At 40.1% G+C, this 52,925-nt stretch overlaps 3 protein-coding genes across 6 annotated transcripts; all 3 read right to left on the bottom strand.

Annotated features, from left to right (window-relative positions):
* Window positions 1–887: 887 nt before the first annotated feature.
* Window positions 888–19,301, bottom strand: LOC128455045 (potassium voltage-gated channel subfamily B member 2-like). Its single transcript, XM_053438671.1, has 2 exons — window positions 18,720–19,301; window positions 888–2,726 (listed from the first exon to the last, which is right to left on the bottom strand). Exons 1-2 carry the CDS (start codon window positions 19,299–19,301, stop codon window positions 888–890), a joined length of 2,421 nt encoding a protein of 806 aa, XP_053294646.1.
* Window positions 19,302–24,689: 5,388 nt separating this feature from the next.
* Window positions 24,690–29,997, bottom strand: dnajb6a (DnaJ heat shock protein family (Hsp40) member B6a). Of its 2 annotated transcripts, XM_053438676.1 has the most exons (9): window positions 29,790–29,997; window positions 29,598–29,647; window positions 28,641–28,728; window positions 27,470–27,579; window positions 27,176–27,241; window positions 26,905–27,015; window positions 26,651–26,797; window positions 26,306–26,522; window positions 24,690–24,907 (listed from the first exon to the last, which is right to left on the bottom strand). In XM_053438676.1, exons 3-9 carry the CDS (start codon window positions 28,703–28,705, stop codon window positions 24,802–24,804), a joined length of 822 nt encoding a protein of 273 aa, XP_053294651.1. In that variant the 5' UTR covers window positions 28,706–28,728; window positions 29,598–29,647; window positions 29,790–29,997; the 3' UTR covers window positions 24,690–24,801. The 2 variants fall into 2 exon arrangements, with proteins under 2 accessions (XP_053294651.1, XP_053294650.1); XM_053438675.1 differs by lacking the exon at window positions 29,598–29,647.
* Window positions 29,998–30,890: 893 nt separating this feature from the next.
* On the bottom strand, window positions 30,891–51,822 carry exoc3 (exocyst complex component 3). Of its 3 annotated transcripts, none has more exons than XM_053438674.1 (16): window positions 51,477–51,822; window positions 50,879–51,070; window positions 49,477–49,696; window positions 48,499–48,671; window positions 46,939–47,151; window positions 46,489–46,667; window positions 45,185–45,301; window positions 44,638–44,755; window positions 44,054–44,179; window positions 40,949–41,049; window positions 40,145–40,255; window positions 35,838–35,979; window positions 35,154–35,276; window positions 34,756–34,917; window positions 33,702–33,823; window positions 30,891–31,214 (listed from the first exon to the last, which is right to left on the bottom strand). In XM_053438674.1, exons 2-16 carry the CDS (start codon window positions 51,020–51,022, stop codon window positions 31,010–31,012), a joined length of 2,256 nt encoding a protein of 751 aa, XP_053294649.1. In that variant the 5' UTR covers window positions 51,023–51,070; window positions 51,477–51,822; the 3' UTR covers window positions 30,891–31,009. The 3 variants fall into 3 exon arrangements, with proteins under 3 accessions (XP_053294649.1, XP_053294648.1, XP_053294647.1); XM_053438673.1 differs by having other exon boundaries at window positions 51,521–51,822; XM_053438672.1 differs by having other exon boundaries at window positions 51,594–51,821.
* Window positions 51,823–52,925: the final 1,103 nt, after the last annotated feature.

The raw sequence follows: 52,925 nt of genomic DNA, 5'->3' as shown, positions 1-52,925 counted from the left end.
GACTCAAACATGAGTATTCATTGAACTTCTCTGTCTTTCTGTTTTTATTTGTCTGCTCATTTCACCTGTTTCTATGTGAGACCAAGATCTCTCCTTTGGTGGACAGTGGTCTAGCATTTCATAAAAAATAACATTTTCATCACTATCCCATTCCCTTTTCAATTTCAAGAGTCTTTTTTCAGTGCAGGTTTTATAGGAAAACAAACATCCATTGTTGAAGCACTGAGACAGGCATCGGTGTACAGAAGATATTTAGTCTTGAACTGTGCAATTCTATATGTGTCACACTAAGTTATTAGAGTAGGACTTTTTGTCCTTCCTTGTTTGCTTGTGTTTGATATGTGATAATGATGAGAAATCTTTACACAGAATAATGACTGATCATAGTTTTTCAAGTCTTGCAAAATATACATTTTCCAAAGTTGATTAGACAAATATAAAAATATAATATCCCTCCAACTTCTGTCTTTCCTTGGTGCAAGTAGTCCATCAAAATAAATAGGCCTATATAGCAAGCAATACGAAACTGTTATTTATACCTGTTGAGTTGTACACAAGACCTCTCCAGGATAGTCGTAAATGTTATCATTCACAAAAGGCTTTTATGCTCACATTTGAGCCCTAAGAGATCAGTTGTCATTGTTTTCTCTTCTTGCCCATTAGTCTGGTCCTCAAAGAGCAAATCAGTAACAACTTAGGTTCTGACTAAGTCAAGCTTCTGACTTCCCTCAGTGCTTCATAAATAATCCATGTGACAACAATAAAGAGATATCAGTTTGTGGAAAGTAGTGATTTGCCAAGACAGAGGTGAGAGCCCAAAAGTTTTGGGGGATTTCCTCAACCCATCAGTTGACATCCTTGTCAGTAAACCTCTTCCGCTTTAAAGCCTACATGCTTGTTTCACAGGGTGGTGTCATGCATCCGTCCAGAGCAATGTGATTTTCTTGTTTCTCGCCACACTGTTCTGCTTCCTCCTCCGCTCCTTCCTCCCCTGCTTTCACAGTTACTAGCTGCTGGGTGCAGTTGAGGAGGCAGGCTTTTGACGACAGTGGGCTAGCACTGCTACTTGAGGCAATTACAGACCTCTCCATGTGATTCCTTCTCTGGTGGCTTAAGCCTGTGAGCTGCCCTTCACCTTCTAAGCTCCTGGCTGCTGAGCCTTCACCTCCCCCATGGGAGTAGCTTGGACTGACAGATTGCTGGGGTAGAGATGGGGATTGCAGGATCGCCAGCGGAGAATTAACTTCCAGTGTTGCAGAACTTGGAGGTGGATAAAACCTTGAGATAATGTCATCAGAAAGTAGTTGAGCAAGCTTGGTTGAGCCAGTAGAGGCTGGGGTTGCATTAGGTGTCATCACAGCTATAAGCACGTCATCTTGGGATTCAATGAAGTCAACCTTCAGGGCTCCCCCAGCCCCACTTCCTTTGGGGCAAGACACAAACTCATACAAACCCTCTTTGATGATAGTACCTGATTGGATGCTGTCAGGGCCCCTGTTTACTTCCATGGTGCTTATCTGACTTAGATCCAAAGGAGGGGGGATGCGTTGGTGTCTAGCACCAGTTTGGCTGACATCAGGTGAATTTTGCTGGACTTGTGTGGAGGTCATGGTTTTCATCTCTACCTGCTCCTCTATAATTTTTTTCCGTTGTTCCTGGGTGTTTGCTGTCTTGTTGTAAGTCTCTTCTAACCTCTTTGCACTGAGGTGTTGAGGGGTAGTTTTGTTACATGAGAGCTTGGCTCGTTCAGGAGAGCCCTGCTGAGCTACTTCCTGATAATGAGAATGTTGAGACCTAGCTGGACTAGCCCCCTCGGCATTAGTGTAGTGTTTGTGGTAGCTCCAGCGGCTGGGTGAGAGGTGATTATCCACAGGACACTTGCTGTCCTCTCTCTTTTCCACTAACACATCTGTGAGTTCCATACTGCGTGCAAAAGCATCCTTTAGGTTGATAGAGATAATGCTTCCACTGCGTTTGGCTCTTTCAAGGGCTTCCCTCCTCTTGACTGCTTTCTCCTGCCTCTTTTGCTCTCTGTAGAACTCAGAGAAGTTGTTGACAATGATTGGGATAGGAAGGGCAATGACTAACACACCTGCTATACAGCAAAGCCCTCCCACAATCTTACCCAGCAGGGTTTTAGGGTAGATATCTCCATAACCAACAGTGGTCATAGTAATTGTAGCCCACCAGAAGGAGGCGGGGATACTGGTGAATTTGGTGGCATCCTCATCCTTCTCTGCAAAGAACACCAAGCTAGAGAATATCATAATGCCCATGGCTAAGAATAAGATGAGCAGACCCAACTCATTGTAGCTCCTTCGCAGAGTGAAGCCTAAAGACTGAAGCCCTGTTGAGTGCCTGGCTAGCTTCAGTATCCTCAGGATCCTCATAATTCGAAAGATCTGGACCACACGGCGCACATTCTGGAATTGCATCACATTCTTGTTAGACTCAGTTAGGCAGAGGGTCACATAGTAAGGCATTATAGCCAGCAAATCAATGATGTTTAGTGGTGCTTTGATGAAATCCCACTTGTCGGGTGCTGAGAGCAGGCGCAGCATATACTCCATGGTAAACCAGGCAATGCACACAGCCTCCACGTGGGCCAGACTGGGGTTATCATTGAACTGGCCAAATTCATCTACCACTTGCAGTTCAGGCAATGTGTTGAGAGACAATGAGATGGTGGAAATAATGATAAATAGGATGGAGATCATGGCCAGTACCTGCAAGACAAAGTTAAGATTGAAGGTTACTATATTGACATATTTATATACTGCAAAACACATTTTGTTCTTCCTCCATATCTCTATATCCCTACATGGTCAGATTAAGGGATGCAGAGCCCTGTTGTTATGTTTGGCATCCCTAGCTTAATGAATGTATTGACTGGTTTGTCAAGAACCTTAGCTTAGATTGAAATGCCTCCATAACTGTGGGTGGTTTGTCACGTTCTCTAGAGGATTAACTCTCATGACTGACTAATGATCTGACTTATCCTTAAATGGAATCATGCAGTTGACCTGTTTGGATTTGAGTAATTTATCGTCCCGACTATTGGATAGTCCCTAGAAGATGAAACTTAATGGTTTTGGTGATCAAATGTATTTACTTCATGCCGGCCTTAATGACAATCATACAAAAGGCCATGCTATTCTTTATGAAACATTAGGCATATAAAATATGAGAACATAATGGCTTTAGGTCAGATAGAATTCTTTAGTAATAAGTAATGGCCTTTTTCCTGCAAGCATAAACCCATAGAGGTAATGTGCACAGGCATTGTGATTATCCTATTCAATTGTCTGTTTTGACTATATTGGAGTCAGGCATTATTGGAAATGCCCATTTACCTAAATGGGTACCAAAATCTACTGGTCAGATAATCACAAAACGCGGTGGAGGAGTATGGAATTTTTTTTTTCACTTTTGAAACATTGCAAGATAGAGCATTTTGCTGAATTTTGTTGATTTCACATAGACTAATTATAAGATCTTGATGAAAAAAATCTGTCAGTTTTAGGACACTGATATGAGTTTTGAGCTGATCCAAATGAAAATCTAGGTCTAGTGAATTTGAAAGTGGGTTCATAAGGGGACTGTGCTGCACTGAATCATCACAATAGTTATACATTATGATACTGTGGATCTTTGCTTGAAGAAATATTCTCCATCTGGACCTCTATGAATTTCAACAGTTTACACCTGCCCTAGAGGGTTGGCCTGACAAATAAATACGCTCTTTTCTGCAACTCTTGACTCTTAGGAGCTTTTTTTAAACTTCGGATTCACCAGACAGCCTTGTCTGTGTGACAGACAAATCTTTCTCTCATACTCTCGGCTGCAAAGATGTGTCATTGCAGCCAGATGTCGTTCCAAATGTGTTTTTCTTGGATGGTACACCACCTGTTAAAAAACACCAGTGCTCAGAGTAGACAGGAGAGAATAAAAGTAAAATAAAATATAGAATTACCAGAATTATGTTCTGAATGAAGGAAGTTATTGCCTTTTTCATATTAGAACTGCACATGTCATATTTATATATAAAACATGACCATAACCAATGGGCATTTTGTGATCCACAGGATTTAAAAAATAAATGGTCAGCCTATAGTCAGAGCAACTGAATGTTGAAAAGACAAAGTCAGAGGACTGATATAAAGAATAGGGACTGTTCTCACAAAATATGATCATGATAAAATAAGCTCTACTAAAACTCTAAATTCTAAATTACATTACTAATAAGAATAACTTCTTATAAGTTTTTTTATTGTCGAGTAATTTATCCTTAACATTAAATTCTTATTACTTCAGATCAGCAATTCTCTGTTTTTGTGTACATGATATTTTCTTCAAACTGTATGAAAATGTAGTGCTGCTCGACCAGAAATAGAAAACAGATCAGTTCCATACCATTGTGGTAATGGTTACAGTATCATTTTGTATAATGAAACCAACCTTACCATGTAAAGTTCCCTGAGATAATGTATGTTGTGTTTTGGTACTATATAAATAGAACTGAATTGGATTTAAAATTGCCAACTCGGTTGCCTCTATTCATACTTAATATACATTTGTATCCCTTACTGTGCAGGCATTACTGTACTGTGCACATTTTTATAGGAAACCCCTTGATTAAATGTTTGCTAATGGGTTAAGCAGATGTTTGAGTCAGAGATCTTTGCAGAATACACTTACTGGCTGATACATCAAACGTCATGGTCCCCTAGACTGTTGAAGAACATTTGTCACTCTCAAGACAAAATGGTATTTTGGTGTCAACTCTTATGTATGGCTCGATGTATTTTGGAGGAAAATATTGGCCTGATCATTGCCACAGCAAAAAAATGTATGTATCACAGTTGGTTACTACAGGGCCCAGGAAGGGACATAGAGAAAAAACTTGTACTTTTGCAAGATCTCGCAAAGGTTTTAGGTAAGGGTTTTTCTTAAATGAAAGACAATACTCAGGCACATGCTCTGTGCAAATTAAACTTTGACCTGGCTGCCCTGCTCTAGGTGCCAGGTGAAGTTCGGTCCTCTTGAGAAGTAAATCCACTGTCTAAGACATCCTGCTTGCCTTAGTGATACTCCTCCGGGATCCTGCTCCTTCAACACCAAGCACACATCCTCTTACCTCAGGCACAGTCCATGTTCTCTGCATTTATTGTACATCCATCGGAACCCCTGAATCTGCCTATAGTAGAACTGCGGCTGGTTGCATTTAAAGTCAACCAGGACCTCAAGTTCAGAGTATGCTTTGCAGAAAGCAAGTCCCCTTGTGCCGAGTATTCTCTTAAGATGTCTTTCATTTATGGGAAACCCGTACTTAGTCCCAAGCACAGATTTTTGATCTTTATATTTGAGGCCAAGCCCAAAGTAAAGATCTACGAACCACTCCATTATTGTAGTTTCCATGTTACCGAACTGAACCGGAAGTACATTGAAAAAGTAAATAAAAAAATTGCCAGATCTTGCAAACCCTTTGTGACATTCAGTTTTTTTCAAACTATCAATTTGTTTTTCCTTTATAAAGACAGGACCGACAGTCTCAGACTTTTTCGACCCCACTGAGTGTTTTGCTGTTTTGCTTTGTGATTAACACATTAATAAACAGTATGAATATACTAGACATGGGAAGGGAATTAATCCATAATGGCAGACTTAATTAATTACTATTTATATATGACTCAGTCTGCATTTCTTTAGATTAATGCCTTAGTTCTTAATGAGTCACGCATTAACTCATGATGATCTTTCCGTTAATTAGACAATAATGAATGCATATAAGCGCACCAGTATTTTACAATTTAATCTCTTCGAACAGATCTTTTATCTGCTTTTGGTTGAACCATATAGACATCTGAAACCATTCTGGTGGTTACTTTACTACACACTTGTTACCAAAAAAAATGTATTGTGTATATTATGTATATATTATATTTATATAAATATTATACCAGCAAGATTTGGTCAAAGGGCTAGCAGATATTCAAGCATCAATATTTTATTTGTTGAGTAAAATGTGAACAAAGTGAATACATTTTTGCTCCTTAGTATTTAAGTTCAAAGATGATGGAACTGTGACCATATTCACTCACATTCCTGGATGATTATAAACTACAGTCATTTTAGTTTGCCCAGCATGGGTCACTGAAGGGATTCAACACTACTATCTACACCTCCTGTTTTAAAACGGGCTTAGTGAGGTAGCTGAAGCATGTGCAGTCTGAGTCTTCTCTCTGCAGCCCTTGCTAGGACATTTCAGGATAATTGTAATAGGATTGTGTTGCTATCTATAGAAAGGATAGAAAGAGGTTAGAAGTGGTTACTCATTCTTTCCTCCTCCAACAGGAAGACTAAGGCAACAGTTGGTCCACAAGTAAAGTGTTATATAATTAGATGAATAAATACAGATATAATAACAATAATAATATATTGAAGGTCAAAACAGACTGATAAAAACACCTGTATCTGATAGATGCTTAAAGGAATGACAGTTGAGGGATTCTATAAAGGTTATCTAAATGGTGAAAGTAAATACCTCCTAATTTTGTTAGTATCCATCTGAGTGCATACAGAAGATATCATAAATGAAGTCTGAATTCTGAGTGGTTATCAGAGTGGTGCTGAGCGTGTACACCTCTGAGGTCAAATTCTAAAGTCAATATATAGGGCGGCTGTGGGGTAGAGTGGTCGTCTTCCAACCTGAAGGTCGGCGGTACGATCCCCAGTCTGACCCATCTGCATGCCGAAGTGTCCTTGGGCAAGATGCTGAACCCCGAATGGCCCCCCATAGAATAACAAAGTGCTCAGAATAGATGCACTGTATGAATGTGTGTGTGAATGGGTGAATGTAAAAGGAAAACATATGTCCTATGTCAAAGAATTAGGACGTATCTACATAATGTTACTGTGATACAGAGTTTCTGTAACAAGAATCCACTTTGTAACTACGATTAATGATTCATATGGCATAGCTTCTCTTTTTGCATAGGGATATACACACCCCTTTCGATTTTATAATAGGCTACCAATAAGTCCAAAGCTAGAGGAATAATTAAAGTCTTTCAGTATTTCATTAGAAACATTCTATATCTTCTGTCTTTAAATTAAATGGTTTATGGTACTACTCATTTTGATGAATTAACAATAATAAAAGATTTTAAGGAAAACTTGTTTTTTAATGTTTTTGTTTCTCACGATATTCTTTGATAATACTAGTTCTATGTTTTAGGTCATTTAATGATTATTTCAATGTAAAGAGGGATGTCTTTACTTAAAAACATGTATTAGGAGTATATTGGCTTAAGATGAAAGTAATGCCATTCATAACCAATTCAATTCACTGAAAGAATAAAACAAATTAATAAAGAAGTGTAGGATAATATGTCACCCCAAGAACTGAAACTGTGGCCTGGCATGCACATAATGATCTGTTAAGGGGCATTATTTTTCTTTTTATCTGTTTTTTAATACTTGTCCCTGTGACAATTCCAGTGAAATCACGAGAGGGGAGGATTGTCTCTGCCATTTCTGACAAGAGATTGTATGGCATCTCACAGTCATGTTAAATGTCCCTAATCATCATGAGTGATAATCATCATCCATAGAGTGACTTTGTTCAAAGCCCGGGGAAAAAACTGAGACACAGAGAAAGATAAGAGAGAAGTTATAAACCAATGCGAGACAGGACAGGAAAGTAAAGAGAGCGGGTATATCAAAGTGTGTCCACGCTTCAGCGTCTTAATGGCTTAATGGCTGCCAAATGCTGTGACCTTGGCACCCAGGTCAGATTTAAAGCAGTTCTAGGAATACACAAGCTGCTTTGGAACCTGCAGTGCAGGAAGAATTAATACAGGTTCCCAATTTAAAATTCAGCTGATCAATAACACTTTGAGAACATTTAACATTGATCCACCAACAAAGAACTCTGAACAATATGACCCAGGTCTTATCTATATTAACATGCCTCTCTGGTGATGCCGTCATAAGTAAACAGTTCTGCGCTCATCAGTTTATGACACTATAATGTGTCTTCAGTGACCACATGTCATCTCACTCCCCTGCATTATATGCAAATAGACACAGGTCCAAATAATCTTATTTCTGGCCAGTATGAGACTGTGTGGTTGTGTTTGAGAGAGAGAGAGAGAGAGAGAGAGAGAGAGTTTCATGGTCCCTATGGGATGAATCATAATATTTTGAAAACTATTACATTGTATATATATATATGCATATTTATTTCATTCTTATTTATTCAATGTATTAACTCTTCTATGTATCAACTCTTTATTGTACCCTCGGCACCATTGAAAATGAGGGTCTTATCCCTCAATGTGTTTTCCGAGGTCTAAAAAAAATATTCAAACATTATAAATTATTATGTCACTAATAGGGCTGGATAGTGGTTGATTGCATGCAATTTACATGATGTAATATATTTCAAAAAAGGTAATTAAAATCAGCAAAGATTACTATCACATAAATGTATAGATAAATATATATCACGTACATGATCACGTTTTGATTATATTTTAATAACATTGAATGTTGTAAAATGGAATGAAAATGCAATGGTTTTAAATTGGAATTTGCTTGTTTTGCTTTTTTTGAGGGGGGATTTATAAAAAATGTACTAATTCAATGTGCTTAATTTTAGTCTGTCTGCCACATAGTAGCAATGACTTAGATCATTAGCTCCAGCAATACCATGCAAATTACAGATCTTGAATCCCGAAAATATGGATGAGTGTTCAAACAGATGACTTTGAAGTTATCCAAAATGTTAGCTCTAAAAGCCAGTACCATATCCAATGGAAAAGTTAATGTTATTGTTATGCTCAATATATGTGCAGCGTTTTTAGGAGCCAACATTTACAACACACCTTGAATCAGGCACAATCTGTTTGTACTAGACTGCAATATTTCTTAAGTGAACAATCCAGCATTTATTCTAACAGAGATTCTCAACCAAGAATGGCCTCAAACATGCTGATACCTGCCCCACACTATTGAAGAGAAAGCAGCTGTAAAAGATGAGGCCATGGAGACCTCTGGGGGAAATCTGGGGATCTGATGTGCAATGAGGGAGACTTCAAGGATCTGGATGAAACAAATTTGCTGCATTGGGTGGTGTCGGTGGTCAGAGTGAGAAATACAGTAATTATTCCAAGAGAAGCCTCTGCTGGTATGCACTAAGCTTTATTTGATTGTTCAGTCGTCACGTGTGATAACTGTTTCCTTGTCCAAGCTAAGATACCACAGTCCTGTTTCCCTCGTAATTGTGGATCTCTCCGATGGTGGAATTGATTAAATATGATGCAAAACAATTATTTTCTTTTAGCAGCTTATGGGAATGTTTGGCTAGCTAGACTTAGCAGGGCAGTACAGAAGCAATAAGTGTGAGGACCAAACTCAATTAGAATAAAGGAGTCAAGTCAACCTGCTCAGCGGGAAAAAAAATTCATTGGTTCTGTGACCTGAAGGTTTGAACCCAGGTATTGTCATAACACTTAGCAAGAAGATTTGCATAATATGTGTTATTATTTATCCAGGCACAGCAATTACTACAACTACAATGAACCACAATGATGGCTTCTCCATTGTGAGGCTATTGGCTTAGGTCATTCTTAGGAATTTTTTGTTAATGTGTCACATAGACAATTAAAAAAATATATTTGAAAAGACGATATTCAAAAGACGAATCTAACTATGCTGAGCGATGGAGGATGGTGCCACTGACACAGTCAATTCTGTGATTAAGATCTGTTTAATCTCAAGCCAACAGGAAAAACTAAAAGTAGCACATCTACTGTGCAAATGTCTTAACAAGGACACAATATACAGCCAGAGGTGAAACCGCGGATGGTGACTTCACCTTAAATTCACACTTCCCACATAAAAAAAAGTTCAATTGCTGTACAGATAAAGACTTAAAATGTAACCACTATCGTGTTCTAAGGGTGGAAAGTTTATTTTATGTGGCTCAGGAGGGAGAGAGGGTAATTTACTACCCAGGGATATGTGGCACAATCCAAGGCCTCTAAAGTCTGCTTTCCGAAGTGTCCTACTTGATAGAAAAAGTATTGCATATATGGTGGTGGTGAATAGGTGAGTCACAAAATTGTGGGGACTGTTGGGTTTCTCTATAAATATTAAGGTCTCGACATTAATATGTTATGATTTGGTGCTTAAAATTCAACTGAATCAACTATCTTTTATTTTGGTTCATTCTTTTTTGCAAGGGATTTTTATAAACCATTTGTAACATTGTTTAGATAAGTGTGATACAAATAAGGTTATTATAATTATTATTATTTTTATTATTATTATTTATGAATGTAAAGTGCTTTGAATGGTATAAAAAGATATTTTCCCATTATCATAGCATACAATTTGTCATTATAACAGAATATACGATCATCCTTGGGCAAGATACTGAACCCTAAATTGCCCCTAATAGCAGTGCTCATAGAGGCACTGCACTGAATGTGTGTGTGAATGGGTGAATGGCAATAGACTAGTACTGTAAAGTTCTTTGAGTGGTCATCAGGACTAGAAAAGCGTTATATACATACAGACCTTTTACCAATTAACATTATTGATTGTGAAATGATTCACAGCATAACCAGGCATATTCGCCACTATTGTTATAATGTGACTCTGAGGGCACTTTGTGGAGAGCAGATAAATTGAGGAATATTGCTCAGTTACATGATATAATTCAGTTCTTCTTCATGCTTGGTTTGAGGTTGGAGGAGAACCATAAAAAAATCCAGAAAGTTTTAGCAGCTCTGTCTTTATTACACCTCTGTGTTACTGTCATATGCATATGAGAGCGTGATGTGTGCGTATAACAGGATTAGTCTCACTGGTCAATCATAGCCAATTTACAACTCTAACGTAAAGACCCAATCCAAGCATCCAAAAATTCAAATGGAACACATAAACAACCCAGAAAGACAGCCAGCTGCCAGGCTGTCTTTCTGGACAGTTTTGGACCACTCACAGAGGAACACTAACTAATTAACAGTGGAAAGGATGAACAAACTACTTTGCATCAGCCTCTATCTGCTGGAATGATAAATCAATGTATTCTGAATTAGCCTTCAATACCAACAGGCTTAAGTACATAAGTGAATCCACATAATTTTGTGGCTCCTCCTACAGTAAAGTGTGGACCTGGGGAGCAACTTACCGTCTTACAACACACAAGCAATGACTCATTTAGATTTAGAATGAAATCAAAAAAGAGATGAAGTTTAAACAGCTTATTAACAATATGGTACCATGAAGAGGTACTGCTTATATTTGACTGGCAGCTCATGGCTATGCTTCTTATGAAAAGTAACTCATTCAGTTTTAAGTGTCTTCACCTTTTTATGTTATTTTTCCTGCAACCCAGAGCTTGTTGTGGATTGTTACCTGTAAATATAGCACAATGTGAGAAAGGATGCACAGGGCTGCATATCTGGATAAACTAACTGCACAACAGGAAAGATAGGCCAATACACATAACACAAACTGTGTGCACAAAAATACAGCCATGAATTTTATATATTTATAGAAATTAATTTACAGCAGTTTAATAAGCAACTGTGTCAGGCAGTGACATTAATAAATAATAAACTACTCCATCGGGAACAAACAAATGCGCTTAATAATTTTGTTGTGATCATCCACTATAGCCTACATATAAAATATTTAAAGGTAATGCTGGAGGAAGCTTTGCAAAACCTAATGAGGCTCAGCATAAGTTCAGTCTGGAAGACTTTCTGACTGTGGTCGTTTCTAAATGGTCAATCAGAGTCTTCCATAGTTTTAAGGCCTATAATGCGGATGTGGTCAAATTTAAAATCACTTCTCCTCTCTTCCGCAGTCAGCTGTTATTCAGTGATGCGCATATCCCACCTCCGACCCAATATCCTCCCGTCTTCATCAGAATCCTTCTACTCATCTGGATCCTCAACTGAACGTGATTGTATTGGGCATCCAGTGTAGTGTTGGCAGCTGATGGGGGATCACGACAATGGATCCCAATAGTGTCAGTGGATTAGTGGGAGAGGGATCCCTCACATGTGGCTCTCTCGGAGGTTTCTACGTTCAATAATTTTTTTCTGTTGATAGGGCTTTTTGCTAGATTTACTCCTGTTGAGGGTTCAATACTTAAGCCCTTTGAGACCATTATTCATGAATATGGGCCATACAAGCAAATTTGATTGAGCGATTTACGCCCCCCGCTCTCTAGACCCCGGGAGTATTCCTGTACAACATTGTGCTCCACCCCCTCTTAATCCCGATGACGACACATAGAGGTCTAATATGCCAAAGACTATAACTTTCACATCACTTCCTGTGTGTTAAAAGGTTGAATCAAAGTCTCTCCTGATTGAAATGGATGTTTTTATAAGTAAAACAACAATAACTTAAAATTGCCTTCACTTTCACTCTCATCTACACCTGCACATAATAATTAGAATAATTAGAATAATAATGCAATTATATTTTTTATTTAAATAGAAAAATAAAACACTGAACTGTAAATATACCTTGTTTTCAACAACCATGCGAAGAAGCAAGAATCTAGTAAACCAACATTCAACAAAAATGCCTTGTAAAAAGACTTCTGTTTATAAGCTGCAGAGAAGCGTTCATCACTGACACAGAGCAGTCCACAGGGTAAAAAAAGAAACAATATTTTAAAAGCATAGAGTCAGAGGTGGAGGGCCAGCTATGGACCAATGATTCATCAAACCCTCTGTGTGTTTGTTTGTGTGTTGTGAGTAAATTAATGATTTAATGCCTAATTACTGTTAATTGGTATATAAGAAATACTTACAAGGAATAAAGACCGAAGGTGTCTGGCATAGATATTTTGAAATAATTAATTTGCGTCAAAGTTCAAATCCTACTTTCAGTATTGTCCGGTTAAAATGTTTAGATTATGATTGACCATCCTGACCGACTCACTGTCTTTCATCTTGTTACTCTCCTACTCCATCCACCTGCAACCCCCACCCCCTCTCAGACAGGTCAAACAGTGGACAGAGCAGACGATCCAAACCTGCCAACAGTTTGTCTATTTGCAGCAGCAGCAGTCTTGGTAAAAGCTCCAAAGGAGATTAAGCCATACTCCTAAATCATACTGTGTGTGTGTGTGTGTTGTGCGTGTATGTGTGAGGTGACTACTCAGTTGGACTTAATATTGAGATCCAGGGTTTGAAGGAGGACTGTGAAATTTTTCTCAACTTTGTGCATGTGGGTGTGTATCTGTATGAAGTACTGACATATTGTACAGTGCTCACTTTCTGACCCATCTTCAAAGAGCTTTTAAAAAGTTGGATCAGAATCCAGTTTCAAGTTAAGATTAGAGAAATTTAGATGTTATGGCATTTAGTCTCAAAGAGTTCAGGGAATGCATTATGTCAGTGAGTATCTTGAGAAAGTAAGTGGGCAAACAATTGAGTGTATATGTGTTTGTGTGTGTCTCACTACAACATATAGAGCCAAGGAAACATGTCAAGAAATATAGTCAAATTCAAAACTAGAACATTACACAGACTGTGAAAAGTGTATGACACTATTCTTTATTATTGGAACATTTAATACTATATATTATTCAATAAAACTAAACTATCATAGATTGTTGTCCTTCTGGAATCTGAGTCAATTTACAGCAGTTTAATAAGCAACTGTGTCAGGCAGTGACATTAATAAATAATAAACTACTCCATCGGGAACAAACAAATGCGCTTAATAATTTTGTTGTGATCATCCACTATAGCCTACATATAAAATATTTAAAGGAGGAAGCTTTGCAAAACCTAATGAGGCTCAGCATAAGTTCAGTCTGGAAGACTTTCTGACTGTGGTCGTTTCTAAATGGTCAATCAGAGTCTTCCATAGTTTTAAGGCCTATAATGCGGATGTGGTCAAATTTAAAATCACTTCTCCTCTCTTCCGCAGTCAGCTGTTATTCAGTGATGCGCATATCCCACCTCCGACCCAATATCCTCCCGTCTTCATCAGAATCCTTCTACTCATCTGGATCCTCAACTGAACGTGATTGTATTGGGCATCCAGTATAGTGTTGGCTGCTGATGGGGGATCACGACAATGGATCCCAATAGTGTCAGTGGATTATGATGATGGATTATGAATTATGGTGACATCTGATCATGGTGGCAGCTGATCGCAGACCAATTTCAACAAGAATGCTGGATGAGCAATATGCATACTCATATAAAGTCTTCTACCATAACTGACAATAAGTCCTCCATTCTTTTAATTTTCATTGTGTTACAAACTGTTTATCTAATAAATTTCATAAATACTTGCAAAAGTATTTTGATGATGTTCTCCTTTACACGTATTATCTACTGCACTTCTGTTTGTCCTGGGAGAGGGATCCCTCACATGTGGCTCTCTCGGATGTTTCTACGTTCAATAATTTTTTTCTGTTGATAGGGCTTTTTGCTAGATTTACTCCTGTTGAGGGTTCAATACTTAAGCCCTTTGAGACCATTATTCATGAATATGGGCCATACAAGCAAATTTGATTGAGCGATTTACGCCCCCCGCTCTCTAGACCCCGGGAGTATTCCTGTACAACATTGTGCTCCACCCTCTCTTAATCCCGATGACGACACATAGAGGTCTAATATGCCAAAGACTATAACTTTCACATCACTTCCTGTGTGTTAAAAGGTTGAATCAAAGTCTCTCCTGATTGAAATGGATGTTTTTATACGTAAAACAACAATAACTTAAAATTGCCTTCACTTTCACTCTCATCTACACCTGCACATAATAATTAGAATAATTAGAATAATAATACAATTATATTTTTTATTTAAATAGAAAAATAAAACACTGAACTGTAAATATACCTTGTTTTCAACAACCATGCGAAGAAGCAAGAATCTAGTAAACCAACATTCAACAAAAATGCCTTGTAAAAAGACTTCTGTTTATAAGCTGCAGAGAAGCGTTCATCACTGACACAGAGCAGTCCACAGGGTAAAAAAAGAAACAATATTTTAAAAGCATAGAGTCAGAGGTGGAGGGCCAGCTATGGACCAATGATTCATCAAACCCTCTGTGTGTTTGTTTGTGTGTTGTGAGTAAATTAATGATTTAATGCCTAATTACTGTTAATTGGTATATAAGAAATACTTACAAGGAATAAAGACCGAAGGTGTCTGGCATAGATATTTTGAAATAATTAATTTGCGTCAAAGTTCAAATCCTACTTTCAGTATTGTCCGGTTAAAATGTTTAGATTATGATTGACCATCCTGACCGACTCACTGTCTTTCATCTTGTTACTCTCCTACTCCATCCACCTGCAACCCCCACCCCCTCTCAGACAGGTCAAACAGTGGACAGAACAGACGATCCAAACCTGCCAACAGTTTGTCTATTTGCAGCAGCAGCAGTCTTGGTAAAAGCTCCAAAGGAGATTAAGCCATACTCCTAAGTCATACTGTGTGTGTGTGTGTTGTGCGTGTATGTGTGAGGTGACTACTCAGTTGGACTTAATATTGAGATCCAGGGTTTGAAGGAGGACTGTGAAATTTTTCTCAACTGTGTGCATGTGGGTGTGTATCTGTATGAAGTACGGACATATTGTACAGTGCTCACTTTCTGACCCATCTTCAAAGAGCTTTTAAAAAGTTGGATCAGAATCCAGTTTCAAGTTAAGATTAGAGAAATTTAGATGCTATGGCATTTAGTCTAAAAGAGTTCAGGGAATGCATCATGTCAGTGAGTATCTTGACAAAGTAAGTGGGCAAACAATTGAGTGTATATGTGTTTGTGTGTGTCTCACTACAACATATAGAGCAAAGGAAACATGTCAAGAAATATAGTCAAATTCAAAACTAGAACATTACTGACTGTGAAAAGTGTATGACACTATTCTTTATTATTGGAACATTTAATACTATATATTATTCAATAAAACTAAACTATTATAGATTGTTGTCCTTCTGGAATCTGAGCTAAAGTTGTGTCGGTGTGTGTATGTGTGTGTTTGTGTGTCTTCCAAATGACCAGGTAATGCTTCTATTCTAATCAGAAGTAGCACCGAGCTGCACACGTCACAAGGAAGGGGCCCTCCTCTTGGTTAAGAGCTGAGCTGCATCACTTCTGCCAAACACAGCGGCTCTCAGCACAGAGCAGCCTAAGCATTATCCCTCCTGCTGACACTACACCTACAACATGGTCACATTGACCTGTGAAAGCTGTGAAAAGACATTTTTTAGTCTGATCCATTTTTTTAATGTCGCTGTTGTTAACAGCTGAATCGCATATTGAAATGGCCGGGTGGGGTGGGGTCATTACATGCTTAACAAAATTTCTATACGAAGGAAAGAGCATCAAAATATGGGTTGTCAACATGGTTCACAGCTGTTCACTGCAGGAGCAAAACAACCAAACACCTACAGTGTCTCCAGAGCCACAAGCTGCTTCTCCTACTCTCAGCATACACACACAAGTGTACACCCAAAAACCACTCTATCAGGCAGGGTCTGCAGTCTTGCACAAATCCAGTCACGGCCTCATCAGCCCTGCCTTGTTTCTCTGTGATCAAAGCATACGACATGACAAAAAACACGGTGTGTCTTCAAATATATGTTGGCTGGAAATATTACCCTTCCAGTATTCCTACTACTTGTTGTCGACACATCTTTTGATTTGTAGTATCCTGCCAAAATGAGCAACCAAGTTTTTCCAACTGTACCCATACGTGTACCTTCCCCTTTGTCTTCTCAATTATATCCCTCTCAAATGTTATGAAGAGCACAAATGCTGATTTTATGTGGGGACGGTTTTGATTATATAAGCAGCAATAAGTCAACCCAGTTGTTGAAGTGAAGAACTTCAACATCCTCTTCTTATTCACATTAGAAGAGGATGTCTCATAATCAGGGTCCTCCTCAACATTCTCCTCCAAATCGGACATATTGTCCTCTATGTCACTCTCAATGGCAAATGGCTGCGACAAACCTTCACTGGCAGAAAAGATTTTCTTAGATATTAAACAACCAAACCTATATACTTACATATATCAGTGTAATACCAACAACCCTAAATGACAGAAACTATCTGTGATAAAGTTATGTACTTGAAATGAACTTAGATGTTTGATTCTGGTCCATGTCCCATTTCTTCTTTTGCTACTGCAGCTTCCCCTGAAACCCCAACCTCCTCCCAATGTGCAATACTTTGGTATTTTGGCTGCACAAAGTTCTATGACAGAATACACTTGTGTCAAACAGATATCTTTCTTCCATGTTGGGTATACATATGTGAGTTTGAGTTTGATCCAAAGTGAGCACTTCCACTGAAACCTGTTCACTGTGTTTTTAGATCATCCAGAGTAACAGGGACACTGCCTCTGGGGGAATGGTAATTTTTCAATGTGAGATCTGAATAGCATTCATGTCCTCACAATGGGGTTAAGGCGACAATGTAAGAGACAGACACTTGAAAACATGAACAGATAAAACCCAGCCTGTCCACTTGCATAAATACTACTATAGCCAAGTTTGGTGAATTAACTCTTTAAACACCAAGCCCTTTTCATTGGTGAGGACTATAATACAGTCAAACGATGCTAAAATGACAGAGTGCAGGATGGCGCACTTAAGACAGACAGCTCTCTAATGGCCCCTGATGTTTCTACATGAATCTACAGGATGCTGCTTATCACAGAGCAGGAGTTTAATGGGTGTACCAGACTCATTTTGAAGAATAACTGGGGCTGAATACAATTATTGAGTATTACGGAGTGAGTTCAACAGAGAGCAAATAATAAACTCCTCTTTATTGGTGGGAAATCATCAAGATTGTGTTGTAATGGAACTTGGACATGGATTTAATTCAATCACAGTTATAAAGGAGCCTAATTATTCCGGCCACTGTGTCATCTTTTGTCCAATGATAAAATGCATAAAAGGGTTTACTTTGTGAACCTACAGAGTACAACTGAAATTATGATGTATTGATGCATTAAAATTTATTAAAAATGTTATTAAAAGTAAACTTAATATAAGTTTTCCTCATGACATGAATGGGTACCTGCTTCCTCACATCGTTACTGTGTTGAGAAATGGTGAGTGATTTAGTTTAGCAGTTAAATGAAGGGTCTAACAAGATACAGTTAAAGAAGGTATTGTCATATCTTTTAGGTGTGTAGGCTATGAATGACCACATATAAAAATGTCATAACTGTTTGTTCAAGTTGAGCTGAGGAGTCTGGCTTTGTCCATTTGACCTCATATTTCACATTTTCTTTGTACCATCAACATAAATGAAAAACCTTGAAAAGAAATTGTTCAAATCAATGCTATCGGTGTGACATCTGAATCCAACATCCACCCTATTGGAATTCCTTTTATTATTTGTATTCTTATTATTCAAGCCATTTTGAGCGCCTAATTATGCTAAAAAAACTCATGAAACTTCATTGAAAATTCTAAAGTAATGGAAAAGTGATCGTTTCACCGATCTTTATGAAGATCAGTTTCGTGCTGTCCATGCCCTGTCGTTGCCCCCGTAATATTGTTGTTTTCACAAGCTAAAGAAGACTATCCTTCTAATTTTGATGTGTAACATGAGGAACAGGCCCAATTACTCTGTTGAACCCTAAAATGATTTCAACCTCAGCCTCTGGGCTTCAGGCATCAAGTAGTGTTTACAGCTGTTGTTACCTTTGCAGCCACAGATGAGCTGGGTTTCTCCAGCAGATCCCAGAGCTTCTGTCTTTTGTCGGCCCAACAGCCATGCTCCTCCTCTTCCCCATCATTCTCCCTTAGCGCATCTGCCTCCCTCCTCAGCTCCTCATTCATCTGCTCCTTTTTCTGGTGGTACCGTGCCTGGCAGCAGGACTCCAGGTAGATTTCATCAATACCCCAGTAGTCCAGCTCTTGGCCAAAGGACAGGGCACACATCTCCTCCATCATGTGCAGCTTCCCTGTTCGGTAGAAGTTCAAGATGGAGGAGAAAGCCACCGGGTGCCGGTCAAAAAAGTACTCGTTCTCATCGAGGCTGTAGTCATCGCAAATCTCCAGCAATGACTCATGGGTATTGCAGTCTCTCAGTCGTCCCAGACGGGTTCTGGGCAACCGGTCTAGCGTTCGCCATAGGACTTCATGTGTGAGGCCTCCAACATTGAGCCTGACCCGTCGGGAGCGGGCCTTGATCCGAATGATGTCGATCGGCTCAGGTGGGAGCACAGGGGGTGCGTTGGGTCGGAGGTTTGCTTTGGATGTGCCATAACCTCTGTCTGTCATGTCTGCTGAGTGGGTGTTGTTGTCTTACTAGGGAGGTCGAGTGTGTGAAGGTCTGTCACTTATACAATTATGGTAAGGTGGTGGTTGGTCTAGAAAAAGTTGTGCAGGCCCACCAAACTGGCTATGCTCAGACCACTAAGCTCTTGGTTAGATCCATGCCTGCAAAAACAAAACATAAAATATGATGCATGTTTGACCAGAGTAAACTATAAACCCATTACCTGCAACATTTAAACCCATTGCTGGGTCTAATATTGTGTCTGATCAATGTATGATATATTGTCAATTAAACATCTCAGTGTCACTATGGCTTAAATCACTGGGTTAAATGAATCATGCACGTCTAAAATAAAACGAGGGCTTCTATGCTGAGGAGTTCTGTGCTACATTTATTATGTTTTGCATATGCAATATATAAACACAAAAATTAAATAACAATGGTTTTCTACTTGATTGAAGCCTTTTTCCAGTTGATCCATAAAGGCTTATGCTGTCGTTTGAAGTCCTCTGACTGTGGGACCTTTATCCGATTGTGTAATGGAGTTCCAATAAATCCCAGTAGTGGCATTAGGCTTCGTCTCCCCTGGCTCAAGTCTGCCTTAGTTAATTATAGACTGTCTAAATCCTCCTGGGACACTCGTAGGACACACGGCTACATCAGGAACCAAGCTGTCAGCGGTAAAAAAATAAATCAATCTTGTCTAGTTCTTTCTTTCTAAAATAAATTACATTTCATTTAATTTATTTTGACAAATCAACTCAGTGCACAGTTTATATCAGAGGGAACATTAAACCAAGGATGACTTATTTACCTTTAATAGTTGAGTAACATATTAATTAGGGTCTTATAGTTTACACAGCTGACTGATTTTCCTTATCAAACCAGACCAAATCAGTCAATTTCGGTTGAATGGTGGAGATAGAATCCAGAATTAGAGTCTGACGGGACAGCGTTCATTTCTAATTCATTGTCAAGAGATTAAAAGGACTCAGGCTTAACCCATGATTAGTCCACAGTAAGTCTAACAGCTACAAGGTGGACTGGGTAGAAAGTGGATATAAAGTATATGTGGACCAATAGAAAACAGGCTAGGGTCTGTTTCTCTAGCCCATCACCACAATTCCACCAGAGTATGTTAAGTAAAATAATGTACAGGTAGCTCACCTCTATGCAAACTGCAGAAATTTTGGAGCGCCGAACTCTTGTACTTCCAGGAGGTCCCACCATAGCACTCGCTAGGTTATCTCAGCTGCTTCACCTCCCCTTCGACCGCTGATTCATGAAGCCCCTCGATAGCACTCAGACCACTGGAGATCCACATTTCGGCAATAAGCAAAATCTAACAGCGCAGGAGAAGAAATTCCCCAGGCTGTACCTCAGCAATGAGCGCCATGAGGAGACACACACTCAGTGAGCACAGCGAGAGAAGTGTGAACCGGCTTTGGCCTGGAGGAATAAAGAGAGTGAGAGAGAGGTGGTGGGGAGGGGAGGGGGGTGAGAGAGAGATAGAGAGAGAGAGAGAGAGAGAGAGAGAGAGAGAGAAGACCCTCTCCGAGCGCCCCCCCCACCCCCGAAAAAAATAATCAATGCACACAATTCTGCACAACACAGTATAAGTTACAAATGCCCAAAAAAATTCAAAATAAAAGTGAATGCAATACGCTTCCATATTCTTCTGTTGATTTTTTTTTTTTATCTTGCCATTGAAAAGGCCATCACTTCTCTATATGACTTTAATGCTGTATCTAGACCCACATACATAAATCGATTTTGTCCTGTATTGTTAAATGTTAGAATATCAAATTTTATCAAAAGGCTGTTATGTGGGGTGGAACTTCTAGCTCTAGGAGGTCCAACCCTCCTCCTTTGATGTGCGCCGCAGGATGATGTGGATGAAGTGCGCCGCAGGATGATGATGTGTGCCGCAGGACGATGTGAGCCGCAGGACGAAGTGTGCCGATGTGCGCCCTAGGATGAAGTGCGCCACAGGACGATGCGCGCCGCACGATGATGTGAGCCGCAGGACGATGTGCGCAATGATCCTCCTGGGGGCACATCATCACCCGTGCCCTGCGCACATCATCCTGCAGTGCACTTCCTCTTGCGGAGCACATCATTGTGCGGCGCACATCATCCTGTGGCATATCATCTACACCGCACATCATCGTGCGTTGCACATCATCACCGCACATCATCGTGCGGCACATCATCATGCGGCAGACATCATTCTGCGGCGCACATCATCATGTGGTGCACATCATCCTGCGGCGCACATCATCCTGCAGTGCGTATCATCATCACCGCACATCATTGTGCAGCGCACATCATCCTGCGGCGCCAATCATCCTGCGGGGCACATCATCCTGCGGCGCACATCATCCTGCAGTGCACATCATCACCGCACATCATCATGCCGCGCACAGAGGTGAACTGTCCCCCGCGCCCCCTCCCCTTCCCCTTTCTCACAGAGCATCAAGCGGGGGCGCTGCAGTTGCAGGGGGCGCCAATTTGCCAATTCCACACACAGTGATATGATAGATAATAGAAAACTGCTTCGTGGGCCAGATGACTTTTTATTTTATTTTGTGCCGCCCCCCACATGACATGAGAAGGTGCCGGGTTCGCCATTGAGAGAGAATGAGAGAGAGAGAGAGAGAGAGAGAGAGAGAGAGAGAGAGAGAGAGAGTGTGGATTGGAGTTCAGCACCAAGGACAGCTCCACAATTGTCTCCATCTGGATTCCTCTTTTCTTTTCTCTTTAACTTGGCAGAGACCACGGATACTCGTGAACTATGCACTCAGCCACTTCCATTTAATGCAATTAGGAGCATAACGCCGGGTTCACACCGGACGCGGAAGCGACGCCGAAGCGCAGCGCCAAGCCTTAAAAGCAAGCTGGCTCCCATCCACGCCCTTGTTAAACCTTTGTGCTGTTCACACCGGACGCTGATTACGCGTCACTTCGGAGTCGTTTCCGCATCCGGTGTGAACCCGGCGTTAGCTGATCATTACATTTCTCCTCCAGACAATATTACTGATGCTTCTGCACCATAAGATTTTCACTTTTAAAGGATACCTTTGTTCCTTTTCAGTTTGTTTTAACTTTATTGTAATATATGTCACATACAGTACATTTGTCCTGATTGAAATGGTTCTTAGCCTATGACAGTAAGATTTAGATCCCTCGAAAGATGGAGGGGTGGTTGAGGGGTTCCTCCAATCAAGGAGCCAGAGCATAAAAAAAGAAGCCAGGAAATATCTTAATTACATAAAGAGAGAACATTAATAGAATGATAATATTTAGATGTGTGGCATTGCATTCTTTGCAAAAAGTTTCTGTTTAGAAATCATTATGCATTGATGACTTCATATTATAATGATTTCTTATTCAGGACCCCTGGTTGCAGCAGAGCCCAAAACAAAAAATAAGTTCAACTTTACTTTTTAAATAACTTAATTTTTTTTGTCACAGAGAAATCTTCTATACATATACAAAAAATGTGGAAATCAACATCGTAGAAAGTCCTCATGATCAATAAAAGACGAAAAATACATTACAATACATAAGGTCAATGCCAGGGTTTAAGTGTTTTGTTTTATGCAAAATTATTACATTTTTTTAAGTTCAGTTATCTTTTTGAGCACCATCTTTACATAAGGCCATCGTTGTTTTCTGAAGTGTGCGCCAGCTTTGATTATTTATGCAAAGTAAACTTTCACGACACAAACAACGCGAAGTGAGTTGAGTTGTGAGAGTTGAGTAACATGTTAACATGTTGAACATATTTAATTTCAAAACACAAGGTGCCCTTGAATGCAAGCTAAAGTGTTGCACAAATTCATCTCTCTTGTTTCTAACTCTGGGGTCTCAGATGAGGTCATGTTACACAGATGTGATTCAAAGGAGCTGTTTACCTGTGAGCACTGCAGCTCAGTGACTTTGTTAATTCACAGTCACATTTGTTATATTGATTTGTTTTGGGTAAAATCATGAACAATCATGTTAATTTTGAGAAAGTGAAGTGAAATCGAACTGTGAGCACTGACAATTTGGTTATAAACCAATGCAAGTTGAAGGTCAGACCATAGATTGTTGGTGAATTCACTTACTAACAGAGCAGAGAGCATGATGTCAGTGTCCTGAAACAGTCTGAAACTGAGATTTATTGGTTTACAAAGTACACAAAATTCCTTCTGTATTCATATATCATTTATAGAATGCTTTCCATTATTTGTGCATCATAATGCAGCTTTAACATTAAGACTCAACATCAACAGGTGTACATGCATAATTAAATAAACAAAAAACCACAATGGTATTATAACATATAAAATTGCATAACTCATCCTACCATCATTGTATTTTAATTAAAAAATAATTAGTACTAAGAAAAGGGTTAGACAAGCAGTAAACACAGACAGGGGAGATGCTTTAATTAATTACTAGATCCACTGTGGAAAACCAAATTCAACTTTTTTTATACATTAAGATGAAAAAACAAAGTTGTCTTTCTGAACACAGCATTTGTGCTATTGGCAAATAGACAGACGCCAGTGGAGTGCATACACAAAGTACTGGAAGGGGGGAGGGGCTGTTCATATAAGCCATTTTCAGACATGAACTCTGGAGGATGTCCGTAGAATTGGGTCCGGACTTTCTTCGGAAGTTGCCTTTCATAAAGACAACGCAGCTAAGATTCTTGGCTCAGACGTGTTCACAACAACACACAAATCTCCAGAGTGTTCAGGTGAGGGGTGTGCAGCAGGCAGAGGCAGGACATAACAGACTCATTCCGCTACAGAGATCTTGTGTATTTGTTTACAGCACATCAACACCGGCCCTCATCACCAAAAATTCTCTTGACATCTTGTGTATGGCACCACTTTTTCATCTACAGATTTTTCTTTCTTATTTCTGCTTCTGTCGTGTGACCAACTTACTTGTAGTGAATGATGCAGGGGACTTGTAGTGAATGATGCAGGGGATCTTCTGCTGGGTTCTTACATCCGCTCCTTTGGACATTCTGCTGAGTTTTTACAAGGGGACTGGCCGGAGAAACTTTAGGTCCGGAGGCTCTCATTCTGACATTTGCATTCTCAAATATAGCCCCTCCGAAGAATGTCCGCATGTTCTGGGTAGCTCAGTGCATGTCTGAAAGCAGCTATACAGTACAACTAAACAATACTGTGGTCCCAAACACTAAAACAATAACACCAACCTGAGCTAAAATATAATGACAGCTCCAATTCATAAATGCATTAACAAAATGCATAGAAATGTCTGCATCCAAATCCTCTGATCTGAATTGTTGTTAACAAAGGAGAGTCAGCAGGGAGAGGACATGAGGGGAAATAAACACAAACTAAATATGTACATCCAAACAATAGTAGAGCACTATCATTACATTGTTTTGTTGCTTTTTTTCCTCCAGTTGAAGCTCAAGTTTATTGGTTTGTTTGTGCTGAGGTAACACTTCTGCAGCAGAGGGTGTTAGGGTCTTTAGTTGTGTTCCAGTCGCAGTGGCTGCTCCATACCATTAATGGTTAATGACCGCAAGTGCCCGTCCTCCTCCACCTCCACCCGCTCCTGACCATTCTCCACAATTCTGTAGGAGGCAGAAACCACAAGAAGTAAAGGGTAAGGAAAAGGAGAGGAAGTACATAGGTTTAAACCAGACTTGGGTGATAAAATTACACAATTGAACCAAACGGAGATCGCAGCTGAGATGTAACTTAACTCAAACAACTGGCTTCATTCATCTAATAAAAAGGTTTTTACTTCACTGAGCAAATTTCACATAATAACTTTATTTAAACACATAACTCTTTAAAACACCTACAAGCTTTTAACTGGTTATTGTGGCCTCTTTATGACCTACAACAGCAAATGAAACAATCAGGGATCAAATTTGCATTTTCTATGCACTATTCTCAATATATGCGGTAGGGCTGGATTATCCGCAAAGTCAAAGCAACGATATACAGCGTAAAGGAAAAATGTTGGCAGAGATAGGAAACAGAGGTGGGGGAAATGACTAGCTAAATGCTAGGCTAAAGGCTAACTAGTACAGACCACCCTCCCGGTTCTGTTTCTCGCCAACTCCAGGTCAAGATGGATGAGATCCAAATGAGAATCATGATACAATTCGTCATCATCGCCAAAACACAGCTTTGATATTCAAGCCAACTTTAAGCCCCTTAAAATTGACTTGGTATTGTCTGAGGCAGGATGTTCCGTTTGCCCACACAATTATCCTTATGTATGGATTTGTCATACCTGTATACATTTAGTCCACAGAGACACCACAATCAGCCAAAAGGCTTGGATGGTGTGTTTAATTTCGTCTCCAGAAGGAGTGCTGGAGCCACATCCCAAAGAAACAAAAACCCCAGAACTTCAAATACTTTTGAAATGGTAACGATACCTGAACGGTGCCAGAACTTATACTTTCTTTAAAAAGAGCACAAAAGGATCATGGACAATAAGGACAGCTTTTTTTTTTAAATTGCTATGTTAAAAGTTGCTAATTGAATGTTGAATATATATTAACTATCAACAGTTTAAAATATATTTAACTTACATGTACAAGTAGAGTGTAAAACGCTTAACAAATTTACATAACAAAATAAATAAAATCTAACCCCACAACCGTAATTAAACACTAAATAACTGTTTCAGTTCTTATCACATTAAGATACTCAGCTCAGCTCCAAACTCATCACCAACTATTTCCCCCACTGGCAGGGCCGGGGACACCCACACTGTCAGGTGAGGGGCTTGGCATAGGGTCATGCAGGAAGTCAAACATGATGCATATCCTTTTTTCAAATGCATCTTTGCGCCACAAGGTGACAAATTAAGTTTTTTGTGTTCCTCCTTGTACATAGGACTCTCAAAAATTTGCTGCACGTCCTGGTATCAGAATCCTTTCACATAAAATACAACCAGACTTTCAATCATTTAGCTGTGGGAATTTTGTAACAGTTGGTCAGGGTCTATCTACCTTTTAGTAGTGATCTTCCTGCCATTGATGATCTTGGAGGAAGTGGACACAGAGCGGAAGTTGCCCATCCCTCCTCCACCTCCTCCTCCCCCAAAGGATGTGGAGGAAAAAGAGGCGAAGCCTCCACCTCCCAGACTGCCCATTGGTGACATGTGACCCATGTGACCCATATGACCCATGGTGCCCATGGTGCCCATGGTGCCAAAAGAACCAAAGCCTGAGGTGAAAAGGAAAAAGAATGAGACTCATTCGAACAAATGACAGTGATTTGTGACAATGTGTTCATTCCTGAGCTTTCGGTAATAAAATCTTTTAGTAAATTTTCTCTTTTGGTGCACACCCTACCCGGGTCAAAATGTGAAAAGCCAGCACCAAAGGGTGGAAAACCAACAAAGCCTCCAAAAAATGAGCCACCTGTCCTATGGCGATTTGCCCGACCTTGGTGCTGCCGGCTGCTCCCAAAAAAAGGATCCTCACTGAAAGGATCTGCACCTGAAAGAACAGGTAGGAAAAGAAAGGAGGTTATGCTTCAGGTTGAAACTCCTCAAAACTGCATTTTGACAAAAACAGATTTAGTGATGACAGTTGGAACAACTTACCAAAAAAGTTAGCAAATGGGTCCCTGCCACCGAAGAATTCCCTGAAGACATCTTCTGGGTTGCGGAATGTGAATTGATCATGGAAATGATCTCCATTGTGGAAATGACCCCCTGAAATACATGTTTATGAAATCTCATGTAAATCGTGGAAATCTGGATACAGCCGGCAAAATAACTAAAGAAATTTAATGTTGCTTTTAGGTTCAGGAAAAAACTGGAAATGCTTTGGTTATTGGTTAGTTTTATCCAAGGTTATTAAAGGAGCCTGTACCTCTTCCTCCATTAGTCCCCGTCAGTCCCTCTTTGCCATATTGATCATATATGCTCCTCTTGTTTACTGGAAGAGGAAAGTGAAACATCTCCAAGTTTTAATAGCAAAAAACAAATTCAACAAATAATTCAGAACCAGTAGGATCCCTGAAGAGGAAACGGAATTGTGTGCTTCATTAAAACAGCTATACTGCCCTCAGACTGATGCTACTAGCTTCACTCCATTAACTGTGCAGTGTGTCCCCTGGTATCTGTTGTTCATTTGCAGACTTGTACAGACACTTGTTTTACCAACCATCTGACAAGACTTCGTACGCCTCCGACAGCTCCTTGAACTTCTTTTCAGCGTCCTCCTTGTTCTCTGGGTTTTTATCAGGGTGCCACCTCAGGGCCAACTTCCTGTACCTTCACACGGACAGAAGAAAGACGATGGCTATAAAATAACACATGACTGAAAAAGTTCAATACTGTACTCAGGAATGTTTCATTTGCTTTCTTTATCTCCTTGTACTGTTTTCTTGTTTTAAGATGTTATTATTGTTAAATGTTGTTTCTCTAATCAATGTTGTAAATATTGGTACTGTGTAGAGGTGTTCAGCTAAGTCTATTGCACTTCTGTCCGTCCTGGGAGAGGGATCCCTCACATGTGACTATCTGGGGTTTCTACGTTTTTTCCCCCGTTAATCAGTTTTCTTGGTAGTTTTTCCTCACCCTTGTCGTTGGTCAAGGACAGAAGATGTAGCACCTTGTTAAGCCATATGTGACATTTTGTGACTTGTGAACATGGGCTACACAAATGAACCTTGATTAAAATGTATGATATCAAACATTTTAATTCTACTGACATTTGTGTTTTTCTTTTTCTTTTAAAGATCCTAATGTTTGTCATTATAGTAAACCTGTTTCATATTCTATATACCAGCTGCTTCAGCTGTAGCTAAAAAACTGCAGGCTTTATATTAAAGGACACAGAGCAGCATGCACTCCAGCATTACTGTGCGTTACTTTATCTCAGTGTTACAGAGGCCTCACTGATCACTTATCACTCCCTACAGGTGTATAACATTACTGCTACAGAAACATGGGGAAGGAAATGCAATGAATATTCCAGACGGTAAGAGTTTTAGCACAATTGTCAGTAGGTGACTCTTGAATATGGCTAGGGGGATCAATCAGTGAGTTGTAAAAAGAAGAGCAGCCACATCCGCACTCATGTCTAAAGTAATAATAGATGACCCAGTGCAGTTTGTTCTGCTCTTAGAGATTGACGATAGAGCATAGAGAGGTGTGAGCACAGAGAAGGGGCAAGGAGAGGAGGAGGGAAAATGACAAAGACAGATCAGACAAAAAATAAAATCTCCAATCAGAGACATCTGAATGGGACCCATATTGAGCTAATATTACAGGATTCAATGTGTGCTCAACTGTTCCAGAGCGCCACAGCTGAGATATCTTTATCAACTCACGCTTTCTTTATGTCATCCGCAGACGCTTCCCTCCGTACTCCTAACACCTGGTAGTATTCCACCATGATGAGGGGATGAAAGGAGAAACCTGGAAACAAAGAAAGCTGCTGACAAATATTACACATACAGTGGCCTTAAATGGCTTCAGTCAGCAGAATGCCAACACAGCACTGACGCGACTGTCAGTGCTAAACCACTGGTAAGTGTCCAGGGTCTTGTAACACTATGTTAACCAGATGTGACCATATTGCCATTGTGATTCATTCAACCTATATACAGTATACCATGGAAATGACATGCTCTCCCTGTTTGACTTTGCCCTGGGTACTCCAACTTCCTGCCACAGTAGAGAGACATGCAGGTTAACTGGAGACTCTAAAAACCCTGTAGATGAATGTGAGCATGAATAGTTGTGTAAAATGAGAGGTGGGTGACCTGTACCCCACCTCTCATTCAATGTCACTTGAGACTGGCTCCATCCCCCCAACAACCCTCAAAGGATTTGCTGTAATGCATGTGCTATGAAAAGGAAAGTTATTATAAAAGCAAATACATATTTTCAGTATTACAAAAGCGTGACACCTAAGATGTCGTGCAATGCTGCTTACAGCATTCACATGCATTTTCTGCAGGAACCTCTTGTTATTCGAGGTCTACAGCAGCTTTTCTAGGTGAGGAGTCTCCACACTGGATTGTGCCAAAAACGATAATGGCACTGATGTGCAGTTATGAAAAGGTGTCTTTGTCCTGATTTGACTCTACTTCAATCAACTGAAATCGTCAACGTGTCAAATGTATGATTCACCTATCAATACAAACGACAACTGACGGACTTATACACCGACCTCTGCTTTCAAACCTCCCGAGTGGAGCTTGCTTGTTTACCTGTGACCCTGAATGGCTGCTGCTGAATGGCTAACGTTGGTGAATAGAAAGAGCGACGAAGTGCATGGTTACCTGGGGTTTATCAACAGCACAGCGTCGAAATACAGTGTATTCAGTTATTCCTATTGGAGAAAATAAGCACATTCAAACCCTTTCGTTCGTAGCGCTGCCCGCTGATATTAGCAAATCAAACACAAGCTGGTTAGAGCGTTAGCTTAGCAGTAAACATCATTAGCCACATTAGCTGTGCTATCAAATACTTACCCAATTAGAGTGTAGTTGTCTGTGACCTCAGCAAAAATATAGGAAAGAGACACAGGGTGTTACATCTGGTAAGACATGAGCTAAATAGGTTTATTCATGGTGGGCAGTGAATGGTCCTCAAATAACATCTATGGATCAGATGATGCGTTGTTTCTCAATTCTTCTTCCCTCTCTGCTTGTTCGTCGGCGGTGATTAAAGTAGGTAGGCGCGATACTGCCACCAACTGGAAACAGCAGGAACGGGAGACAAAATAGTAAGGTAAGGAACCATCATCCCCAATCTCATTGTGCCTCCTCAGCATATACTGATCAACATGATTAACCTTAATCTCAGGAGTAGTCTCCACATCCGTGGCTGTGCCACGATCAGCAGCTTGGGCAGTAATTGTTACACAGTCATTTACTGACTTGACCTCACTGCAGTGGTAAAGGCAAAATAAATGATGATATGGGCGGCTGTGGCTGAGGGGTAGAGTGGTCGTCCTCCAACCTGAAGGTCGGTGGTTCGATCCCCAGTCTGACCCATCTGCATGCCGAAGTGTCCTTGGGCAAGATGCTGAACCCCAGATGGCCCCCCCCATAGAATAATAAAGTGCTGCGAATAGATGCACTGTATGAATGTCTGTGTGAATGGGTGAATGTAAAACCGTACTGTAAAGCGCTTTGAGTGTTCATCAAGACTAGAAAAGCACTATATAAATACAAAACCATTTACAGCAAAGTACAGCCATCATTAAGAATTTACAATAATCTAAATGAACTGCTCTGTTCTTATTAACTATTTGTATTAACTGGATGCAATGACCAGTGCAAAATCTGCTTTGATAATTAGTCACTGTTTGAGATTATTTGATACGGACCATTGAAAATGTAAATAAGTCACAGGTAAAGATGCACAGTATTGAGTGACAGGCCTTATATAGAGCCACTTTGATACCAGAAAAGCAATTAAGACAAGGAAGAAGAGAAGCAAATGTAGGGAACCACTTCCTGTGAAGCTTTGATCTCTAATAAGGAGTCATGTAAATCAGTTTTAACAAGTACTATTTAATTTTTTTGTTGAAACTGGCATGGGTTTAGAATGGAAAGAAAAGCACCAACTGCAAGACAGCAAATTGTGTTTAATAGGGATAACAGTGGCTGGATGGACAAAGAGAAATGTGCTTATGTTATTGTGTCTGACGGTGGTTAGGCAGGAGAAACGTTCATGTTTATTAGTTTTATTTGAGCAGCTTTGCAGTTGCCATGGAGGTCATGGTATTCATTGTCGTCATCGTCATGGTGGGCACGGTTATGTCTTTGAAGATGGGCTGTGTGACACCAGAGTAGGACACTTTGTTCTCACTCAGAGTCCCAATGATCATCTGGCGCATCTCCCTGCTGGCATCACCACGCACTGCCAGCAATGCCTGGATGTGCTCCTCCCTATGGAGTGTAGGAGAGAAAAAAAGTTCAAGACAACATAGCAAAACCTGTTAACGGCCCAATTACTGACCAATCAGTTAATTAATGCTGAATTAATTAAGAGCAGCTGATTTTTGTTATAGATTAGGGGAATCATTTAGCTTTTCCAAATTGTCCCTGTGTCTATTACAACAGATCTGCCAACATGTGACATAGTTTATCACACTGAATAAATATTTAATGACTATTATATATTCATTTTAATTTAGCAAAGATAGTTTATATCCTCACATTTTACCTGACAGCTGCAGCACATATTGATTTTAAGAGCAGCTTATTTTTTCATACAACCAAGTGTATGGGTGTGCATGAGAATATTAAAAAAAAAACATGAGAAACTCTGAGAATTGATGAAGGCTGAGGGGTAGAGCGGTCCTCCTCATCAAGACTAGATAAGCGTTATGTAAATAAGACCATTTACCATTACTATAAAGTTTATTGTTAGGGCTGACTAAGGTGAGACCTGAACCACCACTTAGTAATGCTGCTATAGGCCTACACTGCCCATCTCTTTCTCTGCCTCTCCCCTCTCTTTCATCTTCCCTCTTTCCACCCACCTCTCCTCACTCCCCAGTTTTCTCTTATCTCCAAGCAACCGAGGCACAGGTTTCTTCCTGTTGTTAACGAATTTGTTTTCCCTCCACAGTGGCCAGAGTGCTTGCTTTCTGTATAATTTAAAGGTTAAATACTACCTTACTATGTTAAGTGCCCAAATGCTGCAGCACGTGTCCTGACAAGAATCAGGAAAAGAGACCACATTTCTCCTGTATTAGCTTCACTACACTTCTACACTTCTTTTTACCCTGTTTAGTAGTTTTTCCTCACTCTTGTTGAGGTTAAGGGCAGAGGATGACACACATGAGGATGATTTGTAAATATGGTCTTCAAAATAAAATTTGATTGATGGATTTGACTATAAAAATGAAATTTAATTGAAGTAAATGACAAAACAAAATGTTTCTGGAATATATTGTGTGTGTATATACAGTGCCTTGCATAAGTATTCACCCCCTTTACTGTGAAACCCCGAACAAAGATCTGGTGCGACCAATTGCATTCACAAGTCACATTTGCAAGTCACATAATTAGTAAATAGGGTCCACCTGTCTGCAATTTAATCTCAGTATAAATACACCTGTTCTATGACGGACTCAGAGTTTGTTGGAGATCATTACTGAACAAACAGCATCATGAAGACCAAGGAGCTCACCAAACAGGTCAGGGATAAAGTTGTGGAGAAATATGAAGCAGGGTTAGTATATAAAAAAAGATCCAGAGCTTTGAACATCTCTCTGAGCACCATAAAATCCATCATAAGAAAATGGAAAGAATATGGCACAACCGCAAACCTACCAAGAGGAGGCCGTCCACCCAAACTGAAGAGTCGGACAAGGAGAAAATTAATCAGAGAAGCAACCAGGAGGCCCATGGTTACTCTGGAGGAGTTGCAGAGATCCACAGCTGAGGTGGGAGAATCTGTCCACAGGACAACTATTAGTCGTCTACTCCACAAATCTGGCCTTTATGGAAGAGTGGCAAGAAGAAAGCCATTGTTGAAAGGGATCCATAAAAAAAATCCCGTTTGGAGTTTGCCAGAAGCCATGTGGGAGACACAGCACACATGTGGAAGAAAGTGCTCTGGTCAGATGAGACCAAAATTGAACTTTTTGGCCTCAATGCAAAACGCTATGTGTGGCGAAAACCCAACACTGCCCATCACCCTGAGCACACCATCCCAACAGTGAAACATGGTGGTGGTAGCATCATGCTGTGGGGATGCTTCTCTTCAGCAGGTACAGGGAAACTGGTCAGAATAGAGGGAAAGATGGATGGAGCCAAATACAGGGAAATCCTTGAAGAAAATCTGATGCAGTCTGCAAAAGACTTGAGACTGGGGCGGAGGTTCATCTTCCAGCAGGACAATGACCCTAAACATACAGCCAGAGCTACAAAGGAATGGTTTGGATTAAAGAATGTTAATGTCTTAAAATGTCCCAGTCAAAGCCCAGACCTCAATCCAATAGAGAATCTATGGCAAGACTTGAAGATTGCGGTTCACAGACGGTCTCCCTCCAATCTGACTGAGCTTCATCTTTTTTGCCAAGAAGAATGGACAAACCTTTCCATCTCTAGATGTGCAAAGCTGGTAGAGACATACCCCAAAAGACTTGCAGCTGTAATTGCAGCGAAAGGGGGTTCTACCAAGTATTGACACAGGGGGGTGAATACTTATGCACCCAACAGATGTCAACTTTTTTGTTCTCATTATTGTTTGTGTCACAATAAAATTTATTTTGCACCTCCAAAGTACTATGCATGTTTTGTTGATCAAACGGGAAAACGTTTATTTAAGTCTATTTGAATTCCAGTTAGTAACAGTACATAATGGGAAAAAGTCCAAGGGGGGTGAATACTTGCAAGGCACTGTGTGTGTGTGTGTGTGTGTACCTGATATCAGGATATTTGGATAAGAGAGTGGTAACTTCAAGGTACAGTAGTGTGGGGTCAGTCAGCTTAAAAACTTCTGCAATGGCACTGATGGCCCCGCAAAGACGGTCTGTGTCTTCACCCTACAAATGAAAATCAACCAAGGTTAAGCAAGGTTACATTGGCTAAACAGAGAAAGCAGCAGAACAGCCATCATTGTGCACACTGGATCTGTTCAGCTACGATACACCAGTATACTGATTCACTGTACAGTCAAGGACAGACAGACAGGGTTTACCTGGCTGGTCCCTGTGGTTATTAGATATCAACCAGCAAATTTAATAATTATTCGATCTCAAACAGGTTGTCTTATTCAGAACATGGCAGTAGTTTATAAGCCACTTAACATGCCAGTTTTCTCTAACATTACATAGGCTCAGGGATTAAAACAAAAATAATATTTCTGATGGAAATGTCCAAAGGGGTTGATTAAATACACTTAATGTTGTGCAATTAATTTGCATTACCCTAGTTTAATGATATTGTGCATTTATTTGGTTGTGAGAGGTCAGTGAGACCAGTCCTGAAAAACATACCCAGCTTGATGTAATGTAGTCCTCTGACCCACTGAATGCCCAGTGGGACAAATAAAAGATAATTTAAATAGAAACATTGTACCACCACTGCATGTACACATTGCTCTACACTGCATTGTCTATCGCTCATTATAAGTTCAGACTATGAGCCACACTCTGTACTTATAGTCTATTTTGTAAGTGTTCGTTATTGTGAACAATCACATTCTCTGGTATGTAGCAAAGTGTTTGCAATGTTACTTTTAAAAAAATCTTTAAGGCCTAGAAGTAAGTATTTTCTGATGCCTCTAAGAAATATCTTTAAAATAATTAAATCATTATTCTAACTTTGCAACAACTAATCGACTAATTGACTGATGTCCTCAACTAATGAATACCAGTCGTCTACTATAATCAAGCCTACAAAGTAGTTAATTGTTAAAATAATTATAATGCCTGAATAATGTTGCAATGACACAATCCATTATATGTAAACTCACAGCAGCCAGTTTTCTGAAGAGGAATTTGAACTGATCAGCCTCTTTGATCATCCTCTCTGCTCCTTCCCTCCTCTCGTCAGCGTTTTTAAAGGTGATCCTCTTCTGCATCACTGCTTTAATGTACTCCATCACTACCCTGCGCAGGGCCTCACTTGTCATCTCCTGCGCACACCACAGCCAAAACGACATTAGATCTTATGAATAATCTCTATTTAAAACACAAGATGGCACTCACAACTCTCTCACAGCTGTGGATCTGTGACAATATATCACATCCACATGTTGAATGCTTTTCAAATCAGTCAGCTCCACACTGACAAACACTTTTATCAAACAAACTAACATTAGAATTGTATGAAGACACCCGTCTAAGTGCCTCAGGTCAGTGCCATTCCTACCTGATTGAAGGGTTTCTTTATCTTGTTGAAGTCATTAAAGTAGTCCTCCACTGTCACACAGATAGTGTCCACGGCATGCGAGCCCATCAGCCACTTCCTGGTCAGAAGCTCATTCAGGTGATTCTGGTAAATGCATAGTCAAAATGAAACCAACTTAATGCATTATTACTGCAAAGGCACTGCAGTAACCTTATGTGAAAGGCTGATTTTGTACCTTAATTTTACTCTCAATTAAGATGCAATGCAAAAGGTGCTTTAATTGTCTTAAGCAAATTTATGCATTGGTTAGTGAACACGTGGTACCTTTGACAAAACAAGGGTCATCAACATAACTACCTTCTGTGAAGGCACTGCAAAGATTTCTAACTGTAAACAATTACTTTTAATTTGTTAACTACTTGTAAATCAGGATTTTTATGTGAGTTGTTTTACTTTGACTGTGAAAAAACTGATGAGGTAGGATTTTATTTTAATAGTATTTTAGTTAAGCTTACACCAATTCAAAAGTATGGAATAAAATACCAAATAATCCTTGCGCTCACTACCAATCTGTCTTCTATCCTGCTCAAGACAGAAAAAGCCTGAGCTTTAAATTGTTCTGTATAATAGAACAAAGACTTTGCTACAATAGAACAAACACCTTTCATATAAACAATAAATACAGTACAGCTGAAATGTCCTTACGTCAAGGTCTAGAAAGACTTCGTCCAATAGGAACTGACACCCCTCCTTAGCCACCTCATTGAGCGTCCTCTCTATAGCAGCATCACTGTCAGTGGCTTCTGATGACTGAGAGTACTTCCTCTTCAGACTGTTGATGGACTCCCTGAGGAGCACACAAACAATTAATGAATTATAATATGGTACACAGTAAACTACAGTATAATAAATACATTTGAAATACAGTGGTATAAAATATCTTTGGGTTTATTATAAAGGCAGGACAAATCAGAAAATGGCAGGCTTTATTAGGCACACCTGTTCAATTGCTTGTTAACACAAATCGCTAATCAGCTAATCACATGGCAGCAACTCAATGCATTTAGGCATCTAGACGTGGTGAAGACGACTTGCTGAAGTTCAAACCGAGCATCACAATCAGTGTTGCCATCAGGGTTTCCAAACCCTCATGGCGACTTTTTTTGTCAAAAGCTACTAGCGACAAATCTCGTGTCTTTTTTTGATGATATTGGAAACTTTCTGGTGTTTTGGAGACTGACGTGAAAGCACGTATCGTTCTGCACAAACTGTCTTCAACGAGCAGCGGGTCAGTCTCCCAGTAGCCTTGCACAGGAGTCCTGCAGTCAGAGCAGAGAGGAGACCCACACTCCGCGTCCTCCAGACTGCAAATGAATCGCGCGTGCGCAAAGCCACCGCTGATCTGTCAATTCCGCCCCACTTAACAGCCTTTTGATTAAATTTGATATTCTTACATTTAACAATACAGGACAAAATAGATTTATGTATGTGGGTCTAGATGTAGCATTAAAGTCATGAAGTCATTTTGAAAAGTGATGGCCTATTTCAATTGCAAGATAAAAAATAAAAAACAAGAATCAACAGAAGAATACGGAAGCGTATTGTAGTCACTTGAAAACAAAAGTTATGGTTTTTTAATTTATTGAGAAATTATCTCGGAATGTTTTGTACGTCCTACAGCGACCATTACATTATGCAAATTAGACGATGACATCATTCAGCGACTTCTAGCGACTTTGAGGACAGCCAATAGCTACTTTCCTTACTGAGGAGTTGGCAACACTGATCAGAATAGGGAAGAGAGGAGATGACTTTGAACGTGGCATGGTTGTTGGTGCCAGACGGGCTGGTCTGAGTATTTCAACAACTTCTGATCTAATGGGATTTTCACGCACAACCCTCTCTAGGGTTTAAAGAGAATGGTCTGAAAAAGAGAAAATATCCAGTGAGCGGCAGTTGTGTGGACGAAAATGCATTATTGATGTCAGAGGTCAGAGGAGAATGGGCAGAGTGGTTCGAGATGATAGAAAGGCAACAGTAAATCAAATCACCACCAGTTACAACCAAGGTATGCAGAATACCATCTCTAAATGCACAACACGACAAACTTTGAAGCAGATGGGCTACAGCAGCAGAAGACCACACCAGATGCCACTATTGTCAGCTAAGAACAGGAAACTTAGGCTATAATTCCCATTCACAAAAATTGGACAATAGGAGATTGGAAAAATGTTGCCTGGTCTGATGAGTCTCGATTTCAGCTGTGACATTCAGATGGTAGGGTCAGAATTTGGCGTAAACAACATGAAAGCATGGATCCCTCCTGCCTTTTATCAACGGTTCCTGGTGGTGGTGGTGGTAATGGTGTGGGGGATATTTTCTTGGCACACATTGGGCCCCTTAGTACCAATTGATCTTCGTTTAAACGCCACGCCAAGGCAAAAGGGGGTCCAACCCGGTACTAGCAAGGTCTACCTAATACAGTGGACGGTGAGTGTATATTTTTCTTCATTTAAATTAGGGTTCAAGCCCTAAAAGCAAGAACCAGTTTTAGAAAATGCCATGCCTTGAAATTTGACACACAAGTTCCGCTCAATGAGCTCGACAAAGAAGCCGCTTAGAAAATAAAAGTTAGCCATGATGGATATTCACAAATTTTTGATTCTCTGAGAATATCTCATAGACCAGGAATTAGGTGCAATATATATTGAAAGATTAATCAACAATCAATCAACAACTGACAAATCAACTAAAGAATATTGCATCACCTTTTATAAAGATAAAGCTTTTTGAATTGCATCTTTAAAAAGTGCTTATATTTGAAAATGAATAAAAAGTGTAAATTAAGTTTGCCTTTTTCTTATTATCAGGCTATTATACTGACTGCTAACCTGGTAGGTTATGCCTAATATTCAAGTATGTATCGTGTAATTTAAGTTAGTAATTTGTTGTCCTTTTAAACGATGCGACTCACCTCGCGTTAATGCCTGTAGCTTTCACGGAGCGGACCGATATAACAAACACACAAAATCCCTCGCTTCCGATCCGAGCCTGATATAAAACTCCTGCCGTGCAGCTGCCTCTGATGATGGTAGCTGCGGCAACGACAGGACACCAGCTGTATGGCGATTCCCTATTTTACAGACGTATTATTCCTCGTTTAACACCCCTCGGCGAGCGGAATGAGGTAGGAAGCAGGTTTTTATTACCTTTGCTACAGGTAGCACGGCGTGGGAGTCGCTATGTCACATTTACCTGTCAAACTTGTCCCACATGGTTATTTCTTTGTTTAGCTGATGTTTATGTATTTTAACGGTTGTATTTGTCTTTATTAAATGATTATGGTGTACTTGTTGTCTTTCTAGTTTTACGGTGTTTTTACAGTGCCATGGAGAAATGTTGAGTAAAGAGCCGTGACCATCAGTTTGGAACTCTCTGCATCTTGCTTTGCCAGCCAGGGGCTGTTACAGGTTATGTTCACTTAAATGGTAAAATGGTAAATGGTCTGTATTTATATAGTGATGGTCCCGATGAGCACTCAAAGTGCTTTACAGTACAGTCTAACATTCAAACACATTCATACAGTGCATCTATTTGAAGCACTTATTCTATGAGAAGGGGCAATTTGGGGTAAGTATCTTGCATATGCGCACTAGGGAAGACTGGGATCAAACTGCCAACCTTCTGGTTAGAGGACGATTGCTCTAACCCCTGAGCCACGGCCTCCCTTAGCAGTCTCAGACAATTTTCGGATGATTTCTTAACCCCTTAATTGGACAGTTTTTGAATATTCCACTTATAACCCAACTTGACTTTTCTTGTTCAGAGAAAAAAGTGCACTGTAGTTTGTCCTTTCAGTATTTAAAATCTAGGCTGGAATGGTGAAGTGCTGTTTCAAATTGCTGCTTTTAACAATTGCCACAGTCTCAGAGTATAATATGAGACACAGTTTTTTTTTTTTTTTTTTAATTAACATTTTAACAGTCTTGATTTCACATTCTACCTTTCTCTTCTTAAAGCCCGTCATTTAAATATACTTTTCTCTAACTCACTTATCACTGTTTATGCATCCTCCTCTCGGCTGCTCATTCAACACCTCCAGTTGGAAAGGGTTAGAATGCTTATCAGAATTCAAAGATTTTATAGGCTGAAGGGCATCACTTTAGATGATTTACAATGCATGCAATTGTTTCTTGGGCTGCTAAAGCAGTACAGAGACGCATTTTTCCCTCAACATCAAACATTTGACTTACGGTTCTGGCTTTATTACAGGCTGTTTTGTGAGAAGTCTCAATTATAAACTGTCTTGGCTACAAACTTAATACCTCAAGTTCGACTTGGCCCCTCAGACAGCTATTGTCCTCCCCTTACATTTTTCTGTATTCATTTAAATTTATCACATGTGTGGCTATAGCAAGCTAAAAAGCCGAATTGTTGTCCCCTCCTTCCACTATCTTCTAGAGTGCAACCCAAACTGGAAACTTGGTAATTTACATATCATCCTTCCTGTTCTAGCACACAATTCTTTACATGATCCAGGTTGACAACTCTGTGCCAGAACCGAATTGCAAAGAGTGTTTGTACGTTTTGTAAATGCTGATGGTAAATCACTTTTCAAAGTCTTATCGACCACGCCAAGTTCTTGACAGTAAAAGTCAGATTGGCCCATTCATGCACAGCTTGTATACAAAAGGCTTTTTCTACATCACACCATTTATACATTGTGGGTACCGCCATCAGGGGAAATTCAGGTTCAACATCTTGCCTGAGGAGGCTTCAGGATGCAGACTGGAGGAGACCGGGATCGAACACTCCGACATTCTGGTTAGTGGATCACCCTCTCTATCTCTTAAGTAGCAACCTCATGAAACAGCTTAAATTCCCCCAAAATAATAACCTTAGGTTATGACGAACAAACTCAACTGAAATTGACATGAATCAAACATTTTGACATTCTGACAGGAATGTAAAAAAAGTGTAAACACTAGAGCATGGACAAAATCAATTCTTACTTGAATGTCTGGCAGTTGTTGATGATGGCTATCATGTACTGAACGTAACACTGAGGCAACTTTCTGTCTCTCAAGTGGTCTTCTTTGTAGGCCACTGCCTCTTCTCTGTACCTACATACAACACAAACATCTGTGAGGTTCACACTAACAATTATAATTATTGCAGGCATTCATTCAATTCATCACTTTTTACATAGGAACAATATTATAAATATTATTATTCTACCCATGTTTCCATTTTATCCATGTAATTTTGTAAAAATTTTAATCAATCTAAATTGAATCTGACACCTTCCTTTGCTGACGAAATGGTAATTTTTGCTTGCTTGCTTTCCATTAGGTGCTATAGCCAGAACAGAAACTACTGTCGGTTACCTAAAGTTCTTTACGTTAACTTTTAATAACTTTTTTAAACTGAAGCCGTGCATCTCCGGCAAATATTTCAGAATAAAAGCTTTTAAAAAGTAAACTAATTCAGTCAACAGAAACACTGGAGAGCTTTTATTTTGAAACAGGTACAGGAAGTGTTGCAAACATTTGTCTTTGGCACAACAACTGGGAGAAAAAAGTTAAGAAGCTTAAAATGTAAACAATCTAAATAAATTGATCTTTAACAGCTATGTTTAAATAAAATAACACCACATCGAAATCAGGAAACCTTAAATAGCAGGTCAATCTAACTACCCTTTTCAAATATTTGAAAAGGGTAGTTAGATTATCACCCCTGGCTGTTTGTTGATCGTGAATAAATCCCATGATTCTAAAATGATGTTTAAAAGATTTTAGTGAGAAAGTCAAAAATACCTGATGAGGAAAGTGTTCATCTGTTTCAGACACAGCTTCAGAACTTGCTCTTTGAAATCCCCATCAATCTGTGCAGCAACTTGAAGGTTCTGCTCAAACATCTGACAAAGAGTGACGTGAAAACCATAGTTCACAATGGCACAATGTCCAAATTTACATAAAAAATGTACTGTAGCTCATTTGTATCGATTTTGTTATAGCGAACACTGCAAAATGATTGTATGCATGCACCATTTAAATAGCAGAGACCCTGATATACATAAAGACAATTTAATGAAGTAGGCTAACTTTTACATCTTAAGACTATTACATCCGCAAGGCCTTACTTAGTGAGTCAGTCTTCAACTGAAGTTGGAATTTCTAGGAGGATGTTGGTACACAAGAGCAGAATGAAGTTGCTTTGATGTTGCAGCGGCCTAGAGCAAAAATAATTATATAAAGAAGACTGGAGGGGACCCTCCTCCACAAAAGTACACTCCTGCAGAGCAGCGGGCAATAATGATGCTTAAAAACAACCCATTTGTTTGTTCTGAATCTGGTTAAAACCTGTACGATTCATCATCTTGGGCTTGTACTACGAAGCAAATTTACTAGCTTATCAGGGTAGTTCAGGGTTGACATTGTTACATTGGGAGTAGCTTCAAGGTTAACTGGTGCATTGAAAGGAGGTTGGGTTTAACCCAAGATATGCTGCCACGGCCACTTAGGCTGCAACTTAAAACTGCTATCAACAGTTTTTGTTCATGGTTAACGTGGTATTGCCCTATTTAAGCTGTCCCCTACACATTTCAAAGAAAATCATTAGTTTCACAAGGAACTCCATATGAGACAGATGTATGAACTACATTTTGGCACAAACTATGATGCAGTAACAACTTATCACAGCATTAACTGTATTTCTAGATGATTATACAGGAGATATAACCATACTGCACTTCTTACACCATTTTAAATGCTATGTTGAAATAGATTTTTTAAAAGTCAAATTCATTTGAATCTCGGGTCTTGTGTCCATGAGCAGTATTTGACATGTGAGACCTTCTAGACAAGACACCACCTTACCCACCAGCCCCCTACATCCAGCAAAAAAAAAACAGTTATCAAATCGGTCCCTTTCAACAACCCAGCTGAGACATGAGCTCAAGGCAAGAAGTAGTGGGACCTGATGGCATCCTCTCAAGGGCTCCCCAAGTCCTGCACAGCTTGTCCGTGCAGGACTTGGAGAGCACCTACCGCATTACTTTCTTAACTCGCCTCACACAACTGTGCCAGCATTATCTGGTCAGATGCAATTTCAGCTTGGTCTCTGTTGCCCCTCTGTGGTCAGTGTCACTGAGTTAGCCTGTTTGTGTTGTGAAGTTAACTCGGTTAGAAGCAGATCAGCTTAGTGCAGCATTCAACTAGCCTGACGTTGTCAGACTCACAATTCTAGTCAGAATGTGAGTCTGAGACCGCTCCATTGGGCTGTGATTATGGGGCGTGTTTCAACTGACCAGGAAGTAAAATTCTTCTTCGCTCAATTGGATAGACCTACAACCAATCAGAGCAACGTAGTATGTGACGTATGCTAAGCAACGCATTGTGAGTTATTTACTAACGCCGGGTTCACACCGGACGCTTCAGTGCAGCGCCAAGCCTTAAATAACAGCTGGCTCCCATCCACTCCCATGTTAAAACTTTGTGCCGGTCACACTGGAGGCTGAAGCACCGCGAGGCAGCCTTGGCGCAGCACGGTGCTTCAGCCTCCGGTGTGACTGGCACAAAGCCGTGCAGCGATCTACTGGATCAACGGGTGATATTATTAGCGCTGCCCGGCGGTTCAGCGTCGCTTCAGTGTCCGTTGTGAACAGCCAAGCGCCGGGGCGATAGGGATTAGCGCGGTGCTTTGGCGTCGCCTCCACGTTCTGTGTTCCTCTTTCAAAATGAATGCGCTGTCGATGTCTTCTAAAACAGACTCAATGGCAGCATCTGCACATCTCAGCTCGCCAGCGGCAGGCATGTTTGTTGAAAACGAATTCAACCCGAGGGCACTGTGATGACGTGGTTGATTACGTTACCGTTGATCATCTGTCAATCATCGTATAAAGCCCGCCCTGACAATCTGATTGGCCCGGTCGGGCATAATTTTTTCCCAACGGAGCGACTCCAGACCGAACTGCCCGACCAAAAATGTTGTGGGCGGGGCTAAGTTCGTCTGGCATCCAGGCTAGCATTCAACACTTTTGATCATCAAATTCTATCAAGTTCCTCTCCCGTGCAATCATCTCCCACTTTCAGTGCGGGAGGCACACAGGGTTTCTGCCTCCCTACATTTAAGATTAGTCTTAAAACCTTCCTTTATGAAAGAGCGTATAGTTAGAGCTGGTTCAGGTTTGTCTTGTACCTGCTCATAGCTATGCTGCTATAGGTCTAGAATGTCAGGGGACACATGGAGCTTCTCTTTCCTCTTCTCCCTCTTTATCATATTAAAGATATGAATGTCTCATCGATACATATAACTGACTTGACTTCTTCCCGGAGACCTTTTGTCTGAACATTAGCAGATTCAGGTCGAAAGCTGCACGCAGATCATGAAATATGATGGTGGATCACGAATTAGATATCGTGACCGAAATGGTGGATCCTGTATCATGCCGGAGGATTGTGATCGTATTGGAAGATCCAGTATCGTATGGCAGTTGATTGTGGATAGTGGTGGTGGACCATGATCGAAGTGGCAGCTAATGGTGGATCCTTATGGCCGCAGTGGATCATGACGATGGATTGTGAATTATGGTGACATCTGATTGTGGTTGTGGATCCTAATTGTGGACTATTATTTAAAACAAGACTGCTTGATATACGATATGTCTACTCAGATACTCTACCATTACTAACAATAATCAATCAATTAATTTACTTTCCATTATGTTACTTTTTCATAGTTTTGCCCTGCTCTTGTTGAGGGTTAAGAGCAGAGGATGTCGAACCTTATTAAAGCCCTATGAGACAAATTGCGATTTGTAAATATGGGCTATACATATAAAATTTGTTTGATTGATTATTCTGGGTCAGGAATACAGCATGGTGTGAAATGAATTGAGAGTGTGCTTGTGTGGGGGGTACCTGAAATGCAATGGCAGGAAGTGTGGTCTGGTAGTATCCGTCTTGGTCAGCCTCAGGCTCCGTTTCTTTCTGCCAGTCTTTTTTATCTGTTTCCAGGGCCTTCCTCAGCCAGCCTGTTATATTTGACTGAAACATGGACAATCACACTTAGCAAAAACACCCAAACCACTGTGACCCTAATGACTCAGACAATAGCAGAGTGGATATACGATTTACAGGTATCAACAAGCCATTCGCACCTTGACTGGAACGAACCCCAGCAACCCACTAACTAGTGGGGGTTTCACTGACCTTCCTGCTTAACATTATATCTTTCAACAAAGGTATAGACACACAGAGGTTTATAACCTAAAAACCTCCCATTAGTTGGTAAGAACTGAAGAAAACTCTTGGATGAGTGATGAAAAGAAATAAGCAAGTCCAGTTGACCATGTGCACTTTTCTGTGGTAACCAAAAGGATAATTTTCTAACATTGTTCCGATTGAAATATAGGCAAGTATGATGTGTACTGTATAAAGGCACCAAACTTGATGACTAATTTAGTCAATGTGTATTCACTTCCCTCTTGGTGTGTGGTGCTTACTGTAAAAGTCTGGACATATTTGCTGAGCAGGTCATTCACCACATCCTGAGGCAGCAGAGGTTCCAGCTGGTTGATGTCACACTCTGAATGAAGCTCTGGATGGCCCATCATCTCCACACTGAAACATACACAAGAACACACTTTGACTAATTACTATTTCCATCTGCAGGTGCCTCTTGGATTCTATAAGCTTGTGATAACACATATTTAGTTGATACATATTTCACATATATTAACTGTTGGATATTTTGGTAAATATGATTTGTGAATGTATTATAACAGCATTATCAGTAATACTGTATCAGACTGTAATTTAGGCTCTAGATGTGAAGGGAAATCAGACAAACAATTAGGGATGCATGATATATATCAGTCCAATATAATATCAGCTCGATAATGGGAATTTTATATTATTATATGAACAGAACCCCTTGTTTTTCTATGTGCTTACTAACTAATAAAGTTCTGTCTTTTAACTGGTGAAAGTACAAAATTATTTAACTAATTCACATACAGCTAGTTTAAGTATTTATAATTATTTGTGCACCTCTTGTATGTGTTGAGAACCCAGGTTAACATGGACACGATCTCATTTGCCTCCAAGTCCTCAGCAGCCAGTTCTTTGACACGAGTGGACACAGCATTGTGGTAGAGACTGAAAAACCTGAGACACACGTATACAAAATTGCACATGTTAATGTTTAAATGGTACACACACACACAAATTATTTAAGTTAAAAATCTTTACTGATGTACAATGCATAATTTGTTAAGAACAAAATAACATAACAATGGTCAATAAAAACCAGCTATTAGTGGTGTAACGGTACATGTATCTGAACCGAAAACAAAAAGGAGTGTGCAGACTCTCCCTCATCATTTAAGGCCCAATCCCATTTCCCCCCTTGGCCCTACCACTTAGCCCTTCCCCGTTTGTTTTGCGTGTTCACTTGTAGGGGTAGACTATGATACCTGTTGGGACGGAGGGGTAGGGCTAAGGCGTAGGGCTTTATAGCTGGCCTTACATTTTTCAGACCATCACTTCGAATGTAGGGGTACCCAGAATGTCTTAATGTAGTATTTTCTCAATTAATACGGATTAAAGATTACCATAAAATTATGAAATGGTTGTAAGACCTTAGTTTAAGATCATTAGAATGTGGTGTGGTCACGTTTTTCACAACAACCTTAAAACAAAAGATTTTGACCTTGTGTAGCATGCTAGCAATATTTTTGTTTGCACGATGGTCCCGTATTTTCACAGAATTTCATTTCGAACCCCCCCGCTTTGAAGACACACAATCCACTTGATTGAGCCTGTTTATAGCAACGATGTTGCTGAACTTAACTGCTCCTGTAATTACAAAGCATCCTGGCAGTGTGCATACAGACCACTGCTAGCAGCCTGTGTGCGTTTGATACATACATGAAATAATGCTTTTCCAATGTCATTGATTCACCTGCACTAGCACAGATGTTATTTGGATATTATAGGTTTGTCACTTTAGTAACTGCAAACAATAGCATTGGTTTCTTTAAGATCTCATGTTCCACTGACCTAAATCGAATGGGCCACCTATTGGAAGGTATGAATCAGTTTATCTGACGTTTCATTGAAACCCCAAATGTGATGGGGAGAATCATTGAATAGGCTTGGTTTAACGGACTGACTGAAATTCCTTTTCACTATAAATGTTGCAATATAGGGCCCCTATAAAATGGTCAGCTGCTGAGCCAGTGAAAATATACACAGGACCAACAAAAGTGGACAAGTGAGGGAATGTGTCTGAAACCTGTTCCATGTTGAAAGAAAAACTAAGTGATTCACACTTCGAATTGTGTATCCATTACCTGTTGGAAGTGTTGTAGTGTGGGGGAAAGCACTGCACCATGAGGTTCTTGACAACAATGAGGTCATCCAGAACATATTTCCTGGTTATTTCGAGAAGACGAACCAGCCACATTTTATCTTCGTCTCTCGTCACCGACTGGGAGCCCTCAATGCGAGTGCTGACTGTTCCCTCCAACACCTACAACAGATACACAGGGATGAGTGAGCATGGCTCTGTCTGAGGTTTATTCCACAACAAATCCAAAAGACCAAGATGAGCCAGATGAGGATGAAGGGATCAAAGAAGAGAAGGATGAATTCTCATCAGAAGTAGATGAAGAGTTGAGTGAAGAAAAACAACTAGACGCAGGGAGCAAACTGAGTACAAAGGAAAAATAAACTTCAATCCAACTGCCACACTCATATTCTCCATAAATGAATAAAATGATTACTCTGATCCCTCTTCCTACCTCAAACATCTTGTCCTTCCATTGTTTGGGTCGCCCAGGTGGGATGAACCCAGACTGCTTTTTACGGTCAACCATACGCCGATCGATCTTCTCCTCCCTCTCAATGACACGAACCACTGACACCAGCATAGTAGGGTCACGGCGAACTGTTACCATGGACCTCTGCAGTACCATCCATAACTGTTTTGCAAGCTCATCTGACAAGCCCTGAACCTGGAAAAGAACAGAGGCTATAATCTAACAACCTTAAATATTTAACTTAACATAAATAAAACAAACACATTTATTCAAAAGTGAAATGAACTGTCTGTAGTTTAAGACTAAATCTACTAACTCTTCTACAATGAGGGTCATTGTTTGCAAATTAATTGATATTTCTAAATAGGAAGATTGGTTTAAACTTGTATGTTATTGATGTCTCCTGCAGCAAGAATATGCTGTTCACTACAAAGTCTTCCTACAACAAAGATGTCTCTGAACTCAGTGAAAGGGAAAATGGTCTACACACTATTCTTTTAAAGATAAATCTTTGTATTAAAAAAGACATGATGGTGTATCTGCACTCATGTCAGGATACAGGGGGGGGAAAGTATCTGAGGTGGGAGTAGCATGAACCCAGTTGAGTTATCTGCCTGGAGTTGTCCTTCCTGCTCCAGCAAAAGACTAGGGCTGAGGGTGGAGCCTAGTTTAATGCAAAGGCTCAAGCAAAATTGGCCTCTTTTAAAAGGGACCTAAAACTCTGCTGATTTGTAAGATATCAGGAAAACATGTTTTATATATATTGAACGCAATCTTTTTTTAAACTTTAAACTTGTATTTTGTGCCTCGACTGCTGCTTGGTTCAAGGCAGCAATCTACCTCAAATTGCTAGAGGGTACCGCTATTTATGTTCATAGGGAATACATATTTTGGGTATTGAAATAATCTGATCTCTTAGATGGTAAAGTCAACATTATGTACTTTTCACAGCATTGATTTCATCATTAAAACAGGGATAAGGCATGCTAGCAATGCTCCTGAAATAATTTTCTTTAAAAATACTTTTACTTTTGGATCCTTACTGGAGCAATGGATAAGAGATTAATCAAGGAGAATGTGTGCTGTTTGGATCACATTGATAATACTTTATCAAGGCGTGCGAACACACACACACACACACACACACACACACACACACACACACACACACACACACACACACACACACACACACACACACACACACACACACACACACACACACACACACACACACACACACACACACACACACACACACACACACAAACAAACACACCTCTTGATCTTATCTTGAACTTGGATAATGACTAGTCAGAATTAAATTGTAGCTATCTATACCTGAAATTATCATCTTAATTAAGTTGCAGAAATCTGTAATACATTTAGAAACAGCCTTGTACAAGAAGATGAGGTTGCTTTTGGAACAATCTGCTGGAAAGAGTAAAGTGTAGCTTTTGTCGTTTTTTCCAATGAATTGAAAAAAGGTATCAACAGATAAATTGGGTTAGGGTTCTCTGGTGTTTCAGTTAAGTTACTTACATCTTCAAAGTAGATCGAGATGAGGTTCATGTCACTGGTGTTCCTGCTGTCCATACGATACTGCTCATACATGAGGTCATCCCGTGAACACTCCAGCTCTATCAGCTTCCTATGGGCTTGCAGCAGGTCTGCCTGCTCTATCAGTTGCTGCGTCTCAGCAACAATTTCCGGTACTGTAAATACAGCAAGGTGACAGACAGATTGCTTAAGAGATAGCAGGAGAAAAGTTAATCTATAACAGGGTCAAGACAATAACTTCTTGTTTCCATTATGAGACAGAGTCAGAATTCATGGTTCCCTTGTTGCCTGAAACCTATCGAAGGCCCAGGATGTTTCAGCAATAATAGTGTCCTCTCTAGAGCAGGAGTCTCCAGTTTGACTGGACAATTGATGGATCCATAACCTGACCACTTGGTTAGACAAGTGTGAAGCCCAATTCAAGCTTCTGAGTCTAAGTACGGACATGGCCTACGCACAGGGCCATGCATTCATAATTCTAGGCTTGTGTTAAGTGTCTTCCGGTTTCTGGTTTGCTTATTTACAAATTCTCTGGCGTCTCTGTTTATTTCAGAACAATAGCTAGTGATACTAAGCGTATTGTGTTGGAGTTGGAGCTGATTGATGTTGAAGAGCAATTGCTATTCCCTAAAAAAGTGCAGCACAGAAAAGAAAGATGTCATACATGTGTGTTCCTTCAATTCAATATGGCGCAGAATCTGCTGGAAATACTATGCTACTAAGCAGACCAATCACAGCATTTTCGGTCTACATGGCCTCGAAGCATGGCGGCGAGACATTTTTGGGCAGGTGCACATCATATAAGAACAAGCACTTAAATTAGTGCACTCAATGCACCGTGGCTTATCTAGTTCTGGACATAATGAGCAGATTTTTTTCTCTGTGACCAATTGATTGTTGATAATGCCTGAGATTTGTAACACGAGTCACATCTTTTGTGTGGGCTTGAAATGAACTTACCAGAGAAAATGTTTTTAAGGTTTTCCACAGCGGAGGCCAGCTGACTGTGTTGAACTACAGCATCTTTGACATCTTTCAGGTTCTCAATGGTATTGATGCTCTGCCTCCAATCCTTACTCACATCAGCCAATGAGCTCTGGATATCTTTGACATCCAGCAGGGCACTGTGCAGCTGGGTCAGACCAGTGCGAACGCCATCCAACTGGGACTGGATGGCTGCCTGATGCACGTTAGGGGTGGTCAAGAAACAGACATCATCGTTACTTCAATTTGCCTTTTCTTTGGAACAAGGAGGCCAGAGGAATAGGTCAATGTGACCTCACATAACCACTCTTTGCCTCGTCAAAGCATTATCTTAAGGACACCTAAGAAATATTTTCAAAATTTGCACAAGTGTTCACTTAGACTTGCAGATTAACAGACTCAATTTTTGGTTTTGAAATGCCAAGGGTGGCCTAAAATATATATTTTTGTCCTCATAAACATTAGGATATCTAAATATTGCTTTAATTTAGTTACATTTTGAACACTTAGATTAAGGATTAATTGATTAGGTTTCAATCGTCAAAAGTCATGGGGTCCTCATATGAATTACAAAAACACAATTATGTAAACTGACACTGCAATGGTTGATGGAGGCATACAACTGCAGTTTGGTATTTCTAGTTATCAGTTTGGTTCTATTGTATCAATTACAAACAACCAACTTGATTTCTTACTATAGTCAAAAATGAACATTCCAATATTCTGGAAATGTTTCAAAGGTCGCCTTCCGGAGGATATCAAGAAAGCAGCAGTTCAAAACAACAACTGGCAAGGGGTGGTGCCTGGCGGAGCAAGCTAGGGGAGGACATTTTTTTTTATTCTGCTGTGGAGATCACATGCATTTGTTTGCAGCACATCTCTGCCCTTACCAAAAGCTCTCAAATCTTGCTGTTGTCAAATTTTTGCAGGTGAGTAAGATCTAATGCATTGTTATCTCTTGTTTGAATTTGTAATTGCCCCTTTTCTATCTGGAGAGCACTAAACATATTTACAACCAAATAATGCAAAAGCCCTGTAACATATACAAATCCAAAGTTGGTAGACGTTTTAAAGGTCGGTAGACTAGGGGGGGGCGCTTCTCTAGTCTTGATGACCACTCAAAGCGCTTTACAGTACAGTTTTACATTCACCCATTCACACACACATTCATAAAGTGCATCTATTCGCAGCACTTTGTTATTCTATGGTTTCAGCATCTTTCCCAAGGACACTTCGGCATGCAGATGGGTCAGACTGGGGATCGAACTGCCGACCTTCAGGTTGGAGAAGGACTACTCTACCCCTCAGCCACAGCCGAATGACTACATCAGATGAAAGTGTGTCCTTTATTACACCCTGCTGTCTGTTAACACATCACCTTCAGCCTGGCTTCCACTGAGGCCTTTTTGCGAGCCTCTCTTCGTCTGTACTGCTCCACTTTGTCCAGCTGATCAGATCTCTGCAGCATTCCTGCCACCCGCTGCACTGCGGTGGCAACCGCCTCCCGACTTGTCTCTTCCATAGTATTTCTCTATATCGTATCTGAGGGCTTCATGTAAATGCTCCGAGGCTTTAAGAGAAACACAGTGTTACACACACCAACAATTACTTCCTTTGTAAGGTTATGGGGACATGGTAAAAAATGACCAGGAAGCACAGAAGGACAGTTATGCCACATCCTTTGTCACATCTTCTTCTCAGAGCTGTTCAGTTGATGCACTGTTAAATGGCCTAACTGGTTCAATGTAGCACCGAGTAACGATAAAACATTATATGGCAAGCAGATAACGACTAAGCAGTTACCTAAAGTAGCATATCGTTTACTCTAACAGAAGGATATACTATTTACTGTGACATACAAAGTGTCCTTTAAAACATTAGCTCAGCCTATAGATTAAATGTAATGTTTCAGTTTAATACACTTGACAGTATAAGCTAAGCTAACAACAAACCGAAAGAGGCTAGCACTATCTTACCGCCTGTGAAACAAGCTCATTATACAATCCCAGTAAATGCCTACCAGAGGGATTTAAAGCATAAACATGATGAAGATGAAATCCATGTCTACAAATATAAAGATAAATTTTAAGTACGTGTTTGCGCTGTTAAGGTTCCACTTCCTCCTTACAGCTGCTTCTTCTTTTTCTTTAGGCTTTTATCGGCGGTTGGCAAACAACGATTTGGAGCATTACCGCCACCAGCTGATATGGAGTGTGGTTTAAGATCGTACGTAGTGTCCGTGACGTCAACCCTTGGTTTCTGAAGATTGAAAATCTTAATCTTCTTCTTCTTCTTCTTCTTCTTCTTCTTCTTGTAGTGTTTATTGGCGGTTGGCAAACCATTTTATAGGTGCATTACCGCCACCTTTTGGGCTGGAGTGTGGATCAGTAGATTAACAGTAAACAAACAAACACAAATAAATAAAAACAAACAAACACAAAACCGGAGAAACAAACACAAAAGAACCTAAAATGTAAGTATTTCCTTAAGTCCTGTTTCTCTTAAATAGTTGTTTCGAAGATTAAGTATATTATTTGGAGTCTTTCCTAACAAATTTTTCAAGGAGATATTTTCGTCTTTTAATCCTTTTATTAATTCCTTTCTTTGTTCATTATATTTATTACATTCTATCAGTACATGAGTGACAGTTTCCGGTTGTTAACATTATTCACAGAGTCCGGTTGGGTGCTTGCCTATTTTATGAAGTGTATCATTTAATCCTGTATGACTTTCTCTCTTCTAAAGATAAAGATAAAGTGACTTTATTGTCAATTTCTTAACATGTTCAGAACATACAAGGAATTTCCTAATACTAAGTAAACAGTAAAAACAGATTTTTTAGTACAGCAGCATAAGGTTCTCTAAAGTGTAAACGTAGTGATTAAAGTGATAAAGTGCAAACAGTACAAGAGACAGTTTGTTGCAGAAGTAACATACTTCAGGGTTTCAGCTTCCAGTCAGACTAGAGGATATGGCTGGGGGAGTGAGGGGAGAGAATTTAGCTTCCTGACAGCTTGGTGTATGAAACTATTTCCGAGTCTGGTGGTGCGGCCAGGGAGGCTCCTGTACCTTCTTCCAGAGGGTAGGAGGCTGAACAGACCGTGTGCGGGGTGGCTGGTGTCACCCACGATCGAGGTGGCTTTCCAGGTGAGGCGTGTGGTGTAAGTGTCTTGTAAGGAAGGGAGTGGGGCACCAATGATCTTACCAGCTATGTTGACTATGCGTTGCAGTCTTTTCCTGCTGTGTGCAGTGCAGCTACTGCCCCACACAGTGATGCAGCTGGACAGGATGCTTTCAATGGTGCCCTGGTAGAATGTTTTCAGGATGGGTATGGGAGCTCTCGCTCTCTTGAGTTTGCGGAGGGAGTAGAGGCGCCGCTGGGCTTTCTTCGCCAGTGATGCAGAGTTGGTGGCCCAGGAGAGGTC

This window comes from Pleuronectes platessa, chromosome 13 (genome assembly GCF_947347685.1).
Source record: "Pleuronectes platessa chromosome 13, fPlePla1.1, whole genome shotgun sequence".
NCBI lineage: Eukaryota > Metazoa > Chordata > Actinopteri > Pleuronectiformes > Pleuronectidae > Pleuronectes > Pleuronectes platessa.
Note: the sequence above shows the minus strand (reverse complement) of the source record. Positions and strands in the feature narration are given on the sequence as shown.

Bases quoted from the DNA above. Each gene is read 5' to 3' on its own strand.
- LOC128455045 (XM_053438671.1), bottom strand. From the start codon at position 19,301: ATGACAGACAGAGGTTATGGCACATCCAAAGCAAACCTCCGACCCAAC. The intron at 2,727-18,719 runs GTAACAACAGCT...TTTGTCTTGCAG, and splicing joins GCTCATCTGTGGCTGCAAAG to GTACTGGCCATGATCTCCAT.
- dnajb6a (XM_053438676.1), bottom strand. From the start codon at position 28,705: ATGGTGGAATACTACCAGGTGTTAGGAGTACGGAGGGAAGCGTCTGCG. The intron at 27,016-27,175 runs GTACAGGCTCCT...CATGTATTTCAG, and splicing joins GGGGACTAATGGAGGAAGAG to GGGGTCATTTCCACAATGGA. The intron at 26,523-26,650 runs GTAGGGTGTGCA...TTTTCACCTCAG, and splicing joins CTTTTCACATTTTGACCCGG to GCTTTGGTTCTTTTGGCACC.
- exoc3 (XM_053438674.1), bottom strand. From the start codon at position 51,022: ATGGAAGAGACAAGTCGGGAGGCGGTTGCCACCGCAGTGCAGCGGGTG. The intron at 45,302-46,488 runs GTAATGGATACA...CGTGTGTCTCAG, and splicing joins CACTACAACACTTCCAACAG to GTTTTTCAGTCTCTACCACA. The intron at 35,980-40,144 runs GTAAGAATTGAT...TGTGCTCCTCAG, and splicing joins AACAACTGCCAGACATTCAA to GGAGTCCATCAACAGTCTGA.